Below are 72,089 nucleotides of genomic sequence, written 5' to 3'. Positions count from 1 at the left end.
ACTTGAACTAGAGTTCGTCCTCGAAGTCTACTGCGGCGAACAGTTCCGGATAGTGCTCCCGCATCTCTACCTCTGGCTCCCACGTCCACTCGGACCCCCTACGATGCTCCCACTGTACCTTTGCCAAAGGTATCTCCTTGTTCCTCAGAACTTTCGTCTTCCACTCCAGTATGGCCACAAGCCTCTCCACATAATTCAGGCGTTCATCGACCTGAATATCATCCAGTGACACCACTACCTCCTGATCCATAATGCACTTTCGCAACTGCGAAACGTGGAAAGTGTTGTGGATTTGACTAAGCTCCTCTGGTAGCTCCAGCCTGTAAGCCACCTTGCTAACCATGGCAATGATCCTGAACGGCCCAATGTAACGGGGACCCAATTTCCCCCTTTTCCTGAAGCGGATCACACCCTTCCAGGGTGAGACTTTTAGGAGGACCATATCACCCACCTGAAATTCTAGCTCAGATCGGCGTCTGTCGGCGTAACTCTTCTGCCGACTCTGAGCGGTCTGCAGGTGCTGCCTAATCGGCTGAATCTTTTCGGTGGTCTGTAAGACTACTTCCGTTCGTCCCATCACCCTGTGTCTGACCTTACTCGAACAAACCGGGGTGCGACATCTCCGCCCATACAACAGCTCGAAAGGCGGAGCGCCAATGCTGGAATGGTAGCTGTTGTTGTAGGCGAACTTTGCAAGCGGTAGGTGGGAATTCAAGCTACCACCGAAATCAAATGACATACGCCCTCAACATATCCTCGAGGGTTTGAATGGTCCGCTCGCTCTGACCGTCAGTCTGTGGATGGAATGCTGTGCTGAAGTGCAACCGCGTGCCCAGCTCCTCGTGAAACTTCTGCCAGAAACGGGAGGTAAACCGAACATCTCGGTCGGAGATAATGGAGACGGGAACCCCATGGCGAGACACGATCTCGCGAACGTACATGTCGGCCAACTTATCGGCTGACGAACTCTCCCGAATAGCCAAGAAGTGGGCACTCTTGGTCAATCGATCCACGATGACCCATATAGCATCAAATCCATTCGCCGTCCTCGGCAACTTGGTAATGAAATCCATCGTGATCTGTTCCCATTTCCACATGGGAATCTCTAGAGGCTGCAGCTTACCATGCGACCTCTGATGTTCGGCCTTGACCATCCTGCAGGTCAAGCACCTCTCGACATACCAAGCGATTTCTCGCTTCATACATGGCCACCAGTAACTCAAACTCAGGTCTCTATACATCTTGGTGGCCCCCGGGTGAATAGAAAAATGAGACTTATGAGCCTCCTCCATGACCGTCTGCCTGACCCCACCAGACATCGGAACCCAAACCCGACCGCATCGGGTCAATAATCCCCGACTATCCTGCACAAACTGGGTACTCTCACCCTTGATCCTCTCCAGCTTCCAATTCTCCGGTCGCATGCCCTCAACCTGGGCATCTCTGATCAAACTCACAAGCGGAGAATCCACCGCTATCCTCATACATACCGTTGGGGTGGAAGACCCAGCTGACTTACGGCTCAAAGTATCCGCAACCACATTTGCTTTACCAGGGTGGTAAAGGATCTCGCAATCATGTTCCTTGACTAAATCCACCCACCTGCGCTGCCCCATGTTCAGGTTCGGCTGATCTATGATATGCCTCAAGCTCTTGTGATCCATGTAAATGGTACAACGGTCCCCATAAAGGTAATGTCTCCATATCTTGAGAGCGAACACCACCACTCCTAACTCTAAATCATGCGTAGAGTATCTCGTCTCATGCGGCTTCAACTGCCGCGATGCGTAAGCTATCACCCGTCCCCTCTGCATGAGGACCGCTCCTAGTCCCGTGATGGACGCATCACAGAACACCATAAAATCCTCAACTCCCTCCGGAAGAGTCAAGGCTGGAGCCTCGCATAGACGCTGTCTGAGGGTCTCAAACGCCCTCTGCTGCTCAGGGCCCCACCGAAAATCCACCCCCTTCCTCGTCAGACGAGTGAGGGGTACTGCAATTTTGGAGAAATCCCGTATGAATCTCCAGTAGTACCCTTCCAATCCCAAAAAGCTCCTGATGTCTGAGGGAGATTTCGGAACCTCCCACTGTATAACCGCCTCGATTTTGGCCGGATCGACCAAAATCCCTTCCTGGTTAACGAGATGTCTGAGGAACTGGACCTCTCGTAACCAAAACTCGCATTTCGAGAACTTGGCATAAAAGCCGTTCTCGCCTTAGCACTCCCAATAACTCCCGCAGGTGCTCCTCATGCTGCTCTCGGGACTTGGAATACACCAAGATATCGTCGATAAACACTATGACTGAGCGATCGAGCATCGGTCTGCAGACCCGATTCATCAGGTCCATGAATATTGCTGGCACGTTGGTGAGCCCAAACGGCATCACCACGAACTCGTAGTGACCATAACGAGTCCGAAACGCAGTCTTCTCCACGTCCTCCTCTCTAACTCGGACCTGATGACATCCCGACCTCAAATCAATCTTGGAGAACCAAGATGCACCCTGTAACTGATCAAAGAGGTCATCTATCCTCGGGAGCGGATAACGGTTCTTCACCGTTAACTTATTCAACTCCCGGTAATCAATGCACATCCGGTGCGAACCATCCTTCTTCCTGACGAAAAGTATCGGTGCTCCCCATGGGGAACTGCTAGGTCGAATGAACTGCTTTCCCAGCAGCTCCTGCAACTGTGATGATAACTCCTGCATCTCTGGTGGTGCTAACCGGTACGGCGCCTTGGCGATTGGAGCCGCACCTGGCACTAGGTCGATCCTGAACTCGACCTACCTCTCTGGAGATACTCCGGGTAACTCCTCCGGGAACACATCAACAAATTCCCTGACCACCGGAACATCTGAAACTGAAATCTGCTCCCTGGCCCGCGTATCTACCACGTACGCTAGATAACCCCTACATCCGTGCTGAAGGTATTGCCGAGCCCTAGCAGCTGAACAAAACCTTGATCCAGACCTGGTGCCCTCGCTATAAATAATCAGTTCTCCCCCACTTGGGATTTGAACTACAACTCGCTGACCCTCACAATCTATCATGGTACCAAAACGGCTAAGCCAATCCATCCCAACGATCACACACACCTCCCCCATGGGAATCAGTATCAAATCTATCGGAAAGGACACTCCGAAGATCTCTAACTTGCACCTTCGATAGACCGAAGAAGCAGAAACCCCGTGTTCGTTGGCGATAGAGACTCGCAACGGACACTCTAGCTCGCCTACCGGCACTCTGAACTCCCTACTAAATGTCTGAGATACAAAAGATCGAATCGCCCCCGAGTCAAATAAAACCAATGCAGGTAAGGAGTTCACTAGAAACGTACCGAATCACAGGTACAACAGATAAGTATACAACAGATGTAATAAATGAGACAAAGGATTGAAACATACCAGCAACCACATCTGGTGCTGCCCTGGCCTCCTCCGCTGTAAGCTGTAAAGCACGCCCCTGGGCCCTCGGGGGCACTGCTCGACCGTGACTCCCGTTGGTAATCCTCAATGTAGCCGGCGCTGGAGCCTGTGCCGGCCTGGCTACGAGCTGCGGACAGTTGGTCTTCACGTGACCAACCTGATGACAGTGGTAGCAGATCCTCATATCTTGAATCGGGGCCGTCTAACGACAATCCCTCGCATAATGCCCCTCCTGGCCGCATTTGCGGCATCCGCTACCAGACCTACAACCCCCGTGTGCCCCTTTCCGCACTTGCCATAAGTGCGGCCCTGATGTCCCCATGTCCTGGAATCAGCGGTCTTAGACCGTTTTGGCGCCGGCTGGGCCTGTGCCGGGGCCCGACCCTGCTCTCTCAGCTGTAACTCAATCTCAAGCTGCCGCCGCCTGGCTGCCTCTTATAACTCCAGAAGCGTATCACAACGCTGAGTCGCCACAAACTGTCGAATATCCGTCTTGAGCATGCTCAGATAACGATTCATCTGAGCTTGCTCAGAAGCGAACTCCGGGCAGAACATCGCCCTCTCAGTGAACATACGGGTGATCTCCGTTACCGTCTCCCGATCCTGTCTCAATTCCAAAAACTCATGAGCTAACCGTTCCCGCTCAACTCGAGGAATGTAGCGAGCGTGGAACATATCCCTGAACTGCTCCCAAGTAACAGCAGCTCTCTACTCGTCTGAATACGACCCAGTCATCAACCTCCACCAGTCCTTTGCCCCGGACCTCAGTAAGTTCAAGGCACATCTGACCTTCTAGTCAGTAGGACATAAGCATGTGAAGAAACATCCCTCCACGTCAGACAGCCACCTCATGGCTTTGATGGGGTCCTGAGTCCCATCAAAAGTAGGGGGCTTCGTGTTGTCGAAGTCCCGGTACTGGAAAGCCCGACCGGCTCCCAACCCTGCCGCCGATACATCTGCTGTAGCTGCTGCGGCAGCCGCCTCAGTGAGGGCTGCATAGCGATCATTGAAATACTCCACCATAGCGGTCTTAATAGACCCGAACATCTCCGGCAACTCGGCCCGGAACAGAGCAGCAACCTCATCATGCAGGATCTCCCGGATCCTGCCATCCATCTCATCTGGCCTCATTTGGCCGATAGTCTCAGGCGCTGTCGGCGCCCCCTGTCCGCCCTCTCTCTCTCCTGATCCTGATCCCGAACCGGATCCAGTCACAAAGCGCCTGGTCATCACCATTCTGAAACATAACACAAAGTATCAGATAATCCATACAGAGAACTGGGAACCAACTCCCGACAAAACCCTAGGGGTTGTGACTTCCTTGCTACGCGTATGGGTCCTGTGCTTTCAGTAGTACGGGCCCATACTACCTTCCACACCTACCCATATTTGTCTTAAGTATCATCACAACGCCCCAACAATATATATATATATATATATATATATATATATATATATATATATATATATATATATATATATATATATATATATATATATATATATATATATATATATATATATATATATATATAATCATTGCGAGCACTCAAACCTCACTCCTAGAGGAAGGCTAAATATCTCGTAATCGGCGGACTCATCCCAACAACCTACCCATCCATGAAACTTCCACTAACCCTGCAACACTCGTGTATGCTAACCATACATAACGCTGGACCCTATAGACTTTCGAATACTTGGTCCTACTCTAAGCCCACAACCAAACAAGGAACAGGAAATAAAGCCAAACCAAACATTCTCAGGCTATAAGATCTTAATTATGTATAGTCGTGATGCATACACTAAACAACTACAGTAATGATGTAAATTTCATATAAGGAAAACCCTAGGCTATCAGGCATCATATAATCAGGAAATTTCATCATGCAATTCCTGAAGATCCCTAGCCTAGTACTAACATGCTGTTGTAATCATATCTCATCACTCAAATAACATGTAAGGTATTTTGGGGTCTATTCGCGAGCTCCGGCTGATCGTACCCTTGCGTCCTCCTTTTATTATTTTGAAAACATTTAAGAAAATCGTTTTATAACCTTGTCCTCAGTTTGAGACTGGAGACACATGAGTGTTTCCTCCAATTCACTCAAACCTGGCTCTGATACCAACTTGTAACATCCATAAAATTCGAGCCAATTTAAAACTTTTTAAAACATTTCAAAACACATGATTATTACAAACTTGTTTTCAAAATAGTATATTGTCAGAGTATCCCAGAATCAAATCATAAAATCGTAAAATGTGAGGAGCGGTACGATCACGCCTTTGCCTTCCCGCGATCATCAGAAGTACCTGAAACAATAATCGATAAATGTAAGCTCGAAGGCTTAGTGAGTTACCCCCCAAAATACCAACACCATACAGTCATAATCGTATCATATAACATATAAGCAAACAGATACAACATGCATAATGAGCCATCAGTCTGACTGGACCGACTCCCGGTCCTCAGTCTATCTGGACCGCTCTTCGAGCCCTCGACACGTCTGGACCGCCCTCCTCGGGGCCTTCAGCCTATCCGGACCGCTCGTTGGGCCTTCGGCCTGACTAGATTTGCCCGGCCCGGGCCTGCAGTCTACCGGGTCCGCCCAGGGTGTCTTGGCCTACTGCACACACAGCATGACCTGCCTCAACCCTTTCCCCAATCCAACAAACATGTGCACATACAAATAAACAAGTAACATGTAGATCTAACAGATCACTAACATGGCAACCATCCTTTAACCAGGATACCGATCTAACCGATCTCTAGCATAGCAACCATCCTAAACTAGGATGAAATATAACATAGCAACCATCCTAAACCAGGATGAAATCTAGCATAGCAATAACATAGCAACCATCCTAAACCAGGATGAAATCTAACATAAAGGGTCAGCCTTGGTGCCGTAGACCCTGTTGATATAGTGAGGAGAACTCACCTCCCAAGTGTCGCACTGAAGTGATAGGCTCAACTCTCGAATCGCCAACACGAACTCCACCACCTATAGTTACCAAACAACCCTTTTCTATAAATTTCCAAATTACCATAATGCCCCCAGAGGTCAACTAGTCAACCCTTGGTCAAAGTCAAAGTCCACAGTCAAAGTCAACAGTCCATGTTGACCCGACTCGTCGAGTGTAGTTCACCGACTCGTCGAGTCCTTCCTGAACTTGAGAAGTCATGAAGTCCTTGGTTGGCTTGTCGAGTTCCCTATAACTCGCCGAGTTCATGCGTGTCCAAACTTTCGGGAAAAACCCTAGCCGACTCGCCGAGTCATTCGACTGACTCGCCGAGCCCAAGGCAATCTTCATCGGACTCGCCGAGTTGTTCATCCAACTCGTCGAGTACATGACTATCTTCATATGACTCGCCAAGTCGACCTTGCGACTCGCCGAGTCCCTTCAATCCTTTAACCATACAAATGCTTTTTAAGCCATGCAAAGGTTCCAGATTAAAGATCCAAGCTTCTAAGGCATGTTTATCACGTAAAGTTGCAAACTTTACATGCATGCAAGGCCCTAGAGAGACTCTAAATGACCAATCTAAGCTTCTAATGGGGCTTTACACCTTAGGAGAGTCTCATTCTTGCACAATCTGGAAACTTTATGGACTTAGAGACCCAAGAGAGTTCAGATCTGAGGTTCTAACCTCAGATCTTAGCTCAAACATAAGAAAGGCTTCCTAATTAGCTAGAAAAGCCCTAAGATCCACCCAAAATAGATCTAGAATGAAAAGAGGTCAAGGTAACAACTTGATACCTTCCAAAAGATGCTAACTGAGGTAGATATCAGATCCCCACTCGTTTATTTCTTCTAGCCTCTTGCCCTCCAAGCTCTTCTTTCAAAGATCCACTTTCCAAAGCTTAAAACACACAAGAAAGAAGCACCACACGGATTAGGGTTTTCTGGACTCTCAAGAGACTGTAAGAGGCTGAAGGAAGCTTATGATTCTTTAAATAGGGTGCAAAACCCCGGGATTTAGGGTTTCATCTGCCAGCTCCTACTCGTCGAGTCCCTTCTTGGACTCGGCGGGTAGGTCACTAAAATACGTGGACCAACCCACTGCTACTCGACGAGTTGGGCAACCAACTCGTCGAGTAGACCTTGAAATCAAAGAAATTCTTATTTAAATCAGTACATGAGAATCAGGGCGTTACAGTGGGTCTTGGATTTGTTGTGTGTTGCCAGGGATACTTGTTACAACATTTTGTATTGTTTTTTCAATAATTTATGTATTTATATTTTCTATAAAAATCACACAAATGAAAAAAATAGTATTTATCATATATGATTTTAAAAACTATACAATTTTCATATCATATGTGCATATAATCACAAGTGGTTATAACATAGGTTGTTACAATTATATGTGTTTATAATCACATGTGATTGATTATAATGACATGTGAGTATAACATAGGTTGTTACACTTATATGTGATTATAATCACATGTGATTTATAACAAAATAATCACATCTGATTATAACATATGTAATCATATATAATCATATGTGAATATAATCACATGTGATTATAATAACATGTGATTTATAACAAATATAAGCATATGTGATTATAACGTATGTAATTATATATAATCATATGTGATTGAAGCTCTTTTGTGCATTTTTAAGAATTGTAATCACATATTATTCAAACAGGTTAAGGGTTGTTTATTTTTATAATCATAGGGTATCATAATCATTTGATCATTTAAATAATTATATGCGATTATACAAAAACATATCAACTTTTATAGATAATATTTATCATATAATTTAATCATATAGGATTATCAAATTATATCCAAAAGACTTTTAAATTGTACAAATTACATACAACAACATAATTTAAAATATTTAATACAGAAATTATGAATGTATTCATTAATTTATAACATATTCTTCCCCTTCACAACTGAATATTATTATTCAATGATTTATAACACCTGATTATAACATATTCTTCCCATTCACAACTGAATATTATTATCTGACAATTAATAGAATGTTTTCATCAGATAATAATATTCAGTACCTTCTTCTTCACCAACATTTTTTACCATCAATTATGTATATAAGTAATATAATGTTAATAATCATGTATGATTGTATAAATATATTTTTAATAATCATATATAATTCATAAATATATACTCAAATTTACCTCCTCCAAAACATTGTACAGATATAGTTTTTCCTTTTCCTTTATAAGCATTCTTACCTTCCAGATTTTTCCTCTCCACACTTGAATATAATTAAAAAAATTATTAATCATTTGTAACTTGTACAATGATATTATATTGATATGTGAATATAATCATATGTGATTATAACATATGTAGTCACATGTGATTATAAGATATGTAATCATATATAATCACATGTGATTATAATTAAAAAAATTGTTAATCATTTGTAACTTGTACGAAGATATTATATTGATATATGAGATTATAACATAGATATTATATTCATATGTGAATATAATCATATGTGATTATAACATATGTAGTCACATGTGATTATAACATATCTAATCATATATAATCACATGTGATTATAACGTATGTGATTATAACATATTTAATGATATATAAAGATATGTGAATTAATCACATATGAATTTAGAAATCACATGTGATACTCATATTTACCTCCTTCTTGAACATTTTGTTTTTCTTCAGCTGCATTCTTCCCATCCAGATTCTTACCCTCCACACCTAAAAATAATTAAAAAAATTGTTAATATAATGCGATTATAACATATGCAATCATACGTTATTATAATCACATGTGATTATGTGATTTTAATCACATTTGATTATAAAAAATACAATCATATGTGATTATAACATATGTAATCATGTAGAATCATATGTTAATATAATCATATGTTAATATAATCATATGTGCTTATAACATATGTAATCACAGCACCTTTATCATTATCACCACTTTCATATTTCCCAGAAACATCATGTTCCTCACCACCTACTTCATCTTCCTCACCACCAAATTTAATTTGGTAAATTGTTAATCACATGCAATTATAACATATCTAATCATATTTGATTATAATACATGTGATTATAAAAAATATAATTATATGTGATTATAACATATGTAATCATGTGGAATTGTATCTGAATATAATCATATGTGATTATAACATATGTAATCATATATAATCATATGTGAATATGATCACATGTGATTATAACATATGTGATTATATATAAATATCAATATTTTTTTTGAATGGTCATATGTTATTAAAGAAAAAACATATCAACATTTATCGAGAATATTGAAGGAATGGATTCAAGTAATTTACATCCAAAAGAATTTTAATTTGTACAAATTACATATGTAATTATATATGATCATATATGATTGAAGCTCTTTCATGTATTTTTAAGAATTATAATCATAAGATATTATTAAAACAAGTTAAGGGTTGTTTATTTTTATAATCATAGGATATCATAATCATTTGATCATTTGTTGTTATATTCATTTAATCACATTCGATTAAGTATAAATATTGATATGTTTTTAAATAATTACATGTGATTATACAAAAACATATCAACTTTTAAAGAGAATATTTATCATATAATTTAATCGTATGTGATTATCAAATTACATATAATTTAATCATATTTGATTATAAAATTACATCTAAAAAAATTTTAAACTGTACAAATTATATTTAACAGAATTTAAAATAAATAAAAAGAAAAGTTGTTCTTCAATACAATATTTTTAACAGATAACAATATTCAGTACCTTGTTCTTCACCAATATTTTTCACCATCAATTTTGCATATAATAAAATATGTAGTTAATATTCAAATATTATTTACTAATATATAATGGTTTTACCTGTTTTTTGAACATTCTCTTCTCCCTTATCATCACTAATTTTTTTACCAACTCCTTCATGTACATTTCCACCCAAACCTGTATATAAATAAAATATGTAGTTAATCATATGTGATTCTATAAAGATATTTATAATAATCATATATGATTCAAAACATATTCTATTACTTGCCTCCTCCTTCATTATCTTGCCCTCCTTTCTTATTTTTTGCTGCTTCATTTTCCTCTCCTCCTGTAACGTTATCACCGCCCTCACTTCCCTTATCCTTGTTTTCTTCCTCATTTTCCTCTCCTATAACATTATAAAATATGTAGTTAATCATATCTGATTCTATAAAGATATTTATAATAATCATATATGATTCAGAAAAATATTATATTGCATACCTCCTCCTTCATTATCTTGCCCTCCTTCAATATTCTTTTCTACTTCACTTTCCACTCCTTCTGTAACGTTATCACCACCTTCACTTCCCTTATCCTTGTTTTCTTCCTCATTTTCCTCTCCTATAACATTCTCACCGCCTTCACCTCACTCATCCTCGTTTTCTTCCTCATTTTCACCGCCTTTAATATTTTCATCATCATCATCATCACTTCCTTTTTCTTCTTCACCATCTTCATTGTCATCACCAAAAATATCTTCCAAAATATTTTTCAAATGATTTAATGTTATATTTTCATGGAATTTATCGACTCCATTATTGGTTAACATTTGTAGCTTCTTAAACTTCGTCATTTGTCTAATCATTTCTTTATAATCCTACATCACAAATGAACGAAAGTATATATTAACATATATGATTAAATATTAAGATTATTAAACAATGAAACTAATTAAGTTTACCTCCTCATTTAACTGTTCCTCTATGAACTCCTCATTCAATTCTCCTGTTCCGAAATTTCCCAGCTCTTGCTTGTCATAATTTTCCCTCATCTTCATCTTCTATGTGATTAAATCACATGTGATTATAACAATCCAAATTTTAATATGACTTTATTTGATCAATCACATATGATTATAGCCATTTATTTTAGATGTTAATATTTATTATAAATACTGAAAATCATATGTGAATAAATAAATTTACTTTTTTAACCACATGTGATTATAGCTATTCATGTTATAACATCTGTTATATATAATGAAAATCATATGTGGTTAAAAAAATTACTTTTTCAATCACATGTGATTATATCTATTCAATCACATGTGATTATTATAAATATATTGATATAGAAGCAAAGTTATTAAACGTACCACCAAATATGAAGATGGTCCATTAAAATTGCTTGTTGCACAGGATGGATCAAAGGATTGTTTGGTTTTAACCAAAAATTATATCAAATATGAGCACCAATCAATTTTGTTTATTTTTGTATTCTTCGTTATGTAGTTCAACGGGTGCGTGTTTGCTTTTCCTGAAGAGCTTGATTCTATCAAAGAGTTGATCAACAAAGATATAAAATTCATCTTGAAGTTCATATCTGCTTTGTTTGAGGAAACGATCTTCATCTCTGTCTTTTGTAGACGAATCATGGTCGTGTTTTCAAATTGGTTTGTCCATTCTTCATATGTTTTATCGGTTTTTTTTTCTGAATGGAAGTTTTGAAAACTCAATGCTTCCCAACGGAAATCCAAGCATTTTGATGGACTGATTCTCTAGTCACATCAATTTTTACTTTTCCAAGATCCGTTTTATTATTATTATTATTATTATTTGTGGTGGAATCAAACTTCTGAAGAACGAAACAACCTAATGCCCCGACACCTCTGTCAACTTCATTTTTAAAAGCCCCCCAAAACCCATCTTTTTTACACAATCTTTCTGAATATTATTAAAATTTTGTATTACAAACAACAATGCTCCAGGTGAACACCTATAGGCAAATACAACAAATGATGATTTAAATTCATAGGTGATTAGAATAATTAATGAACTTAGTATATATGTGTGATATTTTGAATGACGTGTGATTTACCAGAAAAACACAGGAAATATAATCACATGTGATTTGTGTGTTTTGTATATATAAAAGATTATTGAAATCATATGTGATTATGTGTGTGTGATATGTAATTCACATGTGATATAATCACATATGATTTTTGTTTTCTGTATATATATATATATATATATATATATATATATATATATATATATATATATATATATATATATATATATATATATATATATATAAGATTATCATAATCATATGTTATTATATATGTGTGATGTTTTAAATCAAATGTGATTTAACTGAAAATCACAATAAATATAATCACATGTAATTTTTGTCTTTTGTATATATAAAGGCATTTTTTTATCATAACATATATTAATCATATGTGATTTAAAAAACAATATATTAAAGATGGTAATCACAAAATATATACTTGTTTCTAATTGTGTCAAAATGCTTTTTCACTATCTTCTACTTTCTTCTTTATATATCCTCTTTTTTTGAATTCTGAATCTTCACTTTCATCAACAATTTGTTTTTCTCTTTTTAAGTTACATATTTTCTCTTTTTTGACTTGGTTTTTTCTTCAACTGGTACGGTAGTTGTAATGAAAATCACATGTATAAACAAATCAATAATAAATAAGTATACATTTTTCAACACATGTGATTGAAGTAATAAGTTTTTCAATGACTCTTTTTCCTTTTCCTTTAGATTTTTCTGAGACATATAAATATATATATAAATTACAAAGTATTAAATAATGTTATTATAATAAAACATACATTGTTATTTGATAGATGTTAATCACATGTGACTGATCATGACTTTTTCATATAAAAGATGGTAATTACATTTGATTAAAAAATAATGTGTTATGTTCACATGTGGTTAAATGTCTTTTTTCTATGATGTTTCACACATTATTATTAATATAAAATCATATGTCATTGAACAAAGTTTTGATAAATAAACACAAATTGTTCATAATATATGTTAATCACATGTGATTGAATGTAGAGAAGATGTTAAATTGTCTAATAATTTGTGATTGAATTATACCTTTTTCTTTTTTCTTTCCAGATGTCTTCTCTGTTGTTTCCTCTTCAGTAATTTTTTTTAGTTTAGTGATCTCTAAGATGTATAAATATAAATATAATCAGAAAAGTTCATATGAATCAAATCAAGTAATGATAAATAAACATACATTTTTCATACATATTCTAATCACATGTGATTAAATAAGTATTAATATTTATAATCATTTGTTATTGAAATATACATTTTTCAGCAGTTTTTCTTGTTGATTTTCTTGCTTTTTTTCACTTTAGGCACTTATTTATTTTGTTCCGAAATATATAAATATAGACATAATTACAAAAAATCATATATGATTAAAGAAAAAGCATAAGGTGTTCATAGATTTTAATAAAATGTGATTGAATCTCTTTTGTCTATATAATAAAAATCACATATGATTAAAACAAGTTATTATAAAATAAAGCATACAAAATCTATACCAAAGGCTATTCACTGGTGATTGGATTTCCTTGTGTGTATTAGAGATGTTATTCATATGTTATTAAATCATATTTTAGGATGTTTATGTATATAATCACATGTTAATCACATGTTATTAACAATCCTAATATATTGTTTAATCACATGTGATTAGCATCTCTAATACACACAATAGAATCCAATCACAAGTGAGTATCATATGTCTTTTATGAATCCTTTTGGAGTATTGATATATATATATATATATATATATATATATATATATATATATATATATATATATATATATATATATATATATATATATATAATCATTTGTGATTGAAATATACCTTTTTCAGCTGTCTTTCTTGGTGATTTTCTTGCTTGTTTCTCTTTAGGCACTTCTATGTTTTGTTCTGAAATGTATAAATTCAATCATAATTAGAAAATCATATATGATTAAAACAAAAGCATAAGGTGTTCATGATAGATTTTAATCACATGTCACTGAATCTCCTTTGTCTATATAATAAAAATCACATATGAGTAAAACAAGTCAAGATAAATAAAGCGTACAATATTTATAACAAAGGATATTCAATTGTGATTGGATTTTCTTGTATGTACTAGAGATTCTAATCACATGTTACTAAATCATATTTTAGGATGTTTATGTATATAATCATATATTAATCACATGTTATTAACATTTCTAAAATATTGTTTAATCACACGTGATTAGCATCTCTAATACACACAAGGAAATCCAATCACAAATGAGTATCATATGTCTTGATGAATCCTTTTAGAGTATTGATTGATATTAATATTTATAAACATTTGTGATTTAAATATACCTTGTTCAGCAGTACTTTTTGTTGATTTCTTGCGTGTTCATGTTTAGGAACTTCTATGTTTTGTTCTGAAATATATAAATTCAGACATAATTAGAAAATCATAGATGATTAAAACAAAAGAATATGGTGTCTATAACATATTTTAATCACATGTGATTGAATCTCTTTCGTCAATATAATAAAATCACCTAGGATGTTTATGTATATAATCATATGTTAATCACATGTGATTAACATATGTTTATATGTATAAAAATCTTAAAATATTTTTTAATCGCATCTGATTAGCATTTATAATTCACACAAGGAAATCCAATCACAATTTAGTATCATATGTGTTTGGTGAATCGTTTTGGAGTATTGATATATATATATATATATATATATATATATATATATATATATATATATATATTAATATTTATAATCATTTGTGATTGAAATATACCTTTTTCAGCAGTCTTTTTGTTGATTTTCTTATTTGTTTCACTTTTGGCACTTCTACATTTCCCCTTTTTGCTGTTTTTTTGGTGAATCCTTTTGGATTAGTTGTTGTCTATGTATTCTTTTCTTTATTTTCGTCAGATATGCATAAATACAAACAATAATCATATTTGATTTTAAGCAAATAGTACCATTAATTTTTATCAGACGTTAGTAAAAGAGATATTATGAAAAAATCACATTTATTATTCTAATCACATGTGATTACAATCTATGTAAATCATATATGATTCAATTTATGTAAATAATTTTGGAGATTATAACATCAACAAATCATATTTAAGAATTGATCGTCAAATCACATGTAATTATAACATATGTAAATCATATATGATTTAGTGTCTGTAAATCCTTTTGCAAATTATAACATCATCAAATCATATATGATTGAACACAGTCATAGAACACATATGATTTATCACCTACATTCACAGTTTTAGGATCGTTCTTCTTTCTCAAATATTTTATTTCAAACGTTTTAGTAACCTCTGCAAGTCCAAACATACTTTATTTGCATAATACATGAATAATAGAATACTAAATCGAGAAAATAATCATTGATAGTTGTAAAATCTAGTGTTATTAAACAAAAAGCCTTCAATAACTTGTTCGACATCGAAAACTAGTGTTTTAGGACACAAAAACTTTTGAATAAATGTAGATTTCGTGTATATTGATCTAATAAACAGTAGAATAACTCGATATAGTTGTAAACCGAGTGTTATCAAAACAGAAAACCTTCAATAACTTGATCGACATAAAAAACTAGGGTTTTCGTTCAAAAAAATCTTTAGAATAAGACATATTTAGTGTTTATTGACCAAAATTACAGTAGAAAAACTCGATAATCATGAAAATCGAGTTACATTGATGAAAAACACATCAGTATGAGTTTTGATACCTTTAGATGAAGGCTTTGACGGCGATTTCACTGTTTTCGACGACATTTCAAGTGTTTTCGTGATTGATTCAACGAAAATCAATTAAAATGTTTGCATTTTCGTTGAAAATCAGTTGAAATGTGGGAGATAAATGAGGGTTTTGGGTTGAGAGAAAGAGGTTTTTGAATTTTGATTATCGATGAGACGTGATGTATGCACATGATTTAGCTGTTGCATGGTTGGTTTTGATATTTACGATTTTACCCTTGCGATTTGATTCTCGTTATCGAGTGTCATCGGCAAAGCGATGAAGCAATGGAAGGATCCATCAATGGAAGGATAACGTCGAAGTTACGCTCATCGTTTATGAGTTATTCGTCAATCGGGTAAGTTACAAATTCGCTTAAGTATAGTTGGATATAGAGTATACACATTGTCGTTATTATGAACCCGAGTATGAGATTAATCACTAACCCCAATTATTATACCGATTGATCTACTTACGGGAGCAGTGTCTAGGATAGTGACGTTGGCTTGTGTTTTGGATTTTAGAAAGGCTATATGTTGAAATGGTCATGCCTCCCAACTGCCTTGACTGGCTAATCCATATTTGATAGTCATCTGAATATTGACGAGATTAATAAAGGATCTAGTTATTAGTTACTAGATTCCATAGTTATTGATCAATTATAATATTATAGGTTAATGCGTGTTTGGGGTGCATGCTCGTTAGTAGAACCATAGTTAATTATTCAAATAATTGTTTAGGTGAGTTACACTAAATCATTTATTATGTTAGTTGTATTTGTATATGTGTTGATTATGAGTGACCCTATAAGGGGAAGTAGTCAAGATTATGAACGATTGTGAGTGTCCTATCAGGGGAAGTAATCAGTGTTCAGTCGATCATGAGTGACCCTATAAGGGAAAGTGATCAGTTTTAAGTCGATCATGAATGATCCTATAAGGGGAAGTGATCAGTTTTCAGTTTATCATGAGTGACCTTTGATAGTTTCATTTTATTTTATTCTTTTTAAAGTTTATTTTAGCATATTTCATTCATAATTTAGCTAATCATCATGCATATTTTCATTTTTGTTATTTTTTTTACTATTTCGGGTACTTTCTAGTTTTTTAAGCATAATTGTCGATTTTAAGTAGACTAGCGGAGTGGAGATGTACGGGACTTGTTGGAAGTGATTGGACTTGGTGGACAATAATGAATTTTGGGCTAGAGGACTTGTGGAGATGATGCAATTTGTTGGCTTGTTGATAATGGAAGCTTGAAGAAGAGGGTCTTTTACTTAAATGAAGACAGGAGAATATTTAAGCATGCGAAAATAATTGATCAAGCGAGTACACGACCTATGTGTGATTTAGAGAGGACAAATTGGGATTAAATTGAAGAAAACTTGAAGAACTATGGGCCACTAATCAATGGGGAGCAAACTGGGCCAGTAGGCTAAAGCATAGGAAGCCCAAATCACTAAAGAGCCTAAATCAGGACCAACCCGCGCAACAGCACGCAGGCCATGCAAGTCCCTGCAGGAGCAATTTTGAAATTCTCTCTTTTGTGCTATAAGGGGAAGGTTGGTGTGCTACTTTTCAAAGAACCTGGAGATCCGAATTTGGAGCATTTTCTCTGATTTTTTAGTTCTTAAAGCCTTGAAACTTTGAAGAAACATCATCTTTTATCTTTGATTCTTGCTACATGGGTGGTACTCTTAACTCTTATTTTGTTTTCTTGAGTTTAGTCATGCTAGGCTAAACTTCTTTCGGTTGACTTTTTTGAAATTACTTGAATGCTTTGTTGAATATTGAAGAACTCCATGAACTTGTACTTGAGTCTTTATGAAAGGGTTTTCTATTTTAAGATCTTCTTACTACCTATATGTTTTTATTCATGAGTTTAAATGTATATGTAGTGATTAGTTGGCTAATTTCTTGATTAAGTAATAGATCCTCGAATTAGCAAGCAACAAGTGGTTCTTGTGTTAGTTTTCACTTAACTCGATCACAAAAACATTTTCTCCAACATGGTAGTGGAAGCTTTTGACTCCTCTTGGATTTGGTGACTTTTTGGTTCTTAATGCTAGTTAATTTTCACTAATTACATGCTTAATGGAAATTGTGACTATCACTAAGGAAATATGTTATGAGCTTCTCTAGCTATTTTAATAACTAAGAAAAGTCTAGGTAATCTCAAGCTTCTTGGATTACTATAGCCAAATTAGAGATTTAAGATAGGTATTGTACTTTGGATTCTAATGATGTATTTACCACGTTTTCAAGTGATGAAACCTTAAGTCAACCATCTTTCCCTCATTGTTTTTATATCAAACCTTGCTTTTGTTGAATTGTGTGTTTTAAGTCTTAGTATAATTCTAGTTTTCTTTTAAACATCTCAAATACCAAAATCCCCCATTTTTATTTTATTTTAGTTTTACAAGTGTTTGTACAACAAAATTTTCATAGAAGTAACAAATTAAACCAATATCCGTAGATACGATCCCTTTACCATTATACACTATTTTGTGTGCAATATTGAGGGTATTTTTTTTGGCGTCGACAACCACCAACCTTATAATGAAAAGTGACAGTATAGGATTGGTATCACAATAAATGTTACGATTCATATGTTATGTTATTATGTGAACCTGTGTGTTATTTGAGAGGTATATGATTAATATAATGAGTGTGTTTTATGTAGGCTCACTAAGAGGTTTTCCTTACCCGTTGTTTATTACTCCCTCCGTCCCAAAGTTATTGTCCACAGACAAAAAACACACAGATTAAGAAACCATTAATTGCCATTAACGTTATACAATAAAATGACAGTTTTGTCCTTAATTTGCATTTAATGATCCATTAAATGGTTAGTTGGTTAAGTAATAATGAGGGGGTATTTTGGTAAAAATGTTATTTATTTTTAGAAGTGGACTATTATTTTGGGACAAACCAAAAAGGAAAGATGGACTATAATTTTGGGACGTAGGGAGTAATATTTTTCTGGATTATCAGAAAAGAAGTCAACTTGACTGTAACAACATCCATATTATTATTTTAAAACTACTTTGATAATATGAATTCTTCCATTATTTACTCTCAAGGACAATATTTTATGTAACAAAGGAAAGAAGGGTTTTTATGAATGAGATGACTACATTAATATAATTACAAACTTTTTTCCTTTCTCGCTAACTTGAAAACATTAAAGCTAATTAAATGTAACATTTTACAACTTGAAAAACGTGTAAAAATAATGTGTACATATTTTAGAATTCAAAAACACAAAGTTATTGTCTTGAAAATTTTACATGAAGGTAAAAAAAATATGGAGACATGAATTAAGGATATCGCTATCACATGCAAAGGTCCAAATGATATTTTTGGATGCCTCATGATTAAATTTGAAAGAAAGTAATAAATATAAAGTTGAGTAGATGGTTTTAGGAACATGGACTTGATCCTATTTCATGTTCTTGTTTGATGTTGTAGTGGGATTTGGAACATTGTTCTTTAACCTAACTTATTTTTTAAAAAGAAAATAAAATGTGGGATGAGCAGTCAGTTGGAGTTCAACAAGGATAAGTCCCACTTATCAATAAGTTATATTTGGTGTATTTATCTATTTTATTGTAAAGCAATATATTATACCACTAATATGTTATTTGAAGGATTACTATAGAATGAGACAGTAACAACCATATGTAAGATTATTATGGATAATAACAAACTGTATAATGATTATGTGCCTGTTAAATACGTAGGCTAGTATCTAATTTGATTAGGAGAGATGACTTATTTGCCTAATGTGTTACTTGTTATGTATACTTAGAATATATGTTGATATTGATATGTTGTTAAGTGAATACTATGGTTGTACGTAATTATGGTTAGATAACCTTAGAGTTTTTTTATTTTACCTCATTGCATGGTTCTTGTTTGATATATTGTCTTAGGGTAGAATCAATTATTTAACCATTCATCTAATTTTCAACTACGTACGACCATGCGTTCTCAAGGCGACATGTCAATATTAGCAAAAAGTTCATTTGGCATGAGTATGAGTGGAGGAGGAATCCTAGAAATAGAATCTAGGAAAAAAATTATTGTATGTGCTAGTGTGGACACATACACGTGTAATAAAATGCTATCAGTTATAGATATGCCTGACCAGATAGGATATGTGCTATATAGAATATGTATTTTGTTAGGTTTTATTAGCATATAAGCACATGATCATGGCGGAAGAAACAATACAAAATCCTATATGTTCATGCAACCTAAGGATCTAAGTTTCATACTATTACTGCTACCATATTAAAATGAAAAGGAAGAACTACATACCTCTTTTGCAGCTAGTGACCTTTGATCTTGAGACCTTGTGTGTGCCACCTTGTTTGGATGTGAAGATCCAAAATAGAATCCCTATATTGGTTCACACTCAATGAAATCAAAAGATAAAAATAAGATTAACTAAAAGGAGAGTCAAATTCACAAACTCTAGGAGGGGGAGGAATTTGTCCACTATAGAGTGAGGAAGAGAGTTGGCGAATTTGGCATGCCAATGTACAAGGAATGATGAGATCCTTAGAGCCATATCTATAGTCTAGGATCCCTTCCATAGATTTGTTTTTCATCTCATGTGGGATAGGAGTCAAATATGAAATTCAACTCCATCCCATGTGGGATGGAGTGAGTTTCGTCCAACCCTAGTTCCCTTAAGGGTTCTGGAATATCCCAATCAACCGACTATTGATTAATTAATATTCAACCCTTTTGATTAATTAAACTGTTAAACTAATTCCCAAAATATTTTCTAATTAGTTTCTAATTAACTGTTAAACCATAATAATTAATAAACTAATTTATCCTTTATTTATTCTACTCAATTTGAGTCTTGAGGACATCCCAAGAGGACCCTCTATTATTAGAAATATCACTAATAGTTAACGACATTGGAAACTCTTTCCAACATGTCTGATAGATAGAAATAGAAACTTGCCCAAACTCGTGAATCAGGAAACTAAGTAGTGAAGTCAAGACTACGTGTATAGTGGGTCAGCCATGTTATAACATGGATTGCACTACTGACACGTGGTACTCACATGTGGCTTGGCAGAATCATGTAACTTTTTGTGAATCAAGTAAGGGGTAATGAGTAGAAGTATAACATGCTAGGATACATAAGATGGCTAGTAGAAGACTGTTATGTCCTACCGTAATGAAGTGTTAGTTATTGGATTTAGGTGTCTAAGCCAGTAACTAAATTGACATAATCTTGTAATTAGAAACAAAGTCCTTTTAGGTTGCCCTCATAACTAGAACATGTTTAGAATGACATTTGTATAGAGAGGATAATTTATTATATTATTATATGATTGATAAACTAATTGGAAATTATGAGGAAATAGTTTGTTAATATGTTAAGTGATTAATATATTAATTAAAAATAGATAATTGATTTTTTAGTTTATTATGTGATTAATAAATTAATATGAAATCAATTGATAAATAATTGATTTGTTAATTTATACGATTAATAAATTAATGTGAAATCAATGGAGATTAATTAATTATTAATCAGAATTGCTCTTGAATTAATTCAGGATTAATTGGAATTACTTAAAGGTCCAAGGGTTGAGTTGTAATTGTTTATAATTGAGCAAGGAATGAAGATTTTAGAACGCATATAAGTGGAGAACCAAATGAGGAGGGATTATAGGGTTTCTGCAATATTCCTAAAGCTGATAAGGATGTCATATTTGAATAGAATAAATCTGAATATTTTATCATTCAAATCTAGGGTTTTCCTTGTCTCGTCCACACTATAAATAGGACCCCAATGATCATAATTTTTCTGCATACTCTTCCTAGAAAGATACTCTGGTTGAAAATCTCCTCCTTCCTATATCCTCTTGTCTTCTAGTTCCAGGGTTTGGGTGTGAGCCATTAGAGGCATCATCGTTTTGGTGATAAGCTTTCTGAGACCTACACTACAAGGAGATTGAAGTGATTTGTTTACTACAACAAATTAAAAGGCATGTAAATTTATACTTGGTAATTTTGAATTGCACTAGGGTTATGCTAGGTTTACTTGTTCATTGTATGTTGCTATCAAGGTGTATGACATAGATCGTTTATAGGATTATTTTTCGCATTGTACAATTTTGTTTTCTATAAAACCCAACAGTGATATCAGAGCTTAGGCTTGGCAACATTCATTGCACAAGAGTTGAATCGAACTAAACATATTTTTTGCAAAACACTGATATCATGACGTGAGAGTATAGCTCTCATTACATGAGCACAATTTTTTCCAAATTTTCGGTAATTGTCTTCCTAATTGAATTTATGGTGTTATTTTTAGTAATTATCTTGTATAAATTCTGTTAGATTCAAAATTTTGAATGTCTTGTGTGATAATCCATAAAACCCTAAATATTAGGAGATATCCTTAATTTATAATTTTTAAATAGATAAATTAAATTGAAGTGTATCTTATGAATTTAATAATTAATTTAATAGTAATGTAATTAAAAGATAATTATAAATTCATAATATGTTTAAATTTATTAATTAATTATATGATAATCTAGATAATTAATATTTAAACATCGTTTTTTTTTAAAAGATTAAAAATACACCCTATGCTATATATGATTAAAAGTTTAATATATTATACGTATAACACAAGTCAGTCAAATCATTAGTAGGCCTTATTCACGAAGCCATACTCTAAGGAGGTATAAGGATAATAGCCTATAAAATGACCGTTGAATGGGTGTCTACTCTCACCCACCGCTCCCTTGTATGGTGGATGGTCGTTAGCCAAACGGGTTTGATAGGACATAACCTCTAAAAGTATCATACTACAGAGTAACTAAACCTTTTATAAATCCCACTCTAGTTACTTTAGGAAAATCTGAAATTGTATGCTAATCCATGAAAATGCACATTGTTTCTTTATGAGTCTTTAGTGGAGCGTGTGTGGTTAACCAACACACTAATTTGGGACTATAAAGGTGAAATTATGAAACAACTCATGTTTATGATTATTGATGGAGCGTGTGTGTTTAAACGACACATCAATGAGAGATTATAAATCGATCGAGGGTGTTTGAGCGGGTATGCATGGTTATTCACATCTTAATTGTGATCCTCGACATCCCAGGCACAATTTGTAAGAGCATATCAAGATTAAACATGTCATTGATAAGATTCAATGAATCTCAAAGATCTAGGAGTTTCATGTGATTGAAATTAGTGAGATGACTCTACCTACCTAAAATAGATTCGAATTTGATTACAACATCCCTCTTTAAAGATCGAATCGAAATTATGGATCCTAACCATAATTTAAATTATAGGTTAATAATTAAGGATTAAAATCAACTAATTTGAATTCTCTCTTCTCCTAAATTTCAGATGTCAAATCAAGACAATGATGGTCTTCCTCGTTCTTCTGTAAATGTGTTTCCTCATTCTTCTGAAGATGATCCTCCACATTCTGATAAAGGTGGAAAAGTTTTCTCTTATTTGGGGAATGGTGGAACTGGACATCATGCTTCTTTAACTCTTACACCTCCTCCTCATGTGACTCTCCCAACGTCATGTTTTCTTCGAGTTGAAAGATATGAAACTACTCAAGCCCTATTGGCATGTAAACATGAATATGGAAATTTTGTGTGTGCGCACATTCTGAAAATGAAGTCATACATTGACAAATTAGAAAGGATAGGTGTCATATGCCCAAAGGAGCAAGCCATTGATTTAGTTCTTCTTTCTCTTCCTGGGTCATATGGTCAGTTCATTAAGAAATTTTATATGAGGAATTTTGACGTGACCCTAATTTATTTGACCAAGATGTTGATTGTTCTTGAAGCAGAAATGCTTAAGAACACATCTGAAGCAGTTTTTGCTTAAAGGGTCTAATTCCAAGAGTTCGATGGACGTTGACAATGGTAACATTGGTGCTTTAGAAAATATTTTTCTTCCTTATGGAAAGGGGCTATCCAACATCAAACCATTTGATCGTATGGTAAAGAGAAAGTTCAATTATGGGATCATTCCATGTACTAAAACCAAAGAGTACATCTGTTTCTACTGCTAATTGAAGGGACATTGCTTACGAAGCTACCCAAAATACCTGAAGGATCTTAAAGATTGAGAAGTCAATTTGTGTGACTCTACTTCAGGTACATCCATTATCTAACTCCATAAGTTCCTATTCTTAGAATCTTAATACATGATGTGATGATCACATTTTGATGGTATTGCAAGATCTAAAAGAAGGAAGGAAGCTTTATAGAAGTAAGGTAAATCTGATCATGGGAAATGGAATTTGATCACTTGGTTTGATGGTCAGAATTTAGAGCTACTATTAAGGAGTTTGAATAATTTAATAGATTGTTATTACTTTTCGAAGATGTTTAGAAATATATTTTTTATTTTATGCATTGTAAGGACAGGTTCCAATTTTTGAATAAAATCGAAGTTTTGGTTTACTTAGTTGCCTTATCTTATTTCCTTTCAATGGCATTAATGAAATTATTAGTTATGGTTCTAATAATATCAATATTAATTGTGGGTTTGATTCTCATAATCACTTATGGTATTGTCATATTTGGCCAAGTGAAAAGAAATCTCAACACCAACTGAATAGATACTTGGTGTTTACAAGTCAAATTCTATAATATATGAGAATCTTGTTCATTGAAAAAAATCATGACTTAATTCATTGTTCACATGCTTTTGTGAGCCAAGTGAAGGACTAATCGAACTAGTACATGTAATATAGACTATTCAGATCCAACACAAGGGATGCTAACGTAATTTGTCATGATTTATTTATGTTTCAGTGAATATGATTATCTTTATAAGATTAAGCATAATTCTGATACTTTTGAAAAGATTCAAAGAGTAATAGAATGGATAGAAGAATATATTAGGCAGAAAAATAAAAGATTCTTCAATCTAAAAATAAAGAAGAGTGCTTTAGTATCATGTTTTATGATCATCTTAGTAATCATGGAATTGAAATAAATTTTCTAAGAACATCTTAGTGCAACTGGATGACTAAGAAGAGGAATCGAACGTTGTTGAAAATGGTTCGATCATAAGATGAGTCATAATTTGTTCCGTTCAAGTTTTAGAGCCATGCTCTAGTAACTATATATCGTATCTTGAAATTTTTATTTCAAACTAAGAAGGTTGAAAACACCTCAAAATCTATGGGGTAAAATGTTCTCTTACTCTAGCATATATAAAATTGGAGTTGTGACGTTTTTGTTAATCAAGAAACAAAAGATAAACTGAGACCTATTCTACGAAGTTTTTTCTTCTCGAGAATCCACACGAACTTTTGAATATTTGTGTTAGCTCGTCAAAGAATGTTCTTTGAGAGAAAAACTCACATGTCAAGAAGTCAGTAGGACTCGTATTGATCTTGAGAGTTTCAAGAGTCAATCGACAATAAACCTTTTAGTTATCACTATCACGCGACTTGAGGATGATAACATGTCATGTTTGATTGACACATTCTTATTTTTGTGTACTTCTAGTTGAGTTAGGAATTCTTATGAGTTCTATGTTTTCATTTAACTACAAAAGAAGAAAACGTATTGGTCAGTGAAAGTACATTTATCAATATGGATGAGTTACTAACAACATGGAAGCACTGGTAGGGCTTTAAGCTTCCAGAAGGCAAGAAATTATAAATAGCGAAGTTCAGTCCATGAAGGAAAACTGAATTTGATTTTGATTTTTCCTAAACCTTGTCTTATGACTGTAGGTTGGAAATGATAGATTCACATGGATGGGAGCGTATGAACCATAAAATCTAAGTAGAAAATGTTTCGCTCTAATTCATGAAACTGTTTATGAGAAAACACTTTCTCTAATAGATTTTGAAAATCTGATATGTATGGATGTTAGTTGTGTAAATTGCATTCTCAAATTCACAATATGATTACGCATCCCTCTTCATATTTTGAATTGTAAGGAATGCCAGGGATATGTTTGAATTTTCTAGGGATATATCTATCTATCTTGAAAGGGTTTAAACACACACACACACACACATTATACAACTAAGATGTATAATCTTAAGAAGTCTAGATGGAGGCTTATCGAAGCATCGTATAATAGAAATATGCACTTCCGTAAGAAAGTCAAAAGGAATTGATTTCTAGAAGTCTAGTTGATTTCTGGGTATATGTCAAAGCTTGTGGGAGCATAATTGTTATTCTAGTATTGCATGTTGACAATACTACTCATAGGGAACAATGTCTCTAGTTTGCAAGCTGCAAAAGTTGGGAACTGTTTCGCTATTGTGGACATAAGGGAGAGAGCACTCATACTTTGTTACGAATCTAAAAGTTTAGATTGTATGGTTTAATAGAACTTAATCAAAGACATATATGAATATAATGTTGAAATGTTTCAACATAGGAGATTCCATATATAGGAATATTATAGCAAGGAATTGAACAAATATTAAAAATCCTTGTATAGGACATAATGAGTCGATTCCCATATGCTTCGGATATAGGATCGATCACATATGTTATAATGTTCACTTATTCTAATTTTCTGAATGGCTAGAGCATTGTGTGAAAAAGATTAGAATTTTTGTAACTAAGGTTGTTAAACAACTGTCAAGAACATTCTGAGGTTTTAAAAAAGATTGGTTGCTTGTGGACAGTTAGAATATGACATTATTTGGAAATGACCATCGTGAAACGTTTTGGATTAAGATGATTCTTGGTCAGAATTGATGGTCATATGGAATATGGAAATATTTCCATAATGGGATATGTTTTCAAAATCTACATGTGAGTTGGAACCTGTAATGCAAGAGAGGTGTTCAAGGAGTGTATCTTGAATTGAGACTTCATAGCCATGAAATTGTTTCTAGTAACAAGTTCCAATGGAACATTCTGTAATATCGTAGGTTCAGTCTCTATGACTTTAGACCCTCGACATCACAGATGCGTGTAAAGTTGGAATTCCACTACATCTTAGATAATGATAACATTGTGGAATTGTGAAATATGCATCATTGGAATAGTGTTCAGGGGATCTATTCACAAAGGAGGGACCATAGAGTGACGTAGTATGCATGTTCATAACATAAGCATGACTAATATTTTCTAATTCACATGGTTAGTTAATTACTTGAAACATTGTACAATTAATAAATTCATAATTACTATAGTGATTAAATAATAGGTGTTGGTGCATGGAAATGCTCCACAAATAATGAGTGTTTATTAGGTTGTATTTTCAGTTTATTGTATTTATGGTGTAAATACTCTCCCTCGTATATAAAGGGAGACTTGGTCATTTATTATGTAAGCTAGCTCATTTACTTTTCTTAGAGTTACACTTTTCTCACAATGTAATCTCTAGAGAGAGAAAGTGGTGGGTTCTCCCACCCAGGGAGAGTTTCTCTCCCACCATGTTCTTCATGCAATATTATGATTATTCTCTCTTGTTCTTGGTCTTTTCTTATGAACTCATAATATGTTCTTGGTGTTCATACTTACAAAAACACGATTAATCTCAAGATATCCTTCTTCCGCACTCACCGTTCGTTATAAAAATGGGTCTCTACAATTGGTATCAGAGCCGTACCTTGAAGATGTCACGATTATTTCAAGGGAACGACTCCCGTTCGGTGATTATCTTGTGATTTTTCCGTGTTTCTGCAAGAAAAAAATTTCGGGTTTCTTACCGGAAGTTTTTTTATGAGTTCGTTCTTAGCTCTATTTTCTGGGTGATTCTATCTTAATAAATAAATTGTTGCTGCTGCTGCTCGTTCTATTTATTGCTGGATGAAGATGTTCTTAAAAAGTTATTATTTTTGCTGTTGAAGAAATGAAGAAAAATGGGAGAAGAAATTATTTTTGTGGTCTCCATATTGTTGAAGGTATTGTTCCAGGGAGTTCTTTTTCTAGGATGAGAAGACACAAAAATTATGGGCTTATTATATTCTTGAAGATAGTGGAGGAAAGCACTTTTTCTAGAAGTTTTTTTTTTCTACAGCATGTTTATTATGATCATCAAAAAGGTATGATATTCATACATTCTACCTTTTACTTGTTGCTGTGAATCTTCAAATTAGTGCATATGGACGTGTTTAAGTGTTTGCATAAAGCATATTGTCCTTGTTACTCTTTTGGGTAAAGAGTATTCCACTATTTGCTCCCTCAAAAAGACAAAAACCATGTAACATTGTCCAATCTCATCACCTTTTGTCCCTAAAAACCCCTTGCACACTCCTCTTTTTGCCTTCCCAAGACCACATGTTGACTTAAAATGCTTTATAAAAAGATTCCCTTATTAAAATATGAATAAATGGCCTTTGCGGTACCATTTTTCATGAAAAAATAGCATTTTTCGTCACCTGTTCAGCCCTTCTCAGCCTCCCGGACCGCAGCCAAAAACTGCCTACCGGAGTCCCCTGAGAAGCCTACCCGCAGCCACTTCTTAGCCTTGAGCCGAGGTCCTCTCAGGCCTCTATCCGCAGCCGAGGTCAGCAGCCGAAAAACCGCAACCCTCCCTTACCTTTTTCTGCTGACCGAAATCACTCAAGACCGCAGCCTCGGATTCCATCTTGGCTCGGACCGCAGGCGCTCCTACTGCAGCTCGTATCCGCAACTGCCTAGCCTTCGCATACCGCAGCTGGCCTCCTTTGCACCGCATCGCAGCTACTGCAGTCACGCCTTACATACGTCCGCACCCAAGTCAGTCCATCCGCGACCATCGACCTTCCATCCACACCCAAGACACCACCGCACCCACCTGCTTACCCTTCATCCGCAATCACCTCCCACCCAAACCACCTTCCCCCATCCGCAACCAACCATGACCCGCAACCACCCTCCTTAGACTTCGGATCTCCCTTCTCCACCTCTCTCCAGTGCCCCTCCTTCTTTCTTCAGCCCCTCCTCCTTCCTCCCTCCTTCTTCCTTCTCCTTCCTTATTCCTCCCCCCTCCTGCCCTCTTTTTTTTTTCCTCCCCTCTCATCAGCCCCCCCTTTTTCTTTTTAGCCTTCTTATTTTTTTTAAGCCTCATTTTTTTTATTTATTCAGTTTTTTTTTGTATTATTTTTTTTTCAGTTAATTTTTTTTTAACGATTATTATTTTTTTTAACACCAATTTTTTTTTAACACCATTTTTTTATTTAGCCAATTTTTTTTATTAAAACCAATTTTTTTTATTAAAACCAATTATTATTTTTTACACCAATTTTTTAACACCAATTTTTGCCACAACCGAACCTTGGATTGTCACATTGGTTCATTTCATGCCGGTTATTATTATTGGAAGAATACTCCTACCGCAGTCGGACTTCATATTATTTTTTGTGATGCTTGCACCGCAACGGCGATTGATCAACAAAGTTGTTTCGCATTCTTCACTTTATGAGATTTTATGACTTGTCGCTCTTGATTTTTGGTTGACGAATCATGTATCTTGAGCATGTGGACTTTATTCTCTATTGAAGACCACTTCAAGTGTTCCGGCACCGCAGTTTGGATATTTGGATATATTTTTGGCACAACAGATTATTCTCAGCACAGCTTCAGCAACTATGTCACCCGCTTCCTCATGACCGCAAGAGTATCTCTTTTACTCTGTCTCGTTTCTTATCGAGACCCTTCATACATCTAGGGAGAGCTTCTCTATTAGCTCTTGGTATCAGAGACTCTCCATCCGATGATTTGTTGATTTTTGATATCCGGTCATTGGTTATCAAAAATAGGGAGAGAATATCATCCGGATTTGGTTATTATGATTGTTTGAGTTTGGACTTTTGAAGACTTCTGAAGACGATTATTTATTTAGTGATGCGATGTGACACTTATTTTTGGTCTTTACAGATCAAATTTTTGGCATTAATCGATGTTTTCCGATTCAGATTATTTATTATTCGGACTCTACCACAGGATGATTTTGTGTTCGCATCCGGTTCAGATTTTATGGTTTCACGAGTTTGGATTTGTGATATGTTGAAGACGAAGATTATTTTGGCAATGTGACGTGGCACTTATTTTTGGTCCTTGGATCAAATTTTCGGCATTGCTAGACCATGTTTTTGGACTCACATTATTGTTATCCGGACTTCATTTTATGGATGATTCACATTTTTAGCAGGTTATTCTTTGAAGAATTTCGGTGTATTATGATTTGATAGCTCCAGATGTTTTTCAGACATTTGAAGCCGAAGTGTTTCTTTTATTGGATCTTCTACTTGCTCATGGTGACCTCCTTCTTCGGGTGATTATGACTGGTTTGAAGATTTGGATCTTATTTTTTCTGCTTCATTGGTTGTGCTTTGAAGCTGAAGACCTTCATTGTTAGAGATTCATTGCCAGTTTCAGACTTCACAGACACTTCAGAGTTTCAGAGACATTTCAGCACTTGATTTCATTTTATTACCACACTTGCTAGTCGGATTACTGTATTATAGCCTTGTATCACTTATTGGATCTCTCATCATTTGTAAGCATTTAGGGAGAGAATGTTAGTGCATGGAAATGCTCCACAAATAATGAGTGTTTATTAGGTTGTATTTTCCCTTTATTGTATTTATGGTGTAAATACTCTCCTTCCTATATAAAGGGAGAGTTGGTCATTTATTATGTAAGCTAGCTCATTTACTTTTCTTAGAGTTACACTTTTCTCACAATGTAATCTCTAGAGAGAGAAAGTGGTGGGTTCTCCCACCCAGGGAGAGTTTCTCTCCCACCATGTTCTTCATGCAATATTATGATTATTCTCTCCTGTTCTTGGTCTTTTCTTATGAACTCCTAATATATTCTTGGTGTTCATACTTACAAAAACACGATTAATCTCGAGATATCCTTCTTCCGCACTCACCGTTCGTTATAAAAATGGGTCTCTACAATAGGAATTATTTATATTCAATAAATTTGAAACCATAGTTAAGTAATTTATTATTGTGTTTCACTTTGCATGTTTTACTTCCCTGAGTAATTTTTAAAATTATTCAAAATTCCACAGTCGCTCATACGTTTGGAACTAAGTTGTGATTTAATATTGTCATGAGCTGATTGTAGATTGTCGATTGAGGTTAAGACATTGCAATTGGAATTGCTACAATATTCATGACTACTTTAAAAATAAGAATTTTAAGTATTGGATAAACCCACGCTTAGAGATTACTTCATGGATTTTATCACGCGTAATTCTAAGACAATAATATCTCCTATCATTAAGCGGATATATATAGTTCGTAGTTTAAAAATCAGTTGTGCATTGGTTTTCCCAAACACAACTCGTAACGGGGTGTTATAAGAATAATTTCATGCAAGATTTGGTTAGTAAAATGTATGACTATACAGTCAAAGTAATTTGTTCCTTTTTCCTTAACAGGAAAAGTGATATCTTAGGGTCACTCGATGATTTGTTGGCCGACATCTGAAGTGCTTGGCCTTGCCCGGACTAAATTAATGTTTTTCAATTAGTTGTCTGAATTCAGTCGACATAAATCAAGGAAATCTATAAACAAAATCTTGGACTATGAGATTGATTCTAATCAATGTCTCATGTATGTACAATATCTTGTAATAGCTAATCACTTATCTTAGAACCAACGTTTGATTTGAATCAAAGTTCGCCAGTGGCTTTGGAAAGCATTCTTTGTTGTTTAGTTCAAGGTCTATACTTGCAATCGTAGTTATAGACTTATCTAAGTGGGAGACTATTGGATTAAGGTGTCTAAACCAGTAACTAAATTGGTATAATCTTTTAATTAGAAACAAAGTCCTTTTTGGGTTGCCCTCATAACTAGAATATGGTTAGAATGACATTTGTAGAGAGAGTATAATTTATTAGATTATTATATGATTAATAAAATAATTGGAAATTATGAGGAAATAAATTGTTAATATACTATGTGATTAATATATTAATTAGAAATAGATAATTGGTTTGTTAATTTATTATGTAATTAATAAATTAATATGAAATCAATTTTTAACTAATTGATTTTTTATTTTATATTATTAATAAATTAATGTGAAATCAATAAGAATTAATTAATTATTAATCAGAATTAATTTGGAATTAATTCGAGATTAACTGAAATTAATTAAATGTCCAATGGTTGAATTATAATTGTTTATAATTGATCAAGGAATGAAGATTCTAGAATCCATATAGGTGGAGAACGAAATTAGGAGGGATTCTAGGGTTTCTGGAATATTCCTAAAGCTGATAAGGGTACCATATTTGAATAAAATAAATCTGAATATTTTATTATTCAAATCTAGGGTTATCCTTTCTCATACACACTATAAATAGGACTCCAAGGGTTATAATTTTCATGCATACTCTTCCTAGAAAGATACTTAGGCCGAAAATCTCCTCCTTCCTCTCTCATATATATTCTAGTTCTACGGTTTAGGTGTGAGCCATCAGAGGCTTCATCTTTTTGGTGCTAATCTTTCCTAGACCTACACTAAAAGGAGATTGAAGTGATTTGTTTATTACAACAAATCAAAAGGTATGTAACTCTATACTTGGTAATTTCGAATTATACTAGGGTTATGCTAGGTTTCTTTGTTCATTGTATGTTGATATCAAGGTGTATGACATAGATATTTTGTAGGATGCATGTACCCTATTAATTGTTAATTGTTTTCTGCATTGTAAAATTTTGTTTTCTATAAAACCGAACACTAGCATGTTTAATACTTCGAAATCCTCATAGTATGATTCAGTTAAATGAATTTGATGTTAGTCAGATGTGAAGTTACCCTACTCTAAAAAAAACTTCAATGAAAGGCTAGAATGTTAGTATGAGAAAAAAAACTCATGGTTAGATTAGTGGTGGCATGGTCACCTAATGCAAGAAGATCAAATATGTATCCTAAAGGATAAGCATGAAAGAAACAGTCATTTGGACGGCCAAGAAAGCAAGAAGCACAATAGCCAAAGAATGCAACGAAAGGAAAAGAAAGAGATAACTACTTTCCTTGCACATATAAGAGTAAGTGAAGCTCAGCCAATTAAATCAAAAGATTTAGGCCACAGTTTGAGGAAATAAGATGAATTACAGTCAGAGACAACTCCAAGGATGTAGTTGTAGAAAATCGTTGCGTGGAAACACAATTTAAAGGTCAAGAACAAATAGGTATTAAGCACTCATGGGATAAATGAGGTAGAAGGTGTCTTCTGCATCAGATTTGTCCAACAGGGACAAGGATACGGTGTGCCATGAACCTTCTATGCAGATTTGTAGAGGATTGGTAAGGTATGATGACTAAGTCTCAAGTCCAAGACTGAAGATAAGGCAAAGGAAGAGTTCTTCCAGAAGCAGCAAATTACAACAAGTCAGAACAAATAAATTTGCTAAAAAGTTCATGTGTATGGAACAAGAGTAAATGGATCAGCCAATAAGATCAATGAATAAAGTTTTAGAATTTTCATGGTTCATCCCAGGATATGTCATCGTTAAGAAAAATAAACGTAATAGTAGTCGTAAAGAGTCAAAACCCCAATGAAATGGTGATCGCAACTCGTACTAGAAAAAATGGAAATGAAGACCCAAGTTTAAGAAGAAGGAGAAGTCCAAGACCAGATACATTAAAAAGCTTATACAATAATAGAAAAATAGAAGAAATATGAAAAAAGCCCAAGGACTCGGAGAAAGACAGGAAAATAGTAACACGAAGATATACAAGATGGAGGTTCAATAGACCTCTTATTGTTCCCAACATAAAGGATTGATCCACTTGTCAACATGGGAATGGATATGGAGAGAGAATACAAAGATATGACTAAGGATAATCAATAGCATGAATGGGTTCAAACCCAAATGAGGAAGAACTAATCGCTTGTGAAGAAGGAAGGAAAAGGTGAACCGACACTCTGCATGGTTATAAGAATTCAGAAGTACTTCCAGAACAAAAGTACATGGTACTTATTTCACTATCAGAAAAAAAAAACATCAATTGGAGATATTCCAGTAATGTAAGAATTCTTGATAATTTAGTTGATCATATTCATAGGAAAATCCTAATTTTCAAGATTGATCAAATTACCGGAAGGAAATATTTACACAAAAACAAGAAGAAAGAAGCAGTAAAAGACACTTTGAGGTATTTATCAGCATTGTATAAATGAAGAAAAGATTCAAGAAAGAAGTATGCATTCTTAAATATTAGAAATTTAAATGTTGCAAGCATGGCACAAATGAGAAATAAAAGAGATCGTGATAAAACTAGAAGGGCATGAGGTTCCAAGCACCACGAACAAAATGAGATTCATGAGGTGCATCCAAGAGATTCTTTTAACTCTATAACAAGTACGATAAGTTCCAGAGATTGTACGTAAGGGTGAGGTGAGACCCTAAGTAGTGACCAACTAATAGAAGTAAACAAGTGTAAGCCACACCATGGCTAGAATGATTAAATTTGGACAAATTTCTAATTACATGACAGACAGTTTCGAGGTTTGTGTAAGAGCATCTAAATACTTAATGAAAGTAAATTTTTTAAGTAAAGTTAATAAGATATACCATGGCTCGATGATGGTAAATACCATCTGAAAAAGCATCAGAATGCCTAATGACATGTCTTGCAGTTGGTATTGTGAGAAATAACACTTAGGTCGCCCAAGAATGTCATTCCAAGAGGATCTAAGTGAATGTTCCGAGAAGATTGATAGACAGTTATATCCAAAAATACAATATTCAGGCATGAAGTACTAATTACAGTGACTTCAGATAAGGATGTGTTGGTTCATGTAATGATCTTGAGGAAATTCATAAGGATCAGAATGATAGTTTTTCAGTTTAGTGTAGAACTCCATTCTTAAAATGGATAATTATATTATATAACTCTTAGTGGGCATGCTACAGATAAGTTTCATAGACCTTGAAGTAGTAAGGGTCAAGTAGAGTTTAGTATGATGTGTAACAGCCCAAAAACAATGGTAAAATTTTCATTTTAAGATCCAATAGTTTCTTTCATCAATTAACTCAAAAACCATCACCAAATGTAATGTCAAATTATCATAGTACAAATATCCAAAAAGTGTGGAAATCATAAGGGGAGGATGTTGTGTCATTACGTCGGGCCCTTCCCTTTTGTACCGAAAGTACCTGAAACCATAAACATAAATTGTAGGCACAAGGCTTAGTGAGTTCCACCAAATTACCACATACCAACAAATAAACTGGGCCTAGTCCTGGGGTATATTCCAACCCAATAAACAAATATGGGTCCAGCAATGGGGCCCCACCCTGGGGTTTATTTCAACCCGACACACCCACAGCCGACGACAGAATAGCCGGGATGCGAGACAATATCATGGATCACAGTCAGTGATTACATTGAACAAATACATAAACAAAACTTGAATACTACATTCCTTACAAATATAATCATTTCACAAGATATTGAGTTTCAAATACTGAAGTGAAATACTAGAATAGTGCCTCGACAATTAGGCAAACAAAATAAATAGTACGCCTGCAAATCCATGACTTTTAGTTTCTTTAGAATACATGTGATTTAAAAGTGTGACAACATAAAGTTGGTGAGTTCACAGATTTATATAATTATGTCAAAAGTATGTGTTTTCATATATGGATACCTTATATATTAAAAGTATTTTCATAAATCATGTTTTGATGATAGATAATTTGATAAAATCATATGTATAATCGTGTGTACATTTATGCTCAAAAGTATGTTTATTGAAAACGTATTTGTATACAAAAATGTATTTCACGTTTTATAGATATATGGCCTAGTATTGAATGACCACTAGGAAACTGTTGATTTTTCCATATGCTTTCAAAGTATATAATAAGTATATGCATGTCGACCGGTCACGTATGAGTATACCTCCAAGGTATATATTGAGATTTCCATATACTTATAAAGTATATAATTTGTTTCGGTATGCTTACGAGGCATATGATTTTGTACATTAATTAATCCAATAAATTGGATTATGAGGTAAAATGAAAGTAAATATAAATGATCTATGTGTTAAAAGTATAGGACCATTGTAAAAGTTTCATGTTTATTGACTTTACATTAGCGTAATTAACATATTAATTATGAAGACAATATCATTATAATATAAATATCGATTTTTAAGAAATCCTTAACTTATGAAACGACCATTTTATAATTTAATATTTAATTAAATAATAGTCGTTTAAATTTGTATTATTATACTAGTTGATTATCGATAGTATATCACCCAAGAATCCAGTTTAAACAGGTAGAGTAACGTTCGTGTAATTAACTGTGTATATAAAAATAACAATTTTTATAATAGAGTTATTATAACGTTTAAATAGATTTCATATATACAATACTAAAGATTTCAGTTTATATACATCGTTATAAGAATTTGATATAGTTTAACATGTATCCACCCCCGGAAAGTAATTAAAAGAGTTAAAAATGGGAGTGGTGAAACTCACTTGGTTCGCAGAAACAACAAACATGAACAATTGGAAACACGTAGACTTCTTGGCTAATTCGATCGATACTTTCCCGAGACTTAACTTCAAGTGTGTATGTGGTAAATAGGACTAATTCACTAGATATAACACTAGAATTTCGAGAGATTTTTGGGAGTTTAAGTGTCACAAGTTAGTGACCAAAGCCTTCATTTTACATCCATACCACGTACGTTGGGCGTACATCTTTATACGTTGTGCGTACATGCTTCGATCCAGATTCAGATCCCGATCTAAATCCAAATGATGATGTCGCGACAAGCCTTTTTGCGACGTTGGGCGTCATTATAAGTACGTTGGGCGTAAAAGATGTTGATTTCTTAGAAAAATCATAAGTAATTTGTACGAGCTCCATTTTCGATGTTCTTTATATCCACGCGTAGGTATTTACGAGTACTACAACTTTCATTTAGATCACTTTGCCTAAAAGTGATTATAATTTCAATTCCATTTTTATAAACAAAATTAAATATAAAAATCATCATTTTTATAAAAAAACGCTTGTTGTTTATTTATGAAAATAAATCATAGATCTTACGGAAAAATTAAGTATAATTCCAAGAAAACTTTTATTTTCTTAAATAAGATGGGAGTTATAAATATTAGGTCTATTAGACGTGTTTTCAAAACGAAAGAGTTAGACAGAAATGACCGAAATTTAGCTCGAAGTGCTTGTAGGCAGAATGTTGTTGAATAGATGTGGGTATTTGTCTTTCATTTGATCCTCACGTTCCGATGTAAACTCTGGCCCTCTACGAGAGTTTCATCAGACTTTTACTATAGGTATTCGGCTTTGCTTGAGGATTTTGATTTCTCGATCCATGATCTCCACCGGTTCCTCCGCGAAGTGAAGTTTAGTGTTTACCTAGATCTCATCAAGTGGAATGACGAAGTTCTCATCAGAGAGACACTTTTTAAGATTGCATACATGGAAGGTATTGTGAATTTTGCTGAGTTCTTGAGGTAACTTGAGTTTGTAAGCCACCGAACCAACCCTTGCTAGGATTTCGAAAGGTCCAATGTAACGGGGATTTGGTTTACCTTATTTTTCAAATCTGATGACACCCTTCCATGGATCAACATTTAGCAAGACAATATCTCCCACTTTGAATTCTAATGGTTTGCGTCTTATGTCAGCATAGCTTTTCTTTCGACTATATGAGGCTTTTAATCGTTCCTTTATCTAAACGATCTTCTCCTTCATTTCATGAATGATCTCGGGACCAGTGAGTAGAGTATCTCCAACATGCTTTTTAGCTAGTTGAGTATCTCCATCTTCTGCCCAGCATAGCGGAGAACGACATATGCGCCCGTCTAAGGCCGCTAATGGTGCGTCCTTTATACTAGTGTGATAACTAGTGTTGTATGAGAATTCAAATAACGTCAAGTGAGTGTCCCATGCATTACAGAAGTCTATCACACAAGCTCGAAGCATGTCTTCCAGAGTTTGTATTGTTCTTTCGCTCTGGCCATCCTTATGAGGATGGTATGTTGTACTCATATCGAGTTTGGTTCCTAGGGACCTTTGCAGTGATTGCCAAAATCTAGAAGTGAGTCTGATATCTCAGTTCGAGATGATGGATATTGGCACACCATGCAGCTTGACTATTTCCTTAAGGCAGGTCCTAGTGAGTTTCTTCATTTTATCCATTTCTTTGATGGCTAAGAAATGGGCAGACTTGGTTAAACGGTCGACCACTACCCAGATGGATTCATAACCGCTTGATGTTTTTGGAAACTTGGTTATGAAATCCATGGCTATCTGTTCCCACTTCCACTCTGGTAATGACGGTTGTTGGAGTAGACTAGATGGCTTCTGGTACTCTACTTTGACTATGAATCAAGTCAAGCATTTACCAACATAGGTGGCAATCTCTGCCTTCATGTTTGGCCACCAATAAATCTTTTTGAGATCGAGATACATCTTATCTGATCCAGGATGTATTGAATATCTCGACTTATGAGCTTCGTTTAGAACTAGACTACTGACTTCACCAAACTTTGAAGTCCAAATTCGGTTCATCAAATATCATGTTCTGTTTTCCTTAAGATCAAAATGTTTGTCCATACCTTGCATGTTTTCCTCCACGATATTCTCGGGTTTGAGTGCTTCTAGCTGAGTGTCTCGAATTTGGGTGGTGAGGTTTGAGTGGATGGTTAGGGTTAGAGCCTTTACACTAAGTGGCTTTGCTCGTTCTTTCCTGCTTAAAGTGTCTGCTACGACATTCACTTTACCATCATGATAATGAATTTTGCATTCTTAATCATTTAGCAATTGGACCCACCTTCGTTGCCTCATGTTGAGCTCCTTCTGATCAAATATGTGTTGAAGGCTTTTGTGTTCGGTAAATATGACACACTTTGTCCCATACAGGTAGTGCCTCCAAATCTTTAAAGCAAACACTACAGCTCCCAACTCTAAGTCGTGGGTAGTGTAGTTTGTCTCGTTTGGCTTAAGTTGCTGGGATGCGTACGCAATGACTTTATTTCTCTACATCAGTATGCATCCTAACCTTTGGTGTGAGGCATCACATAACACTACAAAGTCTTATGTCCCCTCTGGAAGATACAAAATAAGTGCACTTCACAACAATTGTTTTAATTTCTGGAATGCGGACTCTTGGCTATCTCCCCAATCGAATGTTTTGTCTTTTCGGGTTAGATTGGTGAGAGGCTTGGCTATTTCGATCAGCGTTGTTGGTACTTTCCACTCCTTAACTACTTCAATCTTCGTGGGATCGACATGAATCCCTTTATTGTTGACCACACGGCCGAGGAAATATACTTTGTTAATCCAGAACTCACATTTAGAAAACTTTGCATAAAGTTTCTCTTTTCTTAATAGTTCCAGAATTTAACGCAAGTGTTGTCTATGTTCTTCCTTGGTTCGTGAATATATGAATATGTCATTGATGAAAACGATCACGAATTTATCCAAGTAAGGTTTACACACCCGATTTATAAGATCCATGAATACGGCTGGTGCATTGGTCAGTCAAAATGGCATAACCAGAAACTCGTAGTGACGGTACCGAGTCCTGAATGTCGTTATTGGAATATCTGCTTCTTGAACTCTAAGTTGATGGTAGCTGGATCTTAGATTGATCTTTGAGTAATAGCATGATCCTTGTAGCTGGTCGAACAGGTCATCGATCCTTGGGAGTGGATATCGGTTTTTCATGGTAAGTTTGTTCAACTCTCGATAGTCGATGCACATCCTCAATGAACCAACCCCAAAGCTCTCCATGGAGAGAAACTTGATCGGATAAAGCCTTTTTCAAGAAGTTCTTGGAGTTGACTGGAGAGTTCTTGCATTTCCGATGGAGCCAGACGATAATGAGATCGTGCCACTTGTGCTACACCTGGGATTAGGTCGATTTGGAATTCGACTTGCCTAACTGGAGGTACTCCAGGTAAATCCTCTGGAAATACATATGGATAATCACACACTTGTGGTATGTCTTTGATTTCCTTATCCTTGTCTTGCATATTCACCACGTAGGCTAAGAAAGAGAAGAATCTTTTCTGTAAATACTTCCTTGCCTTCATGCAAGTGATGACTCGTAGGTTCTTCCCTGTTTTATATCCATAAATCACAAGGGCTTCGTTGTTTGGTAAAGGTAATCGGGCGGCTTTTTCGTAACATAAAATATCGGCGTGATGAGGAGATAACCAGTCCATACCAATGATGACATTGAAGCTTCCGATAATTGTAGGCATGAGATTGACGTGGAAGACGTGATTGTTCAAAGTTAGTATGCAATTTTCTAGTACTTCTTGGGTACTACCAGTTTCACCATTAGCCATTTCTACCACATAACTTTCTTTAAGTTTACTGGATTTGTGACTTAACAATTGTCTGAACTTTTGGGTGATAAAGCTTTTATCAGCACATGAATCGAAAAGTATTGATGCATATAAGTTGTTAACGAGGAACGTACCACTCACAACTGATGGATATTGGATGATGTCCCTAGCTCCAATCACGAATGCTCTTCCCCTGGGATTTCCTCCTTGATTCTTCAACTTTGGACAATATCTTATTAAATGACCCATTTCGTTGCATTCAAAACAGGCTCGATTCCCAGTAGTTGTAGTTCCTTGGTTTGAAGCGGTTGGTGTCACAGGGGTTGGGCATCTGCAGTACTTGGCAAGATGGCCTTTCCGGTTACGTCGTTCACAGAATTTGCATTCACCTGAATGATGAAAGTTTCATTTCTTACACTGTGGGAGGTTTCCTGTGTAGTGGTGGGGGCTTCTGTTGTTGTTTTTGTGGTTGTGACTGCATAAGCTTTTGCAGTTTCTTGTTTCTTTCTCGAGGATTACCTCGAGTTTCCCTGATAGTCGCTTCCAGATTTTCTTTTGTTGTCTCTAGATCTGGGGAGATCAACCTTCTGGACCATAGTGCCTCGACGAATCTCTTGGTTAGTTAGATTATAGGCTAACCGTTTTCACTATCATATGTAGTTGGTCCTGAAGCAGTGACCATTCCTTGAATGGGTTGAACCAAACCCCATATGTATCTTTCTACTTCAGGTCTTCTGGGGTGTACGATGTAATATCTACATCATTCATGGAAAGGTTCCAGAGTTCCTGCTCTAGTTTCTGCATTTCCCCTCGAGAGCAATATTCACCAATCAGTAACCATTTCAGTTCTTCCCATGATATGGCATTAGCGGTACTGATGACCATGGATTGGGTATGGACATTCCACCATGTTAAGGTTGCATCGATGAATGTACATGGAACGAATCGGACCTTGCAGTCGTCAGCACATAAACTTATTTCAAATACTAACTTTGTTTTCTCGAACCAATGGGTCATTCCAACTACATCTTCGTTTCTGTAGAAAGACTTGGGTTTGCAATTCATGAAGTCTTTGTAGGTACAGCTTCTAGAATTTCCTCTTGGATTGACATTTGAGGTACTTCCACCTCTACTCTTATTTCCATTATCATCTCTCGATCCAACATTTTTTTTTGGCATCATAAATAGCGATGGAATCGGCTGGCAGTATTTTGATAGCTTCTAATTCCATTACAGGGACTGTTTCTGGAGGTTTTGTTTGTTTTGGAACTGGTGGTGGCCTTGTTTTGGGTGTTGGTGGTGCCCTATTTTTCGGTTGTTTGCTTGGAGGCATGATTTCTTCATGTTGGTAAAGAGGATGTTAGTTGTGTGAAAACATTATTGTGATTAACAGGTATCAATAACGTTTAGCTAATATCATTTGGGTATATAGCGTAAAAGTTCAATACTTTATGTTTAATACGTTTTTAGCGTATGATCTCCCTTGTGTTTTAAGCCTTCTAGAATCTTCAAGCGTTTTAGTCTATCAGCTACCGAATACAAGTTTAGTTGTGTATCGGTCTACCCATAACTAAACATAGGTGACCAGTATATGTCTAGTCGTGGTTCGGCCCACATACAATAAAACTTAGCTAAGGTAATTGACCTAAAATCTTGAATCATATTATCTTCGTGAGCACGATTTTTCTATAGGGTTGAATACATATGTTCTCATCGCGGGACTGAGTTTATATATAACTCTATATCTGAAATGTGTATTATATTAATTATTGTTTCGTACTCCAAGACTATTATAAACAAATGAGGGCTAGATAGGAAACATCGGAGGGCATGATCATTTTAGTAATTAAGTCGTTCTGAAAATCCAGCAACCCTATGCGACCCTTCAAACCAGATTCCCCGTAACGTAAGTAGTCAAGAAGTAGTACAATTAATATTTATACATATGATCCATAGGATAGGAATATACCTAAACCTAATAGAGTAAGCCTAAGGCAATATTCGTGCTATCCTAAGATAGAACTAGTTGTCTATAGCCAATAGCTCTGATACCAATCTGTCACACCCCCAGCCGAGGCGGAATAGCCGGTAGGCGAGATGACATCATGGATCACAGTCATTGATTACATTGAACAAATACATAAACAAAACTTGAATAATACATTCCTTACAAATATAATTGTTTCACAAGATATTGAGTTTCAAATACTGAAATGAAATACTGGAATAGTGTAGTAACAATTAGGAAAATAAAATAAATAGTACACGCCTGCAAATCCATGACTTTTAGTTTCATGAGAATACTTGTGATTTAAAAGTGTGTCAACATAAAGTTGGTGAGTTCACAGTTTTATATAATTACATCAAAAGTATGAGTTTTCTTATACGGATACTTTATATATTAAAAGTATTTTCATAAATCATGTTTTGATAATAAATAACTTGATAAACTCATAACTGTGTGTAAATTTATGCTCAAAAGTATGTTTATTGAAAACGTATTTGTATACAAAAATGTATTTCACATTTTATAGAAATATGGCCTAGTATTGAATGTCCAGCAACTATTGATTTTTCCATATGCTTTCAAAGCATATAATAAGTATCTACATGCCGATCGGGCACGAATGAGTACACCTCCAATGTATATATTTAGATGTCCATATACTTATAAAGTATATAATGTGTTTCGGTATGCTCACGAGGCATATGATTTTTGTACATCAATTAATCCAATAAATTGGATTATGTGGTAAAATGAAAGTAAATATGAATGATCTCTGTGTTAAAATTATAGGACCATTGTAAAAGTTTCATATTTGTAGACTTTACATTAACATAATTAACATATTAATTATGAAGACAATATCATAATAATATAAATCGGTTTTTAAGAAATCTTTAACTTATGAAACGACAATTTTATAATTTAATATTTAATTAAATAATAGTCGTTGGTTCGCAGAAACAATAAACATGAACAATTGGAAACGCGTAGACTTCTCGGCTTATTCGATAGATACTTTCCCGAGACTTAACTTCAAGTTTTTATGTGGTAAATAGGACTAATTCACTAGATATAACACTAGGATTTCGAGAGAGTTTTCGTAGTTTTAAGTGTCACAAGTTAGTGACCAAAGCCTTCAATTTATAGCCATACCACTTACGTTGGGCGTACGTGATGTACGTTGGGCGTACATCTTTGTACGCTGGGTGTACGTGCTCCGATCCAGATTCAGGTCCCGATCTATATCCAAATGATGATTTCGCGACAGCCCTTTTTGCGACGATGGGCATCATTATATGTACGTTGGGCGTAAAAAATGTTGATTTCTTAGAAAAATCATAACTAATTCGTACGAGTTCCGTTTTCAACGTTCTTTATATCCACACGTAGGTATTTACGAGTACTACAACTTTCTTTTAGATCACTTTTCATAAAAGTGATTATATTTTCAATTCCATTTTTATAAACAAATGAGTAAATATGAAAATCATCATTTTTATAAAAACGCTTGTTGTTTATTTATAAAAATAAATCATAGATCTTACAGATAATTAAGTATAATTCCAAGAAAAGTTTTATTTTCTTAAATAAGACGGGAATTAGAAATATTAGGTCTATTACATGTGTTTTCAAAACGAAAGAGTTAGACAGAAATGACGTAAATTTTGCAATTGTCACACAACCCGATAAATGATAGTGGGTCCCGCCCTGGGGTGTATTTCGACCCGATCATACCACAATGGGCCCCGCCATGGGGTTTATTTCAACCTGATCATAAAACAATGGGCCCCTCACTGGGGTTTTTTTCAATTTGATCATACAAACATATATGTAATAATCACATAACAACTAGCATACTACATAACAGACTAATGGGTCAACATTGATGCCTTCGACCCATGGATACAGTGAGGAGACTCACCTTACAAATAGACGAAATAGCTGCAACAACACGCTGCTCCGAAAACCAACTCTACCGGTCACCTTTACAAATAACAGTGACCAAAACTCAAACTACAGCTCAATATACCTAAAATACCCCTAAGTCAAACTTAGTCAAATCCTGGTTAAAGTCAAAATTCAACCCAGTTAGTCGCCATATCGTGGCCTCCTTGGCCACGTCGTGTCCACAAACTGAAAAAATAGATGGGTCTTGACCAAGTCACCACGTCGGGCAACCTCAACCACGTTGTGGTGATAAGTCTGGACAAGTTAAACCAATAAGTCATTTCCTTCAACTATAAGAGCTCCAAGGCTCAGATCGGGTCCTTGCCATAGTCTTGATAGGTAAAGTTTCCAACTTTATCCCTCAAAACCCTCCATAAGCCAAAGTCCCAACCCTAACCACTAATGGTAACTTAATGCATCAAGATCCTCATTAAGCACCAAATCCTTAGAGTTGCACCTCTAAAGTTTCTAGAAACATTTCACACTCCAAAGAGACCTTAAACATTGTGGCTTTATGAACTTGCATGTTTAATACATGCCTTTTCCATTTTAGGTCAAAAATAGGGTTTAATGACCAAAACCTCATGCATGACATCAAAACTTGATTATAATTCAGATCCAAGACACTAAATGCCCTATTTGACCTGGAGATTCATAAATTTGCAAACTTTATGAGATTACATTACTTAAGTCCATCAATATCATGGGGAAATTGGACAAAAGAAATAGATCTAGCCACATGACAAGAAAAGGTTGAGGCTTGGACACTAACCAAGATCCAAGAGATATGCTAGATGAAGAAATGATGCTTGCCAAGCAACCACCTCACCAAGAGCTTCCTTCTCCTTCTAAAAATCACCAAAAGGCACCAAGAATGAGCTCATACCTTCAATGGAGGCTAGCGTTAGGGTTTCTGAGGTTGGGAGGAAGATGGAGGCTGAAACCCTAGCCTTAATGTTCCTTATATAGGGTCCAAAACCCAAAATTAGGGTTTTCACTAACACACCTGCCACGTCGCGGGGCCCCAAGGCCATATCGTGGCAGGTCTTTTAAATCCTACGGCCCAAAATGTCCTGCCACGTCGTGGTGATGCTCCACCACATCGTGGCCACCCATTTTCTTAGTAAATACTAGAACGTTGATTCATACCTGGACCGGATGATACAAATCTCCCCACTTGAATTAGACTTCATCCTCTGAGTCCTTATCAACAAATAACTCAGGGTAGTGTCTCGCATCTCTTACTCAAGCTCCCAAGTCTATTCGGAACCCTTCTGATGCTTCCACTTGACCTTGACCAAAGATACCACGTTGTTGCGCAAGGCCTTAGTCTTTCTATCCAAGATCATCACTGGTGTCTCAACATAATTCAATCGATCATCAACCTAAATATCCTCTAAAGGAACAACCGCCGAATCATCAGTCATACACTTTTGAAGCTAAGAAACATGGAAGGTATTGTGGATTTGACTGAGCTCATCAGGCAAATCTAGTCAGTATGCAACCTTGCCTACCCGGGCGGTAATCCTGAAGGGACCAATAAATCGAAGGCCCAACTTGCCCCGCTTCAGGAATCGGATGACACCTTTCCAAGGTGACACATACAGAATTATCAAGTCCCCCATCTGAAACTCAAGGTCTGAACGTCGCCGCTCTGCATAACTCTTCAGTCGACTTTGCGCGACTCGCAACCTGTCACACACGTGTTGAATCACTCAGTAGTCTTGAGTACCACCTCAGTACTCCCCATGATCTGATGCCCAACCTCTCCCCAGTAAACCGGCGTCCTGCATCTCCTCCTATAAAACTTCTCAAACGGTAGTTGGTTAATACTGGCATGATAATTATTATTGTAAGAGAACTCGGCCAGTGGAAGATAAGTATCCCAAATCCTTCCAAAATCTAATACGCACGCCTAGAGCATATCTTTGAGCATCTGAATCGTCCGTTCGCTGAGTACTTAACTCCTCATGAAACTTCCTCTAAAACCTGGAGGTGAAACGACCATCTCTGTCTGAAACCACTAAAACTAGCACCTCGTGCCGGACCACCACCTCCTGAATGTAAATGTCGGCCAACTTCTCAGCAGATATACTCTCAACAATAGGTATGAAGTGTGCGCTCTTGGTCAATCTATCCACAATTACCCAGATAGAATCAACACCACGTGCCGTCCTTGGCAGCTTTGTGATAAAATCCATGGTTATCTCCTCCTACTTCCACATGGGAATGGCTAATGGTTGCATCTTGACATGGGGTCTCTGATGCCCGACCTTGACTCTCCTACAAGGCATGCACCTCTCTATAAACCATGTTATCTCCCTCTTCATACAGGACAACCAATAATTCAATCTTAGATCCTGATACATCTTCGTGGCCCATATATGAATCAAAAACTTTGACTTATGAGCCTCTTCTAGAACTCGTTTGTCTCACCCGACATGTAGTCGGAACCCAAAATCTACCACACCGAGTCAACAATCCCCGACTATCTCTGAAAAATAAAGGAATTTGTCCCCTGATACGCTTTGTCTTCCAATTCTCCTTTTTCAGTCCCTCCACTTGAGCCTTCTTGATCATATCCAACAGAGGCGAAATAATAACCATCCTTATAAAAATATCCCCGATAGAAGCACTCACTTCCTTACGGCTCAAGGCATCGGCCACCACATTGGCCTTCCTAGGGTGGTACAGGATCTCACAATCATAGTCCTTTAACACATCCAACCATCTTCGATGTCGCATATTCAAATTTGGCTGATACATCAGATACCTAAACTCTTATGGTCAGTGTATATAGTACACCTAACCCCATACAGATAGTGCCTCCAAATATTAAGGTCAAAACCATAGCCCCCAACTCCAAATCATGTGTATGGTAGTTCGACTCATGAGTCTGCAGCTGCCTTGAAGCATAAGCAATCACATGACCCCTATGCATAAGAACAACTCCCAAACCCGATATAGAAGTGTCACAATAAACCACAAAATCATCCATACCCTCGGGAAGCACGAGGATAGGGGCCTCACATAGTCTTTATCTCAATGTCTTGAATGCTGACTGCTGATTAGACCCCCATCGAAAAGTAACATTCTTCTTCGTCAAGCGGGTCAATGGCACTGCTCTTGGAGAAATGTTGGATAAATCTCTGATAATACCCCGCGATACCTAGGAAACTCTGAATCTCAAATTGGGTCCTCGAAACCTCCCATCGCATCACGACCTCGATCTTGGTCGGGTCAACCAATATACCATTCTGGTTGACGATGTGCCCCAAAAACTGCACCTCACGCAACCTGAACTCACATTTGGAGAATTTGGCATAAAAACTCTCTCTCCTCAGAGTCTCCAACACCTCTCGCAAGTGTTCCTCGTGCTGCTCCTTGGTCTTAGAGTAGACCAAAATATCATCTATGAATACTATCACTGACCGATCCAGCATCGGCCTGCAAACCCTGTTCATGAGATCCATGAACGTTGTCGGTGCATTGTTGAGCCTAAATGGCATCACCATGAACTCATAATGACCATAACGAGTCCTAAAGGTCGTCTTTTGTATGTCATCATTCCTGAGCCTCATCTGATGGTAACATGATCAAAAATCAATCTTGGAAAACCAAGATTCACTCTGAATCTGGTAAAATAAGTTGTCGATCCTCGAAAGTGGGTAACGGTTCTTCACCGTTAGCTTATTCAAATCCTGGTAGCCAATGCACATCCTATGTGAATCGTACTTCTTTTTCACGAAGAAGATCAATGCTCCCTAAGGTGAGCTACTCGGTCGAATAAATCCATTGTCTAGCAGCTCCTGAAGCTGCGTAGACAACTCCTGCATCTCTGGTGGTGCCAAGCGATATGACGCTTTGTCTATTAGATCCATTCCAGGAATCAGATCAATACGGAACTTGACTTGCCTCTCGGGAGGCACTCCTAGAAATTCCTCAGGAAACACATCGGGGAAATCCCGAACAATGGGCACCTCACTCAACGTTGTCGTTCCCTCACCTCGAGTATCTTCCATATAAGCCAGAAACCCAGAACAACCTTGTTGAAGATATGTCCTGACCCTCGTAGCTGAACAAAGAGATGTCCCATGTGAAGCTACTTCTCCAGGAATAATCAGTTCTCCCCCACTTGGGGTTCGAACTCTGACCAGCTGGCGCTCACAATCAATAATGGCCCCATTGGGGCCTAACCAATCCATCCCAATAATAACCTTCGATCCTCACAGAGGAATCGACACCAAATCAATACAGTATCTCTCGTTTAACAAATTCATGTTACACCCACGGTGAACTCTCGATGCACTCACAGAACGGTCATCCATAATCTCAATCTCCAAAGGGTAATACAGAGTCTCGGGATCATCACAAAACTTCTTGCTAAGCGCAAGAGATACAAAGGATCAGGTAGTACCCGAATCAAACAACACATGAGTAGCCATACCATTGACCAAAAAGGTCCCTATACAATATCAGATATAACATGAGCATAAATAAGGGAATTAATAAAAGATATGAATAAGTCACGTACCAGTAACCACATCCGGTGTTGCACGGGCCTCATCGGTGATCAGCTGAAATGCCCTGATCTTCAACACAGGTGTCTCCGCCTTGCCTTGGAGGCCATCAGTAATCCTCAAGGTGGTTGGTGCATGCGCCGCCACTTCCCTTCCTTCTAAACTCGTACAATCGACCTTTTTATGGCCGGTCTGATTGCAATGAAAGCAAATCATAGCACTCTGGGGGCAGTCCCTACTCATATGCTCCGGCTGACCACAGCTGAAACATCATGAACCTGCCGCTCGACATGCCCCACTGTGCGGCTTGCCGCAACAGCCCCGACCCTGCTGGCCCATGTATGTGAATTGGAAGACTTGGCCCTCTTATCCTGGCCCACTGTTGTCTGCACCTACTCCGGCTTGCTCTTCGTCCGAAGCTCCAACTCAATCTCTCACTCACGGGCCTTCTCAATCATATCATTTAGGGTCTTGCACCTAGAAAATCTCACAAACTCCTCAATATCATCCCTCAGCATTCGTGGTATCTCGTCTTCTTCATCTCCTCATCTGCAACGTACTGCAGAACCAACAGAGCCCTTTCACAGAACTTGGCGGTAATCTCCGCCACAGTCTCAGTAGTCTGGCAAAGGTCCAGAAACTCCCTCGCCAACTATTGCACCTCAATCGCTCGTTAAAACTCCCCCTGGAACCTTGTACAAAATCCTCCCAAGCCATGATCGCCACTACCACAGAACCTACAGCTTCGCCAACCTCATCCCACCAGTCACGTGCTCGGTCCCTCAGCAAGCAGGATGCGAATCTCACCTTTGCCCCCTTAGGTAAAAAACATGTCCGATGAGCATTCTCCATGCCAGTGATCTAGCATCGGCTAGATATGGGGTCCTTAGCTCCAAAGAACTCTAGAGCTCCACACGACTTGAACTCCCGAAGCGAGGGAGTTTGTGCTCCAATATGACCTGCAACAATCTCGACTCGAAAGGAACTGAGCCGCTCATCCATAAGCTTCATAATCCCCTCCTTGATGGTACCAAACATCACAGGCATTGCATCCAAGATACCACGAGTAAACTCGGCCACAATGAACCCACACAACCTCTTATAAATTGGTTCTGTACCTCATCCAAAACCTGAACCAGAACCAATGCCAAAACCTCCTCCTCTAGTGATCATCACCATACTCAAATTGAAATACAAACATATAAACTATCAGCATAACCTTGAGGGAACTCGCAACATACAGGTCTCCTTAGAGTCCCTAGGTCTGTTCTTACCTCAAGTAAAGATCATGTGCTTTCAGTAGTACGGGCCCAATACTACCTCTCACACCTATCTGTACCATCCTTAAGAGCCGTCCTGATTCCTCTAAGTTACCATACTAGAACTAAATACCAATCCTATACTAAACAACATACATATCCTAGACTCTCCTAGGAATCCTCAACTCACACCTCTCAAAATACCGAGAACCTCAATGAACGCCGTTGGTTGTCTTATGCATGCAAGTTATAAACAAAAATGGAACCATATTGACTGTCAAATGATGATGCTACCCTAAGTCCACAACCAAAGAAGGAACAGGATATAAGGCTAAATCGGTCATTCTTGGGCTATATGATCCAAATCGTATACAACTTTAACAGTATACACTTAGCAATTAACTGAGCCAATATCAATTCCAAGTAAAACATAGCATCCAATCCTCCTAGGCTATAAGGCATAACACAAATAAGGTAATTCTATCATATGGTTCCTGAAGGTATCATTAGCCCTAATCTAGCATGAAATTCACATATCAAGCATACTGATCATAATAAATAGGTATGTGTAATTTGGGAACCACTTACTTGAGCTCAGATGATTGCACGCATCGCACCCCCATTTTCTTAGTAAAATCTTGTTAGAAATTCAATTTATCTTTCTTTTAAAAAAGATTATCATTTTATCAGTTTGAGTTCTGACACACCCGAAAGTGTGCCCGAATCCCTCAAACCAAGGCTTTGATACCACTTGTAACAGCCCAAAAACAGTGGTAAAAATTTTCATTTTAAGATCCAATAGTTTCATTCATCAATTAACTCAAAAACCATCACCGAATGTAATATCAAATTATCAGAGTACAAATATCCAAAAAGTATGGAAATCATAAGGGGAGGATGTTGTGTCATCATGTCGGGCCCTTCCCTTTCGTACTGGAAGTACCTGAAACCATAAACATAAACTGTAAGCACAAGGCATAGTGAGTTACACCAAATTACCACATACCAATAAATAAATTGGGCCTAGCCCTGGGGTATATTCCAACCCAATAAACAAATATGGGCCTATCCCTAGGTCCCCGCCCTGGGGTTTATTTCAACCCAATAAATGATATTGTCCCCTCCATGGGGTGTATTTCAACCCGATCATACCACAATGGGCCCCGCCCTGGGGTTTATTTCAACCCGATCATACAATAATAGGCCCCGCCCTAGGGTTTATTTCAATCCGATCATACAAACATATATGTAATAATCATATAACAACTAGCATACTACATAATAGACTAATGGATCGACATTGGTGCCTTCAACCCATGGATACAGTGAGGAGACTCACCTTACAGACAGATAAAATAGTTGCAAAACACGCTGCTCCGAAAACCAACTCTACCGGTCACCTTAACAAATAACAGTGATCAAAACTCGGACTACAACTCAAAATACCCAAAATACCCGTAAGTCAAATTTAGTCTAATCCTGGTCAAAGTCAAAAGTCAACCCAGCTAGTCGTCATGTCGTGGCCACACACCAACAAAACATGAGGGATGACCTCAACCACATTGTGGTGATGAGTCTGGACATCTTAAACCAATAAGTCATTTCCTTCAACTACAAGAGCTCCAAGGCTCAAATTTGGCCCTTGTCATGGTCTTGATGGGTAAAGTTTACAATTTTATCCCTTAAACCTCGTCCATAATCCAAAGTCCCAACCCTAACCCCTAATGGTAACTTAATGCAACAAGATCCTCATTAAGCACCAAATCCTTAGTGTTTCACCTCTAAAGTTTCCAGAAATATTTCACACTCCAAAGAGTCCTTAAAAATCTTGGCTTTATGGACTTCCATGTCTAATACATGCCTTTTTCATTTTAGGTCAAAAATAGGGTTTAATGACCAAAAGCCTCATGCATGACATCAAAACTTGATTATAATTCAGATCCAAGACACTAAATACTCTATTTAACCTGGAGATTCATAAAGTTGCAAACTTTATGAGATTCCATTACTTAAGTTCATCAAAACATGGAAAAAAGGGGACAAAAACAATAGATCTAGCCACATGACGAGAAAAGGTTGAGTCTTGGACACTAACCAAGATCCAAGAGATATTCTAGGTGAAGAAATGATGCTTTCCAAGCAACCACCTCACCAAGAGCTTGCTTCTCCTTCTAAAAATCACCAAAAGGCACCAAGAATGAGCTCACAACTTCAATGGAGGCTAGGGTTAGGGTTTCTGAGGTTGGGAGGAAGATGGAGGCTGAAACCCTAGCCTTAATGTTCCTTATATATGGTCCAAAGCCCAAAATTAGGGTTTTTACAAACACACCTGCCACGTCGTGGTGTCCCAAGGCCACGTCATGGCAGGTCATTTAAATCATGCGACCCAAAATGTTCTGACATGTCGTGGTGATGCTCCACCACGTCGTGGCCATCCATTTTTAAAGTAAATACAAGAAAGTTGTATCATACCTTAACCGGATGTTACACATGATAGTATAAGGATAATGTTAGTAAAGACTCCTAAATTCCTTGAATAATCCATTTTGTGCGATAAAAGGATATGTTCATTAGATTGCATGGTATATAACGGAAAGAAACACATAACCCTAATATGTGGAAAAATATAGATCAACGATACTTAATAAATATGGAGATATTCCAAGGGTCACAAGGAACACATGATGAAGACAGGAAGGGTATAAGTGGCTCAAAGACACTGGAAGATTTTGCAGAAAAGAAACAATCAGACTTGCGATTACATAGGCTTAGAATTAGCCACTTTGCATGGTTCTTGTTTGATATATTACCTTAGGGTAGAGACAATTATACGAATGCCTATTTAATTAAAAGTTAAGGATTGTGTAATACTAAGATATTAACACATAAATAAATCATCAACTTTACCTTAGACGAACTAGAGGCAGATAAGTACGGTTAGGAGTTCAAGTACGTATATGAGTATGGACGGAATCACCATGAGTCAAGTCGAGATTCAAGGAAGTATACGAGTAAGGTCTATAAAGGAATAACATGGATTGTAGCTCCATCAAGAGATGTAGCCTGATGACCTTGTTTGGTTCAGAAGCGATGTCGAAGACATAATTATTATAAGTGGTGCAGAGTTGTAATGCCATGTTTTCACTTTTCCAGATGATAAACTATAAACGTTGGCTTATAAAATATAAGTCAAAATATATTACTTTTTATCTAAAATAATGTAAATAAAAGTTGTAGTAGACGTACATAAGAACCCGTGGATATAATAAACATCGAAAATTGAACTTGTATGAGAAAGTTACAATTATCCGAAGATAAGAAGAAAATAGCAGCTTACAAACCAGCACCAACCAACCACTAGCATTTATGAGTTGCAGGTTCGGCCAGAGTCTTGCACATCTTTCAAATCTCTCTCGTCCTCTCGAGATCTCAGTCCCTCATGATTTGATTTCTTGTTCTTGAGTGCCTTTAACGAAGCATTGAAGCATTGGAAGGATCCAACAAGATAATGATTAAGCTTCGAAGTTATGCTCGTCGTTTCCGAGTTATACGTCAATTGGGTAAGCTACACATCCGTTTAAGTTTAACCGGTTATAGAGTATACCCATTGTCGTTATTATGAACCCGAGTATGAGATTAATCATTAATCATAATTATTAAACTGGTTGATCTACTTACGGGAGCGGTGTCTAGGATAGACAAGTTGGCCTAGTTGTTAGATTTTAGAAAGGCTATATGTCGAAATGGTTCTGCTCCTGACTGTCTTGACTGGCTAATCCTTATTTGATAATCATTTTAGTATTAATGGGATCAATGAAGGATCTAGTTATTAGTTACTAGATTGAATAGTTATTGATCAATTATATTATTATAGGTTGATACGTGATTGGCGTGTCTGGTCGCCAGTTGAACCAGTTAGTAGTTCAAGTGGGTTACACTAACTCATTTATTATGTTAGTTCTATATGTATATGTGTTGATCATGAGTGACCCTATAAGGGGAAGTGGTCAAGGTTACAGACAATCATGAGTGACCCTATAAGGGGAAGTGATTAGTGTTCAGTCGATCATGAGTGACCATATAAAGGGAAATGATCAGTTTTGAGTCGATCATGAATGACCCCATAAGGGGAAGTGATCAATTTTCAGTTTGTCATGAGTGACCCTATAAGGGAAAGTGACGGTATAGGGTTGGTATCGACAGTATGTGTTAGGATTCGTATGTTATGTTATTATATGAACCTATGTGTTATTTTGAAGGTATATGATTAATATAATGAGTGAGTGTTGTGTAGGCTCACTAAGCGTTTTCGCTTACCCTAGATGTTTTTAATGTTTTCAAGATTATCAAAGAAGAATCCAGCTTGACTGTAGTAGCATACGTATTATGATTTTAAATCTACTTTAATAATATAAAGTCTTTCATTATTTAGTCTCAATGACAATATGTTATGTAACACTGGAAATAATGATTTTTATGAATGATGTTTTATTATCAGTTTTTAATTAGTTTTTAATCGGGATCAAATATTTTTTTATCATAAAAGGATGTTACATAATAAGATGGCTACATTGATATAATTACAAACTTTTTTTTCCTTTCTCATCTTGAAAAACATTAAAGCTAATTAAATGTAACATTTTTGCAACTTGAAAAACGTGTAAAAATAATGTCCACATATTTTAGAATTCGAAAACAAGAAGTTATTGTCTTAGAAAAATTTATATGAAGGTAAAAGAACATGGAGACATGAATTGCCGATATTTCTATCACATGCAAAGGTCCAAAAGATATTTTTGTATGCCTCATGCTAAAATTATAAAGAAAATAATAAATATAAAGTTGAGTAGATGGTTTTAGCATTAAACGCGTCATGAAGCATCATATTTTAATCATACCAATTTGTATTTTTCTATAAAAACTATCGATGGGAACCTTTCACTATTATCATGGATTATCACCATGACATAATCTATAACGATTATATTGCAAGAACTCAATTAAAAAGTATAAGAACCAATTAATATCGGTTGCTTCTTTTGATAAAGTTAAATTAGTTATAATACTATTAAAATAAGATAACATAATGATGATAGATCGGTTTTCAGTTCCATTATTTTTATTTGTTCTAGTTCAGATTCCATTCTGGATTTGAACCCAATGCACAGTTGCATAGCCGGCCACCCCTAAACAAGATTGGAAAGGTGAAGGTGAGATGAATTATGGCCATTTAACATCTTCAATAGACAAAATTTGAAAAGATGGAATGGAATTGCATATTCCAAAACGTTATCTTGAATTGAATATATGGCAGTGTATGAGCTGTAGAAGATGCCCCCCACTTCTTTGACCACGCAATTAGTGGGTCAAAGGTCAAACCTAAATCTTGTCATTGCGTGATAGCTTCCCACTTTCCTACCCCCATTCCTTTCTATTTTCATCTCAACCAAATTTAAACACGCACACACAAAACAACATAATAATGGTCACCAATAATGCATGCATGAACCATATTTTTATCTAAAAAGTGAAAAAAAGGCATCAAATGGTCAAGAATAAGTTGATGGGAAAAAGGATAAAAAATACACCCATCAAATCTTTCAAAAAAAAAGAAGAAAGATTTCGTATCTGGACAAGCCTTGGATTTTGTTTGATATTCATTCCTGTAAAACAAATGGAGCTAAAAGACATAATGGTTCAGAAACATGTAGAGCAAAAGGTACAGTCGCCCCTTTGAATTCACACTGTATATATTCAGACCCAAGTCAAATAAAATAATACATTGAATAACACACCATGATGTCATCTTGCTGGCAAGATACAACCCACAACTTGAAGTTATTGGTTTATAGCATGGTACCTTAAACTCACCACACAAAGAGATTAAAAAAATCACAAGTCCCCTAAGGGGTTGTTTTTTTTTCACTTGATTGGCTTAATAGGTTAAGCACATAATTTGGACAGTTATACATAATTGTTTCATTTTTATTTGATACGGACAAAATGTCTTAATGAATTAAGCTAAAAACATGGCCTAATGAATTGTTTGTGATAACGTGCCCCCTAGCACGGGCTAGAAGTCGCGCTAAAGACGACTCAAGGCAGGCCGCTAGGCCAAACTACTCCCAGCGTAGCTGCCCCGACAAAGTCTCGCGCCCGCGAGCGTCCCTCCAGAGTTGAACGAATGCGTAGAAGGCTCAGCCCTCAGCGGGCGTCTTCTACTCCGCGACAAACCCAACGGCTCCAAGCGACAAGGAGTATGCTCAGAGCATTACTACCTGAACCAATCGTTAGATCTGACACAACGAGGAGCACGATTAGCCAATCAAGGCGTCAAATCCTGTCGGACGACATTGTCCCCGTACGGACTCGCATGAGGCCTCAGTATAAAAGGCCTCCTCTGCCACCTCAAACAGTAAGCTATTCTCCCTCAGCTCAAACCATACACTCTCAGTTCAGTCACTGACTTGACCGTCAGAGCGTTTTTCCGGGAGCTCCTCCTGAAGAACGATTGATGATTTTCCCCTGTTGTGACCTTGCAGGTCTTCTCGGAGTGACCAGAACCACCTTGCAGCAATCAGAGCCATGACATCAGATAACTTGAGGACCAGGTAGCATCATTTGGCGCCGCCCGATGTGTAACAAATGATAACCAAAAACCACACATCATCAACCTCGAAGATGACAACTGAAAACACCGGCGAAGCTAGCGAAACGCCGAGACATCCAATCAGATCCATGATGTCGTTGAAACCAGACATCACTCCCATTACCACATCATATAAGTCGACAACCGTCGTGACTAATGCGCTGCATTTCGGTGGCCCAATGAAGATCAGCACCCCGATGAGTGAACTTTGGAGGCCAAGAATGGAAGAACTGATACCTTTTACCAATACGCCGCCGCAAAATTTTCCATTAAACAACCATCAAGTGACATCGATTCTCAGCAACATAACACCGCCGATAGTACAAACCACTGTTGGAACATTCACTTTCATACAAACGCCACCTCCGCCGGTAAACCAAGTTGTCGGTGAACAAACCACCACCCTCCATGCAACCTCATCCACAACAACCACACCACTCTCTACGCCATTACAACAATTTCCACCATTCACAACAAACCAACTATTCTCAACAAACCAACCATTCTCAACAAACCAAATGTTAACAACGAGCCCTCTATTCACAACAAACCCGCCACTTACCTTCCCACTCCGACCTTAAAGCTTCTATGGCCCAACTCCAACGCACCTCTCAACATAAAACAACATGTTGGTGCAACCTTACCTCACCACCCAACAGTTCCACCCCAATCACATCCTCCAGATCCCAAACCAACATTGCTTATCTAGAAGTGTGACATCCCCTTTCGCAAAAGAACTCTTAGACTACGAAATACAAAATATTGCAAAGTTACCACACCTCAAAACCTATCACGGGACTACTGATCCAGATAGCCACATCGACACATACGAGTGGACTGTGACCTCGCTAAAGATAGACGAGCATTTTTGGTACACGTATTTCCCAACAACATTAGATGGGAATACAAGAACGTGGTTTAAGACACTCCGCCCAGTGAACATCTACAACTTTGGCCAGCTAAAGTATCTCTTCTTTACGGACTTCATGCAACTACGGAAGTACAAGGGAGATTCACACTCCATTGTTGGCTGTAAACAAAAGGAAGTGTAGACTGTGAGAGAATACTTTGCGAGATTCACCAAAGCTACCTTGGATGTTCCTGGACACACCGAAGGGCTGATAGTGGGAGCTTTCACATGGGGCCTTCTTCTCAGCCCCCTGTCCCAGAAGCTCATGGGGAAGATACCCCAAACACGAGTTGGGTTGAAAGAAAATGTAGAACGCTACCTAAGTCAGGAGGAAGGAGAGGCAGAAAAACAGGCATATCTCAACGCTATGACCGCCCCAACCACAAAACAACATCACCAAGCTACCTAACATCAAGAGAGTCAGGGAGGAAGTAGACACTTTGGGTGTATGAGGCACCCACACGGGTACTTCATGTCATTCCCAATAGATGAAATACGAGAACGGCGACTAGACATCTATGTTGTGGCCGATAGACAGGCAGGAAAGGGGGTGAAAGGATGCTACTGCGAATACCACAAAAGCAAGACCCATGATATCGTCAACTGCTCGGTGCTAAAACGAGAAATAAAGGAGAAACATTTAAAAGGGAATTTGATAGAGATCGTACGGAGCCTCCGCACCAAATTCAATGCCGAGAATGGAAAGGATGGCGTGAAAGCGAATGACAATCCCCAGGAAATCCTGACCATACGGGCAAAGAGAGGACGTTCATGGGGACGGCAGTAGAACAGATAACATCACAAGATTCATGCAAGGCGTAACTTTCTCAATGACAGACCCATGCCCCGCAGGATGGAGGGGGGACAACCCGTTGATAATCCAAGGATCTATAAGAAACACTATCATCCATCGCGTGTATGTGGACATTGGCAGCTCAGCAAACAACATCTACGAACATTGTTTCCACCTCCTTCCAGACAGATGGAAGGAGGGCCTTAAGCCCGCAACGGGACAGCTGACATGATTTACGGGGCACATCATGTGGCCCCTATGTACGATCCAGTTACCGTTCACACTAACCAACCACGATAAAACGAGGCGGAAGACGGATCTCATCAACTTTGTCGTCATACGACAGCCAACAGAGCACAAAATTATACTAGGACAAATAGCTTTATTCAGGTTCGGAGTGATACCGTCCACCATACACGGAGTATTGAAATTTGGCACAACAAAAGAAACGAGGACAATCCTGGTCACGCCACCAAAAGAATTACGATGCTACGAGATCATGCAGCCAAAGGAAATCACTAAAAGAGGCTAAAAAGGCATGATCTGAATTGTCCAGTGGAAGGGAAATCATCAATACGGAACACCCGGACCAACCAGTCAACATAGGATTCAACCTCCCTCCGGCAATAAGAGAGGAGCTGGTTGACCTATTGAATAAATACAAACATGTTTGTTTATGGACACCTACACCATGGTGGGAGTAAACAGAGAAGTCATTGAGCACAAGCTAATAATGAATCCAGGGACCAAGGAGGTAAAGCAGAAGAAGCGTATCCATGGAGGAGACAGGGACAATGCGATCAATGTCGAGGTAGCCAAGTTGACCAGGGCATGGATACTCCGCGAAATGATATTCCCAACATGGAGGAGACAGGGACAATGCGATCAATGGTCAAGAAGCACCATGACACGTGGCGTATGTGCATCGACTATTTCGATCTAAACAAGGCCTACCCCAAAGACTGTTATCCCCTACCAGAGATCGACCAAAAGGTGCAGTCTTTGCAAGGGTTTATGCTAAAATGATTCCTAGACGCGTACAAGGGGTGCCACCAAATCTTGATGAGTAAGGAAGACGAGGAGAAGACTGCCTTTTACACAGACCACGATGTGTTCTGCTACCAGAAAATGTTGTTCGGCCTAAAAATGTAGGGGTAACCTGTTGGATTTGGTGTCCAAGCCCATAACTATTATTGGGTTGTACTTGACGCGATTGTAGCATGGTCCTTTTGGGTTGCCTTCACCAGTGCAATTTGATAGGATGGACTTTTGAGAATAAGGTTATTTATGGTTTATTAATATATTACAAGTATAATATATTAATATGAAATTATTTAATTACTATTGATCAAGAATTAATTTGGAATTAATTTTATGCTCAAAAGAGACTAATTAAATATATGGGATTGATTATGTAAATCAATGATTCTTGTAGTGTGGGCCAATGATCCATGATTATTTAGATGGGCTAATCCAATGAGATAATCCATGGATAGTCCATGGAGGTTAAATCCATGGAGCATGAGAATGTGGAAAGTCATGGGTCATTAGGGTTTACAAAATGTAACCCTAGCATGTGCAACACTATGAATAGAACCCTCATGAACCAAAATCGGTTACACCTTCTTTTTGAGCTAAGTAACTTATTCTCTTAAGCCACCTTTTGCATATTGGTGTTTGTGAACCATTAGAGGCATCACACTAGGGGTGCTCAAGCTTTCAAAGGTCAAGAACTACTAGTCCTTCTAAAAGGTATGTCATCTAACTAAATGTATTATTCATTTGACAATTTGTATGCTAGTAAGGAGAATGCTTTGGAAAAATTAAAAATGCATGTATAATTATAGAAAACATAGATCCAAAGCATTTAGGGTTGCATGTGCACCACAGGAGTGTTATAGTGCTGAAAACCCAAAAGTGGTATCAGAGACAGGTTTGTTTTCTATTATATTTGATGCTTATAAATGTTTCAAAGCTGAAAAAGTCGATTTTCATGCACCTAACTGGTGAACTCGCCGAGTACATGAACAGACTCGACGAGTCCACTTAGTAACAGAGCAACTCGGCGAGCCAGTTCATGCACTCGACGAGTTGAAGGCTCTGTTTGCAGAATTTCGAGTTTCTTGGCCTGGTTTGGATTGGGAACACTACCACAAACTGTTTTGAATCATTGGAAATGTTTTTTATGATATGGTAGTGCTTGTACTTATCCAACCACAAGATAATTGTTAAAGTTTTAAAAAAATAATTGTTGTTTTATATGATAAACAAAGTTGCTTGCAAATTGTTGACTTAGAATTATCTTGTTTATGAGTTTGGTTAGATCATCCATGAATTATGTGATAATTGTTTTTTAGAAAATGATCTAAATGAATTTTAATGACCTCCATAACTTGTCCTCAAGTTATGGAAAATGAAAGGTCTCATACATTATAATCCAATTAAACTCATAAGTTATGAATGTGAAGAGTTTTGGCAAGTTTCAAAACTTGTCCTCAAGTTTTGGAATTTGTAAAGTCACACTAATGAAAAGTTAATTCCAAACCCTAGAGTTTTAAAAGTTAAAATTCAACCCTTATACTTTATAATATTATAAGTTTAATAATATATATATTTATATATATATATATATATATATATATATATATATATATATATATATATATATATATAAAAGACAAAGTCAGTCTTACCGTTAGTAGGCCTCATTCACAAAGCCGGTCTATAAGGGGGGGGGGGGTATAAGGTTACTGCCTATAAAATGGTAGTTTAATGGGTGTCCACTCTCAGCCACCGCTTCCTTCACTGGTGGAGGGTCGTTAGCCGAACGGGTAGGATAGGACATTAATTCTCCCTCATTAAAAGTATAATAACAAAAAAAAAATAAAGTAACTAAACTTTTTATTAAATTCCCAATCTTAGTTACTTTAGGAAAATGTGAAAATGGTGCTAATCCATGAAATTACACTTTGTACCCTTCTTAAGTCGTTAGTGAAGTGTGTGTGGTTAACCGACACACTAATCTGGGACTAACAATGTGTGGCAAAGGGTAGCTTGATGTTAATCATAGATCAATGGAGCGTGTGTGGTTAACCGGCACATTGATTAGATGATTTGTAACACTGGGTGCACCAAGCTAATTTGCATGGTTATTCACTCCTTGTTTGTGATCCTCGGCATCCTAATCACAAACTTGAAGGACACAATCGAGATTTAAACATGCCATTGAAAAGTTCAATGAATCTCAACGGATCTAGGAATTTCAATCCAATTAAAACTTAATAATCTATTTCGTTTTTGGAAATTAGTAAATCATCATTTACCTACCTTCAAATATTTTACAATTGGATTACGGCATCCCTTTTCGCAATGGTAGAATATTGTGTTGGGTCCTAGCCTTAATATTTCATTTGGGTGTAATATTAAGGATTATCATCTAATATAAACTTTGTTCTTCTTCTTTTACAGATGTCTATCCCAAAAAATGCTTCCAACCCAATCCCTTCAGGCTCTTTCTCCCTCATGAACCTATGTGGGAGGGTCATTTTCGATGGCTCGAACTTCAATTACTGGATTCGAAACGCCTGAATGGCTATTCGTTATGAGGACAAAGAATATGTCCTAGATAAAGAGCTTAAGGAGATTGATGTCAACACTGCTACTCTTGAACAAATCGATGAACATACTACTCATGAGAGGGATGCGATAAAGGTGTCGTGTCTAATGATTGCTACCATGACTGTAGAGCTGCAGAAGTCCTATGAGGACTACTATCCTTTTGAAATGTATCAAGATTTGATGGAAAGATACAATCAACGTGCTCGGCAGGAGAGGTATGAGATCATTGCCTCCATGATCACAACTAAAATGAAGGATGGTGAACCCATCATGGCCCACTTGCAAAAAATATAGAGATTTGTGGACCACTTGCTTAAATTGAATGTCAATTTTGATGAAGAGTTGGCCATAGATATTATTCTACACTCTTTACCTTCTTGTTATGATCAGTTTCTCATGACTTATCATATGAAAAAGGAGGAGGTCACTCTTAGCAAGCTTCAAGGCCTTCTAAGAACTACAAAAAGCAACTTAAAAGGCAATTCAGTTGTGTCTACTCCTACTACTACTACTACTTCTGCCCCTGTTCTGGCAATTGGACATGGGAAGGGAAAAAAGAGGAAGGCTCCCTACAAGAGTCGTAGGGGAAATTCTCTTGATGGGTCCTCTTCAAGTGGCACCAAATTTGGTTATGCTAATCCCTCCTCTAATCCGAAGGATGCAGAGTGCTTCCACTGCCATGAAAAAGGGCACTGGAAACGAAGCTGCCCCAAGTACTTGCAGGACATAAAGGATGGCAAGATCAAGCCCTCCTTTGCAGGTATTTACACTATTCAATCGAATAACTCATCACATTCTAATTATTGGGTCCTTGATACAGGTTGTGGTATTCACATTTGTTCTGATTTGCAGGGACTAAAAAGAAGTAGGGATGTGGAGAAGGGAAGGTAAACTTAATCATGGGAAATAGGAAAGTGTCGCCTGTGACCAAGATTGGAGTTTATTCTTTATTGCTTAGTAATGGTTTAAAATTAGATTTGAATAATTGTTGCTACTTGTCTGATATGGTGAGGAATATTATTTCCTTTCACAGTTTGTATAAACAAGGTGTTACCTTTTCTTTTAATAATGAAAATGGTGGTATTTATGCTTATTGTAATGGTGTTTTTTATTTTGAAGCATTGCCTTGCAATGGTATATATGAAATTGTGATGGTTGTAGATTACTTAGGAAATAATGTGTTGAATATTGATTCGTCTAATGATTTGGACAAGGCATGCTTGTGGCATTGTCGTCTTGGACATGTCAACAAGAAGCGCATAGCCCAACTCCAAAAGGATGGAGTCTTGGAGTCTTTCGACTTGAGGTCGGATGATACTTGCGAATCTTGTTTACTTGGAAAGATGACCAAGTCACCCTTCATTGGTACTTGTGAAAGGGGTGAAGGTCTGTTGGATCTCATACACACTGATGTGTGTGGACCATTTAGAACCGCCACAAGGGATGCTAACCACTTCTATGTGACTTTTACTGATGATTATAGTAGATATGGGTATATTTACTTAATCAAGCATAAGTCGGAAACTTTTGAAAGGTTCAAGGAGTTTAAGCAAGAAGTCGAGAATCAATTGGGCAGGAAGATAAAGATATTACGATTCAATCGTGGAGTAGAGTATCTTAGTATCGAGTTCCTAGACTATCTTAAGGAATGTGGAATTGTTTCACAAGTGACGCCACCAAGGACACCACAGCTTAATGGTGTGGCTAAAAGGTGAAATCGAACCTTGCTAGACATGGTTCGTTCCATGATGAGTCGAGCTTCGTTACCTATCTCATTTTGGGGGTATGCCTTAGAGACTGCCGCCCATATCCTTAATCTAGTCCCTAACAAAAAGGTTTCCAAAACACCTCACGAGATGTGGACAGGGAAAGTTCCCACATTAGACCAAATCAAAGTTTGGGGTTGCGAGGCTTTTGTGAGAAAAGAAACTCACAACAAGCTCAAACCTCGTAGTGAATGATGTATTTTCATCGGCTACCCACAGAAATCCTTTGGATATCTCTTCTACAGACCGAGTGACAATGTTGTCTTCGTTGCGAAGAGAGGAGTCTTTCATGAGAGAGAACTCATAGGCCAAGGAAACAGTGGGAGGCAAATTGACCTTGAAGAGCTTCAAGAGTCAAGCAGTGAAGGAACCTCAAACACTAGCAATCAACCTTAGGAGGAAACTCCAGTTGATCCAATTGACGAGTCCTTACCTCTGAGGCGTTCCAGTAGAGTTAGAAATACACCTGAGTTTTATGGTTTCCATATTACTACAGAAGGTGATACATTTATCAGTGATAGCACACTGGTAAATTTGGATGAACCTAATAACTACAAGGAAGCCATGGCAGGCCCCAAGTCTGCAAAGTGGAAAGAGGCTATGGACAGCGAGATTCAGTCCATGTATGACAATCAAGTTTGAAACTTGGTTGACAATGTATCGGGTCGTAAGACAGTCGGGTGCAAATGGATCTTCAAGAAAAAGACTGACATGGATGGGAAAGTACACACATATAAGGCGCGACTGGTTGCGAAAGGCTTTACTCAAACTCCGGGAGTTGACTATGATGAGATCTTCTCACCATAGCGAAGATTAAATCTATAAGGGTTATGCTTGCCATAGCTCCATTTCATGACTATGAAATATGGAAAATGGATGTCAAAACCGCTTTCCTTAATGGAAAGTTGGCTGAAGATGTTTACATGAGTCATCCAGAGGGTTTTTTTCAATGCAAAGTACCCTAATAGAGTGTGTAAGCTTGAGAAATCCATTTATGGATTAAAACAAGCATCTCGCAGATGGAATCTTTATTTTGATGAGAAAGTCAAAGAGTTTGGATTTTCAAGAAGCAAGGATGAGTCCTATGTATATGTCAACGCTAGTGGGAGTATAGTGAGCTTTCTGGTATTGTATGTAGATGACATACTGCTCATAGGAAACAACATCCCAACCTTGAAGGAGGTTAAGTCCTGGCTTGGGAAGTGTTTCGCTATGAAGGACCTCGGAGAAGCTGCTTATATCCTAGGGATAAGGATATTGAGAAACAGGAGTAAAAGACTAATAGGACTCAGTCAAAGTACATACTTGGACAAGGTGTTGAAACGTTTCAGCATGGAGGTGTCCAAGAAAGGTGACTTACCTATCCAAAGCAATACCAAACTGAGTAAGACTCGGAGTCCGAGTATAGAGGGTGAGATAGCAGAGATGAGTTGAATACCATATGCTTCCGCAGTTGGCTCTATAATATATGCTATGACTTGTACTCGCCCTGATGTGGCCTTTGCTTTGCGCATGGTCAGCAGATATCAAGGGAATCCTTAGGAATGGAAACGGAGCGGGTTTGGGGCAGGGCAGCATATCCCATACCCGAACCCGATATTTAAAATCATCCCCGAAACCCGACGGGTTTCTTATCGGGGCGCCCCATCGGGGCAGAAAATTTTCCCGACCCCGACCCCGACCCCGAACCCGAAACCCGATATAGACCCGAAAACCCGAACCCAAAACCAGAAAATGGAAAAAAAATTACAATTGAACAATAAGTAATTAAAACCTTACAAAGGCTTAAACTACCAAATAAGTTCTAAACAAACTAATTGAACAAAATAGAAATTACCAAAGTCTAATATTGTAACAAAAACAACCATGTCACCAAAGTACAAAATATGAAAAACTAAATTCATCACAATATTACATACATTTAAGCATTAAAAAAACTCCCAATCAAGCAACATCATCCAAACTTATTGTCTTGTGATTTCTTTTCTTTAGTGCTTTCCTACAAAATGTTAAACAAACTCAAAATCAAACCAAATCATCTGAAGTTTTGAACTATAAAATGTAATATTCTTGACTACTTGCAGTTGGAGCATGATTTTGACTCTTTTAATTCATATCCCTGAAAATTAACAAGCAATGTGATATCAGAAATCAGATTCAACAGTTTGAAGGTGTGAATATTCAACATAACTCAATTCAAAACTCAGATTCATCATAAATCAGAACTCAATTCAGCATAAAAGGTGTGAATATTCAACAGAACCATTCTAAACAGATCACATATACAACTTACAAACATGCTTTTCTGCAACATTGAGCTTGAAAAAAGAAATTACATATCACATAACAACAAAGAGATTATCAGATTAAAATTCACAGCTCTCAAATCACACAAATACACAACAGAATGAACAGCAAAACAAATTACATATAACAAAAATACAAAATCGTTTCATATGACTGCTAAACAAAATACAAACATACCCGAGTCCTTAGAGTTGGATGCACCGGAGTGGAGGCTACCCGCTTTCTTGATGCGCTGGTGAATGGTGAGTACAATAGAACTCGATCGATGTTATAGCTGGCGTAATACGACGACGGTCGAGTGACCTTCGACTACAATGAGCGACTAGCGATTCTCCAAATGGGTTTGCTTCGATTGCAACGAGCGACTAGCGAGGCTGCGAAGTCCGTTGTAGGCTGGAAGGCTTCAATTATGCGGTTCAATTGTATGATTAGGGATAGAAGTCATCGATGCAATGGAAGTGGAACGAGCTTACACAGAGGATGAGAGGAGATTTTGATTTTTTCAATTTGGAAATTTCGATGTCGGCTAGAAGAGAAGGGAAATTTGGATAGTGGTAACTAGTAACGTGATTTTAGGGTTTGAGTCTTTCAGGGGCTGATATATATATATATATATATATATATATATATATATATATATGTATATATATATATATATATATATATATATATATATATACATACATATATATATATATATATATATATATATATATATATATATATATATCGGAGCGGGGCGGGTCGGGGCATGCATATCCCACTCCCTGCCCCGAACCCGAACTTCAAACCCGATAACGACCCGATACCCGACCCGATACCCGATAAGCTCGACCCTCCCCGCCTCAAAATCTTCGGGTTTTAGGTTTTCCCTTCGGGTTCAGGTTTTTTTGCCATCCCTAGGAATCCTGGTAAAGCTCATTGGACTGCGGTTAAGAACATTCTTAAGTACCTGTGGAGGACTAAGGACCGAGTCCTTACCCTCGAAGGGAGTGATGACTTGAGAGTGACAGGGTATAGTGACACCAGCTTTCAAACCGACAAAGACAATTTTCGCTCTCAGTCGGGCTGGGTGTTTACCCTAAATGGAGGAGCAGTGACATGGAAAAGTTCCAAGCAGGAGATTGTAGCTGATTCAACGTGTGAATCATAGTACATAGCAGCAAGCGAAGAATCGAAGGAGGCGATATGGTTGAAAAACTTCATCGGAGACCTTGGAGTCATTCCATCCATAAAGGAGCCTATGGAAATTTTATGCGATAATGAAGGGGCGGTTGCCTTAACCAATGAACCAAGAGATCATGGTAGATCCAGGCATATCTACAGAACGTACCACTTCATAAGACATCAAGTAGAAGAAGGACACCTCGTGGTAAAGGGGATATCGTCATAGGACAACCCAGCAAACCCCATTACAAAGGGACTGACTAGGGTTAAGCACTTGCTACATGCGAGGGCATTGGGCTAACGGACGATATTAGTTTTAGGAATTAGATAAATAGAAAATTGGAATAGCTAAATTGTAATTGGCATTTGATGATTAAATAAAAGGAGCTATATTTATAAGTAAAGTTACTGTCTTGTGTCAATTATTTACTATTGTTTCACTTTTCATGTTTTGACTTCCAGAATAATAATAATCATAATAATAATAATAATAATAATAATAATATTATTATTATTATTATTATTATTATTATTATTATTATTATTCAAACTATCCACAGTCGATCATACGTTGGAAGTAAGTATGAAAGAAGACTGTCATGAGTTGGCTTGTAGATTGTCTAAGGAGTTAGACATAGCAAAAGTTTGCTACACCATTCATGAGTGCTCCTGAAATAAATTGGATTCAACCCGCGCTCACCTGAGTTACTTCATGGAGTTTATCATGAGTAATTGTGAGACGATAATATTATATAATTTTCAAACCAAGATATATGAGTTGTTGACTACGAATTGGTTGTGCATTTATGGCATGAAAACGCATCAGTAACTTGATGTTATAAAACTTGTCGTTGTGCATGATTTGATGAGTAGTTACTAAAAACATATAATGTTGATTTTATCTGTTCCTTTTATGCTAATAGGATTAAAAGCGATATCTTGGGCCCCTCGATGATTTTGTTTTGACTTATGTGTCGGGCCCGGTCAGAACTAAATTGATGTGTTCAGTTATGTTCTATGTCAGACGAATCGGAAATCAGGAAACAAATTGTAGGACAATAAGTATGACTATGTTCCATGTATTTGTCCGCATAGATATCTTGAGAACAGAGGAGTATATGATCCCTTATCTGAAGGACGCGTCACTGACTAGGTCAGAGTTCGACAATGGCTTTTGAAAGCTTACGATTGCTAAGTCGCATCCAGAAGTCACATTGGCAGCTATAGTTATTAGACTTATCCAAGTGGGAGACTGTTGGATTTGGTGTCTAACCCATAACTATTATTGGGATGTACTTGATCCGATTGTAGCATGGTCCTTTTGGGTTGCCTGCACCAGTGCAATTTGATAGGATGGACTTTTGAGAATAAGGTTATTTATGATTTATTAATATATTACAAGTATAATATATTAATATCAAATTATTTAATTAGTATTGATCAAGAATTAATTTGGAATTAACTTTGTGGTCAAAAGAGACTAATTAAATATATGGGGATTGATTATGTAAATCAATGATTCTTGTAGTGTGGGCCAATGATCCATGATTATTTAGATGCGCTAATCCAATGAGATAATCCATGGATAGTCCATGGAGGTTAAATCCATGGAGCATGAGGATGTGGAAAGTCATGGGTCATTAGGGTTTACAAAGTGTAACCCTAGCATGTGCAACACTATAAATAGAACCCTCTTGAACCAAAATCGGTTACACCTTGTTTTTGAGCTAAGTAACTTATTCTCTTAAGCCACCTTTTGCATATTTGTGTTTGTGAACCATTAGAGGCATCACACTTGGGGTGTTCAAGCTTTCAAAGGTCAAGAACTACTAGTCCTTCTAAAAGGTATGTCATCTAACTAGATGTGTTATTCATTTGACAATTTGTATGCTAGTTAGGAGAATGCTTTGGAAAAATTGAAAACGCATGTATAGTTAGAAAAAACATAGATCCAAAGAATTTAGGGTTGCGTGTGCACCATAGGAGTGTTATAGTGTTGAAAACCCAACATAACCTATCAGTGGCTTGTCGACTCGCTCTTCACAAAACATATCGGTAGGAACATCGAAGTATATGTAGATGACATGGTCATAAAAATCCCAGACGAAGGAAGACTGTTGGAAGACATGGAAGACACACTCAGGAACCTATAGAAGGTCAAAATGAAATTAAACCCGGGGAATTGCACCTTTAGAGTAGACGAAGGACAGTTCTTGGCATACTGTAACATCCGGATTCTCAGGTATGTTATTTTAAGTATTCATTTTTGAGGATTCATTTACCTACTCGACGAGTTGGCGCTACAACTCGCCGAGTAGAGTAGGGATGGCCACGTGGGTTTAATGATCTACTCGACGAGTCCGGGTGTAGACTCGCCGAGTAGGCGCTGTGAGTTGAAACCCTAAATCCCCAGGTTTGGGGCCTATATAAGGATAAGTATAGCCTGATTTGCGGCTCTCCATATGTTTCCTTTCACTGAGAGAAACCCTAATCGCCCCCTTGAGCCTTTGAGAGAGTTTTGAGCCATTGTTTGAGATCTTTGGTGCATTTTGGTAGAGGGAAGAAGGATTCCAAGCAAGGATTGTGAAGAGGTTGCTAGATCTGCTGCTTAGACATCCAGGAGCTTCTATTCAAGGTATAAAGTTCGTACCTTTTTCTCTTGTATGAATAGATCTCATGGTTTTAGAGTTAGGGCTTCATTTCCATCTTATTTTGTGGACCTTGAAGGTTTTGAGCACCTTCTTAGAAATAGACATCAGATCTGGACCTTGTGAGGTCCCTAGAGTCGAAAGTCCCCTGCTTTATTCAGCCATGATAGCCCCTTGAATGAGAGACTTCTTCTCAAGCTTGTTCTTGGCATTTTTAGCCCTTTAGTGCCATGCATGAACGTAAAGCTTGAGGCTTTACGTGATATTCAGGCCTGAAGAGCTTAGATCTAGAGTGTGAGAGAGCTTTCTGCCTTGAAATCACCTGAATACAAGTTGAGACCGAACGGGCTCGCCGAGTTGATAAGCCGACTCGACAAGCCGGTTAGGGTTTGTCCCGATGAACACGATCATGCGATAGCTCGGCGAGTTAGAGGTTAACTCGATGAGCTGGACCTTCATGAGATTGCTGAGAATCGATGGGACTCGACGAGCCGCACGAGTGCACTCGGCGATTCTGGTCAAATTGGACTATTGACTGGAATTGACTTCTGTCGACTTTAGGGTTTGTCAAATGAGTGGTGTAGTCGAGTATGAGGGGGGTATTAACTAGATATATTATCCTTGTGATTAGGCGGAGGCTAGATCGAGGATTCCCGAGCACGAGGCTTTTACTTACTAGCTTACGAGGTGAGTCTTCTCACTATACTTTACCAAGAGTGGAAACTATGTGTGACCAGAGGGTCTTATGTGCTTGCTTGAGTTATGTATGGTTGTGTGAGATGTATTGTATGCTATATTATTCGTTGCTTAGACCGGACCAGAGGGTCCAACGAACTATGAGGCCAGAGGGTTCTCAATCAGACCGGACCGGAGGGTCCAACGAGCTAGACCAGACCAGAGGGTCCAACGAGCTACGGGACTGGAGGGTCCCGCTGAGACACATAGACCGGAGGGTCTTATAGAGTATAGCCTCGAGTGGCTAAATTGTTGTATGTGGTATTTTGGGGAACTCACTAAGCATTCGTGCTTACCGTGTTATGTGTTATGTGTTTCATGTACCTCAGAGGATCGCGGGAAGGCACCGGCATGATTATACACACACACCCTTGTTATGGAGCTATGTTTGTGGATCCTGGATTTGAATATTTGTTTTGAAAACTTGTTGATTTATTTTGAGAAATAATGATGAGACATATGTTTTATGAGTATTAAAAATGAAAAATTTGGTTTGAAATTTCTTGTCGTTACACATACTACGTCATTCAAGAAGGGATCCATATGAGCCTTATCAAGGTGGACGAATTAATGAATGTGACATCCCCACACACCCTAAGAGATGCCCAGGCTTAAACGGTATATTGACCGCCCTAACTCGGTCCATCTCCAAATCAGCAGAAAAACCCATGCCACTCTTCCAAACGCTCAAATGGTGCATCGAGAAAAGAAATTTCCAATGGACACCAACAGCAGAGGAAGCCCTCCAGAAATTAAAAGAAGCTTTGCACAAGCTGCCAACACTGGCTAGCCCTGTCCCAGGCGAAACGTTGCAAGTATACCTGTCAGCCTCGAATGAAGAAATCTTGTTTGTATTGGTGGTAGAGAGGAAAGGAAGACAATTGTCGGTTTACTTCGTTAGTCTGTCCTTACAAGGCCCGGATTCAAAGTACCCTATCCTGTAGAAGCTCGTGCTAGCCCTCATCTATGCGCCGCAACGCTTGACACAATACTTTCAAGCACACTAAGTAGAGGTATTAAACAGATGCCTGATCAAGCAGGTGCTCCTCAATCCAGAGACGTCAGGGCGTTTGGCAAAATGGACAATTGAATTAGGAGAACATGACATCAGCTACCTCCCACATACGAGTATTAAATGTCACGCGCTAGCGGATTTCCTACTCGAGATACCAGACGAAATAAAGTCACATGTTCGGGGAGAAGGCCAGAGAGAAGCGTTCGGGCAAGCATATAACCAGGGCTGGACCTTGTACATGGATGGAACATCTAGTAAAGAAGGATCGGTAGTGAGTCTAATCCTAACAAGCCCAGATGAAGAAGAAGTCACCTACGTACTCCGCTTAGACTTTCACACATCCAACAACGAGGTTGAGTACGAAGCCCTGCTAGCCGGTCTATGGCTAGCAA

This window comes from Lactuca virosa, chromosome 5, assembly GCF_052849685.1.
Source record: "Lactuca virosa cultivar CGN04683 chromosome 5, Lactuca_virosa_CGN04683_v6, whole genome shotgun sequence".
NCBI lineage: Eukaryota > Viridiplantae > Streptophyta > Magnoliopsida > Asterales > Asteraceae > Lactuca > Lactuca virosa.
The sequence above is the reverse complement of the archived record's forward strand: the minus strand, read 5'-3'. Positions refer to the sequence as shown.